This window comes from Neltuma alba, unplaced genomic scaffold (assembly GCF_004799145.2).
Source record: "Neltuma alba isolate B1F8T4 unplaced genomic scaffold, ASM479914v2 tig00006356_pilon, whole genome shotgun sequence".
Taxonomy (NCBI): Eukaryota; Viridiplantae; Streptophyta; class Magnoliopsida; order Fabales; family Fabaceae; genus Neltuma; species Neltuma alba.
Window position 1 is genome coordinate 1 of NW_021634442.1, and position 62,701 is coordinate 62,701.

Here is a 62,701-nt window from a genome sequence, read left to right on the forward strand (position 1 = left end):
TATCGAGTATGCGTAACTCAAATACGATTACAGCCTCACCTCTATTCTTTTCATGCGGTTCAGAACCTCTCTTCTCTCCTTCTCCTCCTCTTTCCTTTTCTTTCTTTTTCTAACTCTCAGGTTAATACTTCAAATAGTTTATATTTAAATCTTTTTAACCTAGTATTAAAATATTAAATTGTAAAAAAATACAAATTCTATTAGAATTTAATTCTAGGGTTTGCAAGTGTACTAAATATTTTAAAAAATTTTTTATAAATATTTATAAAATTTAAAATCTCAACTATTGAAATATGTTAATCTAATAATTAGGAAAGGAAGAGGCGGAAAGAAGGCGGAAAGGAAGAAGAAAGATGCAAACTGACTCTAACAAAAAAACTATTCAATCACAGTAAGCTGTGTTTGCTGAATGCTTATTTATAGGCCGTTTGGCCAGCAACAAATTTTGCATGCAAAGCACTTTTTCCTTATCTAAGCATATACTCTTCATCTTGCGCTGCCCTCTCCTGCTTCCTCTTTGTCATGGCCAATGTAATTCCCTACTCAGCAGATTATTTGGGCAACCTTAAATCTACACCATCTTCATCAGTTCAGTCATCAAATTCAAATCCTTATTCTGCTTCTGACGATGAGATACCGACTGTTGATTATTCTCTGCTTTTCTCTGATGACCCTCTTCAACAATCTTTGGCCCTAGAACATCTAGGCCAAGCGTCCTACAACTTCGGTTTCTTCTACGTGTGTACACCTACACCGATTTGATATTAGTTTCTCTCCTTACAATTAAGAAGTCACAGTACACGTAGTTCAACTTATTTAATTTACTTACATATATGAATTTTGATTCTTTTGTATGCATGCAGGTGGTTAATCGTGGCATTCCAGACAGAGTGCTGATACTCTTTTCAAACGAGTGTCTGAATTCTTTGATCCGATGAATTTAGATGAGAGAAGAATGTATCGGAAAAATGAACCGGGGGAGCAAATCAAATGGGACATACACTCCTCGAGATCTCATGGAGAAGACAGGGAATATCTAAAAGTGATGACGCATCCTCAGTGTCACTTTCCTTCCAATCCGTCTGGCTTTAGGTACATGCACAAATATATTTATTTATTTAAGTCAGTCGTGATTTAATTTTTGTATCCTTTCTAGCTATCTCTCATCCTGAACGATAGTCTAACTACATATATCCATTTGGAAACGGGGTCAATCATGATTGGTGAATGGATATCAGTGGGGTTCTGAATGAATACCATAAGGAGATGAGGAATATAGTGGTGGGATTAGCAGAGCAATGTCCAGGACCTTGGGTTTGAAGAGAATTATATTGAGAAAGCATTTAACTTGGAATCAGGATTTGACGTGTCGGCCATGAACCTTTATCCACCAAACCACGCATCCAAAAGTCACTTTGGCGTCGTTGATCATATTGATCCTGGCTTCATCATAACCCTCGTGCAATTGTGAATGGAGGTCTCCAAATACTATCTCACAATGGAAAATGGATCAATGTTTGTATTCCCCACCATGCCATTCTCATCCAACTCGGCGACCATCTTGAGGTACTTTATCCACCAAAATAACTAATTGATCCCTTTAATGAAGTGATATTTTTGGTCGTCTGTTAACTAACTTGAATCCCTAATCGCGTGTGTGTGTGTAGATCTTGACTAATGGGAAGTACAAGAGTCACGTGCATAGAGTTGCTGTTGGAAACAATAAGGTGCAAAGGTTCACGGTGGTGACGCTGCATGGGCCGTCGATAGACAAGTTTGTAGCACCGGCTCGGGAGTTTGTGGATGAAGATCACCCACAGGCATATCTTGGAATGACCTATAAGCAATCCTTGGAAGCCAAGGGCCACAATGAGATTGATGTGAAATCATCGCTTGATAAAATCAGGCTTCCGAATGCTTAGGGAGTGTGTGTGTCTCCTCATCTGTTGCTTAATCGATGTTCTATTTATATCACGCTAATAAATCAGCTGGCGCTCAGCCACTGACCTTCAAATGCATGCGCCCAGCTTAGATTACGCTTTGGAAGACATGCAATGAAGGAGGAATTTGCATATGTATTGTTCTGTGTTGTCATGAATTTTATGTTATAAACCTATAATAGCGTTTGCTTTCTGGTTAAACTGCTATTGTCAGCTCATATTTTATGGTAACTAAATTAACTAACATTCTCACGCATCATCGATATCTCTGTAATACCAAAATCGCCAAGCCGCCAGAGAAAAATGGCTCTTCTCCCAAAATGCTGTTCACATAGCCATTTAAGATAATGACTGCCTGCTTTAGCATTGGGCATGCGTCTCAAATGGCAGAGAAAGGCAGCCAAAGATTGTACCAAGGGAGAGGCATAGCAGCAGGAGGCAATGGCAGAATGAATAAGAAGACCTGCATCTCTCCAACAAGGCTCCTCACTTTATCTGACGTTTGGATCACTATAACATTTTGAAATACCAAGTATTAGTTATTAGAACCTAGAAGAGCTTTCCAAAATGTAGTACCACTATTCTTTTCTCACTTCGTCGTCTGACATATATTGGCATAACGTTGTAGTATTAGAAAAGTTTTGATGTTTTCTCTGAAATTATCACCTTGTCATCAATTAAAAATGCAGACTTTGGAATAAATATCAGAAACAGTAAAAATAAGTCATTTATATATGTGCAAATATATGCACGGGGCTTTGAGTGGTCAGTGATGACTAGTAAAGCCAAGCAAAATGATTGGTCGTCGCCATTATAAGGGCCAGCGGGAACCCCCCCCCCAAAAAAAAAGAAAAAAAAACTGAATCTCAGTTGAAATAATCAAGTAACAGGGGGCCGGCAATGTTGACAATTAAATAGAAGATGGGTTTAAAATTAATTTTAAAATTTTGACAAGCAAAAAGTCACTATGAAAAAAAGAAAATGGTACAAAAGGAAGTTGGAAGCGTAGGGTTAGCAAGCACCTCGCTTCACCCACCTTGAATCGGTCACTGCTGACATATCTAAAAAAGCTCGTCATGATCCAATTCCATTCTATATTTTCTTTTATTCGATTGGTTGAACTTGTCTTTTTTAATGGTTTGTTGCATGTGATCTCTGATTCTCTTACGGCTCAACCTCATTACGCACGTACCGCTTCTGAAATAACATGTGTTAGTGTGTCTCATTAATTTTCCATCATCTTACGAGGCAATGTAATAATAATATTAATCACCAAACATCAGTTTGTCGTTATTAGGGAGTAAAACTTCTAGGAGGACGATAGGGGATAGGTTGCCCTAATTAAAGAAAACTGATGAGATGCGCGAGCTACGTATACCCTGCATGCGTATACAGCTAATATACGTCAATGTGAACTTATAATCTAATTAACCACAACTTGCACAGTATAATAAACCATATTATTACTAATTAAAAATGACCATAACACTTGAGGTCTTCTCTGATACTTCGCCTATAAATTTATAGGTACACACACTAATTTGTGCCTGCATCTCTTATCATCAAATTAGAATTAAAATCATATATCTTCATATCTCGGATATTTCTCAGGCTTGTTCAGTTTCCGATGGCTGAAATAGCTTCACCACCATCCCTTAAACCCTATACTGATGAGTCTTCTCTCACAGGTGAGGCTGAGTCTTATTCGGCTAAACTTGTGGACGATGAGATTCCCACAGTTGATTACTCCATGCTCTTCTCTAATGATCCTGATCAAGCATCCTTGGCTATAGAACACCTTGGCCAAGTATGCCAAGACTATGGGCTTCTTCACGTAGTATATATCACGCATGCACGCAGCACCAAGGCTCTATGATTTTGCACGACTATATATATCTGCGTGTGTGTGTTGTGTACTCGCATTTATGCATGTCTCAGTTGTGAAACGTAATGTTCTATATGTGATATATATTGCATGCAGCTGGTAAATCATCAAATCCCAGATGAGGTGTTGGACACTCTTTTCAAGGGAATTTCTGAATTCTTTGATCCAACGACGTTACGTTAGAGGAGGAGACATACAGTAAAAGGATCCAACGGACCGAATTAGGTGGGGCCTAAACTGTTCTTCTGGAGAAAATAGGGAATATATAAAGGTGATTGCACCCCCCAGTATCATTTTCCTCCCAACCCATCAAGCTTCAGGTACACTTTTTTTTTTTTTTTTAAACTTCTTTCGATCGTGTTGTCCAGATGGTATATATCGTTAAATGTTTTATCGATTAATGGAATGGTTTTATTTTTGAAATGGGATGTTCTCCCATGGCAGTGACATTTTAGGTGGATACCACAAGGAAATGAGGAAGGTAGTAATGGGATTGGCAAAGGCAATATCGAAGACATTAGGGCTTGAGGAGAGCTACATAGAGAAGGCATTTAACTTGAAATCAGGTAAACAACAATCATAATTAATAAACCCAGTAAATATCTTATTAATATAATGAATCAATGTTTGTAATGAATCAATGTTTGTACCTTGTAAGAGAAATAATTATATATAACCCTTCTTTCTCTGAGGGTGATGACAAAATCCCAAGTATTTCTTGAGGTGACAAAACGAGAGGGCGTAACGTTAATTCATAATAATTAACCTTCTTTCGCGTCTAAATAACATTTTTTAAGATCCCATATATGCATTCATTCATGACTAACTAATAGTCATCTCTGTCTAATTCGCCCTTTCCAAACACAGGGTTCGATGTATCGGCCATGAACCTTTATCCACCAAATTATGTATCGAAAGGCCGCATCGGTTTGCCTGATCACACGGATCCTGGCTTCATTGTAACACTGGTGCAAGATGTGAATGGAGGTTTACAAATTTGTCTCACAAGGGAGATTGGATTAATGCTTATATTCCCCGTCATGCCATCCTCATCCAGCTCGGTGATCACCTCGAGTGCATATATATATATATATATATATATATAGATGCTTTAATTTCCTCAACCATGCCCAGTTAGTGAAAGCGAATCCAGACTAAACTTACTTCTCATTTGCTGAGTCATTATGTATGTAAATTAATGAATGGTTGATCGTGCAGGTCTTAACGAACGGGAAGTATAGGAGTCACATTCACCGGGTAGTTGTTGGCAACAACAAAATGCAGAGGATCTCGGTGGCCACACTTCATGGGCCATCGCTGGACAAACTTTTGAGTCCAGCACCAGCATTTGTTAACGAGGAACATCCACAAGCATACCTTGGCATGACCTATAAGCAGTCCTTAGAAGCTAGCGGAGCAGACGAGATTGATGTGCAGTCATCTCTTGACCAAATCAGGCTTCTCAAAGTCTAATCTGTTGGCCTTACGCGCACTTCTGTGTGTTGGTGCGTGCGTGCGTGTGTGCATAGTATAGCATAGTAATTGCACTGCATTAAATAATATCCACCGCCCTTGTTGCGCCGTGTTGTGTATGATTAATTATCATGATAATTAGTGAATGAATCAATTAGCGTTGTCCTAATTGTATGTTATATATATGCACCCTTCCATATATAACATATATGCATGAGAGTGATCTTGAAACATTAACCATTTGGTTGTCTGTGTCTGGGCGTGTGTTAATTACCTAATTAATCTTCAACTTATGCGCTTGCAGACCATTTGTGTCCTACTTTATAATCCAAACTACACGTTGGACGAAATACTTAATGTGTAGCAATAACATGCAGATGCATACTATTCACACCAAAGTTGAATTTAAAAATTCAATCTTTTAATTGTATGAACGAAACTAACGAACTTGATTTGACCCAGTAAAAAAAGAATTCGAGCACGCCACGATTTATACATGGCGCTAATTAATATTAGACCAAAAGAAGGATTTTGATTAATATGTCATCAATTAGGCTCATGACTTATTAAGTAATGCAGTAGTTATAAATTAGCAACTTGAGCACACGCCCAAGGATATGCTTCCTCAACTGGAACGAAACAAAGATGTTTATTACAACATACTCTTCCGGTCCTAAATAAGTTACTGCAAAAAAGATCTTATATTTAGAACGAGTATATAAATTCAAGAGAGCGAGAGTGGAATTTATATATTTGCGTGCAGTCTAAAACAATTTTTTTAACGATAAAGTCAAAATGGGTTAAGATTATCTAAACTGGGGGACATGGAGTTTGTAGATGGATGAGATGTTGCCACGTGGGAAGCTTTCCCCGACCCATGCATGTGCTTCTTGATCCCGCAGGCGATCAGGCGCTGAATTTGGCGTATGCGTCTTGGGGCAGGCTGATGAAGATTCTGGTTTGTGGGCTCTTTGCAGGCCTTTTAACTTCCATTAGGCCAAGCCCAAAACCTTCCCTCCTCCCACCAAAAGACAATAAGATTAAGATGTTAGCGAACCAATATTTAAATTTTTATTGAAAAAGATGTTTATATTTAATGCGTGATGATATCTCAAATAGAATTATTTATAATAGAATGATACATGTATTTAGGGGGAAAAAAAAGAATGAGATGCTCCAATATCATCAAGGCTTGGTCTCATTGGATCAACCTTTTGACAACTTTTTTTTTGGTTAAAGTATAAGTATCCTCCTATTAAAAGTAATCCTATTCGAGACAGTGTCGGGCATTAAATATGGACACCTCTCTCTGCAAAAATTTGAACATTAGTTTGTCACATCGTGAGAGACTAGTTTTTTTACAGCTTAATATAAAGAAAAAAAACATGTGCATCATCACAAATTAATGGGCCAAAATTGCCCAAAAAATGAATAAACGGAGGAACAAGCGAGTGTGTGTTCGATAACCCATATTTTAAAGGCACAATTATATATAAAAAATATATATTTTAAAGGTACATCAAACCGTCGATTTGATGTGGATGGTGGAGGCTTTTATTGTTTAAGCAAGCAGTGCAAATGTTAGTTAGGCGAAAGATAAATGTTTGCTCTCCAGTGTCTATCAAAACTACAATTTGGGGAATAAATAAACACAGCTGATTTAATCATAAAACCAATCAAATTATAATATACTAATTACACTAATTCACGATCAATTTAAAAATTTGGAAAATGATGGTTCACCCGTTCATTCATTTTTTTCAGTCTAACAAATGCACCTCATTTTCAAAATCATAATCTTAGAGACTCTGTTATCAATCATTAAAAAAATTATGACCTGGCTGTTATTTTACAGGGAGAAAACTCGGCGTCTATTTGGCCAGAGAGAGAAGTCGGTGTTAAGAATTCTTATCGCGGAATCAATCAACAAAGTGAGCGAACTTCTGTTTCGCGCATGTTGGCTTCCTCATCATAAAAACTTGCTGTTTGGACCTCGGAGCTTCATATTTCAGGAGATAGTACTGATACATAAATATACACACACACACATATATATGTATGTATGTATTAAGGGGAAAAAACTGCTTTGTTAAGGCTGTGTTTGTGAAATTAAAAAGCAAAGCATACTGTTCACTTTGTAATTTGCTGCGTCTGTATGGGCACGGCCGAGCTTCTTTTCCATCTGATGGATGCCATATCCCTTATTTCCGCGTTAGCCTTTTGGGTTTGCCAATCAGAAACCAGCAACTGCCCACGCTCCTCTCTCTCCTGCATCATTATATCCATCCCGTTACTCAATCATCATTAGCTGTTCATAACTACAATTAATTTTGTTAAATGTTAATCGCCTTCACATATCACTCTGCAGCTCCCAAAGTCTTTTCTCTCAACAACTCTCCTTCCTTTCTCTACCAACCACTTTAAACTGACCCTCTCTTTATCCACCCTCACCAATTCACTGTGCCATTAGACTTTGAGGCACAAGTAGTCCGAGGGGAAAAGACCACTCTCTGTGAACAGTTCGGAATCTCTCATGAATTTAAGAATCCATACGCAAAATTTCCATCCTCGTAAGCACTCATGTTTCCTTTTTTTTCTTTTGATCTAAAGTCCCCCCACGATTAGTAACTTTCTGAAATTTAAAAACTAGATGACTACATCATTAATGGACGAAGAATGAAAAGGATTCTCAGAATTACTTCCTCAGTTAAAAGATGGCTTTAGGCCAGTAAATGTTTCACAAGACATTAGCTTTCTGTTATAAGAAAGCTTTTTAATGATCATTTCTGAATCACCCGATAGAAAACAATGGAGTTTTTTTTCAATGGGTCCGAAATTACCTGCTGCTGTTTCTGCTGCTGCCGCTGCTACTGCTGCCTGAGCTTTTAGTGCTTCCGCTGTTGATACTGGTTGCGCCACTTTCACTATCCCCGGAAGCTGCTGAAGGGCTCTTCTTCCACCACTCCTTATCCACAATACCTTTCAAAGATCCTTCAGATATCGATGGTCTCAGAGTCGCCTTTGAACCTTCGTTTCCCGATGACTCGCTCTTCTTCTTCTTCTTCTTCGTCGTCGATCCCAGAGATGGAGGAAACATCATCATCTTCAAATAGAACCCTCCACTCTGAATCTTTCCACTTCTCATCGCCGCCGCCTTCTGATCAACCTTTCTACCACTGCTACTCCCACTTCCTTCCCTCCTGTAGGCGTTTTTGTTGATTAAATTCTTCTCTTCTTTCTCATTTTCTTCACCGGCTTGAAGCGTGGGCTTCTCCACCAGATCTTTCAGGGTGAGCTCGTAGGTTGACTCGGGCATATTCCGAACCATTTCCATGAGCTCCCTTTGGCCTCTGGCAATGGCTTGTGTTCTTGACGAAGGCGACAGGCTTTGATAGTAGTTTTTGTCAAATTGTGGGCTTCTGGTTGGGCTCGTCTTCCACAAAGGCGGCGAACAAATACCAGAGTCGTTGTCGTCGTCATCCACTTGTTTTGAAGCCCAGAAACCAGAGCTCCTTCTATCTTCCCATCTGCCATAACCATGGATACTACTTCCGGTTCTGTTCGGTGACTGACTAGAATTTGCGGGTTGATGTCTTGCTGGATCAAGCATGGCTGTTTCTGTTTTTTCTCCCGGAAATTTTGGACCAGAGAAAGAATAAAAATAAAAAGTGTGTTGTGCGTGCTTCTGTCTAGAAACCAGAGGAGGAGAGTAATAAAACGAATATCTTCACCGGCGTAAGCCTTAAAAGTGATCAATACTGATAATTTCTTGTTAACTAAGATTTTAATAAGCAAATGATTGAGGTCGAGGATATGAGGCTCCTAAAAGTCAAGGAATTCTAGACGGTGGCTGTTAGCCCTGTATTTCTTTTTTCCCCTTTCCTGGTCCTTCAACGTTTCCTGTCTTCAAGTTCAAAATATTTCCACCTCAAATGTTCACACTTGGACATAAATATATTTCATATATTTGTTGAAGCCTTATAAGAATCAAAAGGTTCAGATAATGGAGAGGGGCACCAGGAATGATTAGAAGGGCATCAAAAGCCCCACGTCAGGTGCCGCACCAAGTGGCGAGAAGTGGATCATAAAGCCATCATTCTCGTCTTTGCCTTTCATTTATTATCATTGTGTTGATCATGACTAATCATATTGGATGTCCCCCCAAGCAACCAGCACATCCCATGATACTGATGTGGTTGTTGGGAATTACTAATTTAATACAAAATGAGTGTTTTTTCAATCCTCAATTTTGAGCTGTAGAGTAACCAAGAAGCTCTAAAGCCTATACAAAGTGGCACACTGATCCATAGGGGTAGTTTTGGTTGGTAAATGTGAAAATCAGTCTCTCGCAGTCCCAGTTAATTGTGCTCCAATCCTTGACAAACTTTGGCCTTAAAATACAAAATCAAACGACGCGTTTGAGGGTCCTTTGCTTCTAAAAAAACACCATTTGGGTGCTTCTCAATGGATCTTGAAGTCAGCTTTAAGTTTTGCATTCTTAAATAAATGACTAACAGCATTAGTTAAGGTGCTGTCATCGGCGTAATATTTTGAGGGAGGCGGCCGGATTATTGAGCAACAAATATTGTGAAACAGAGCATACTTTATAAGATCTGTGCCTCTCCGAGCAACTGCTGTACGCATAATGAAAAGTAGAATGAAAAAGAGTAGGAGTGAGAGAAGAGCCAAAGAGGGAAGGCAGAAGGCACTAATTAATTAATAGCGGTAATTAGTTGAGTGGGGTTCCATTACTACTCGTGATGCTTTGATTTTCCACCTCAGCAGTACCCATCAAATCACGTTGATTCTGTCCTACTCAACATCCCCGTCAAAATCAAACGCTCTTGATACGTTAGGCACTTGTACTCATAGTTATAGCCATCTACTTTTGTGGTTATGCTTGGTGCTTGATTCATGTAATACTCTAACGAGTAACTGCACTGTGCTGAGGATTGAAATGCAAGTTTTGTTTTGTTTTGCAAATTTCCTCCTTGCTTTCTAGAAGGGGGTAGCGTGAACATTCCAACCAGACTTCTTAATGGAACCGGAAAGAGAAGATCTTTAACACGCTTGCTTTGGCAAGTCATGGAAAACAAATTGCTGTCCACAAATATGATACCCAACAAACAGTTGTAGAAAGTCATGCACGGCCTCGATGCTTTAAACCCCAAGTGCACAAAGTCAGCGTTGTCTTCAAAATTTCTCACGTCAGATTAAGAAAATTATACTGCCCACGCGTTGCACAATTATGCCCCTCACGCATACCTCCAACCGCTGCTTTGTCTGCATCTCATTTCTCATCATAAATGCCGGGAACGACATTTGTTGCTTCCCCTTACAAAACTAGATTTGTTAGCTTGATTATTTTTTTCCCCGCTTTAATTTTATTCTTCATTTTATTTTTTAAGTGCATATAAAATTGCATAAAAAAATCATTAGTAAAATTACACCACTAAAAAATTAGGTGATAGGTGCATCTGAGAAATAAGGTCATATATAAAATTACACTTTTAATCTTCTTTAAAATAAAGAATAATATTTTTCCAGCTTAACTTTGGGTTATGGTGTCAGTTTCTTTATTCTTAATTTAATCAATTTCCGTGAGATCTCAGCATCGGTAAGATTAAGATATATTATATTCAGCTAACATTCATTAACAAAAATTTTATTAAAAAATTAATAAAAATATTTATTAACATCAGTATCATCTTTCGCCGACTACCTATACCAATACATAAAAGAGTGGGACTCTGGACTCACTTAGTTGTGCAAATATTAAATAAGATAGCAATCAAACAAATATTAAATAAGATAGCAATCAAACAAATATTAAATAAGATATTTATTCACAAAAAAATAAATAAGATATTTCACTTCTTCTATTTAATTTACCGAGCCCATCAGATTTTTCTTGTCAATTTCTACTTTTAAAATCTTATACAGTAAATATCATTAAAAACAAAATATTTTACTTCAAATAAATTTTGGAAAATAATATTGTGTTCCCTCGCCGCACCTAGAAGCGCCCGGATTAAGATTAACCACCTACTGTCTATTCCCGCTTGCGGACGCGACGATGACAGTGGGAACGGTGCCCACAAACACTGATCTGCTACAGAATACGATCTATCTTCCTAGTATTCGAAACCTATGAGCAACGGAGTTGCAACAATAGAAATTCCAGGAATGTCCCTTCAAGAATGTAATGCATTATGTTTTATCTGAAGTTCGGCGTTTAATCGCCTTCCGTCTCATAGCATATGCATGTACTCATATTTAAAGCAAGGACAAAGTCCTCAAAATTCAGTCTCTTGGTTTTCTGCTCTTTTAGACTATGCTTATCCGACAAGTCTCTAAAATTGAACAAAGTTATCCATGCCCAGCTGATAAAATTGGGTTTCAATGTCTACACCTATTTGGGTAATCGCTGTCTCGATCTATACTCCGAGTTTGGTGGGGTAAGTGATGTCTTGAAAACGTTTGGTGATATTAGTTATAAGAACTCTACATCCTGGAATGTCTGCTTAAAAGGGTTGCTTCGAAGTGGTCATCTTGAGAAGGCCAGGCGTTTGTTTGATGAAATGCCTGTGAGAGATGTGGTCAGTTGGAACACGATGATTTCAGGTTATTCTTCTTATGGGTTTGGTGATCAAGCTTTTCAAATTTTCCTTGAAATGCAAAATATTGGCACGAGGCCAAGTGTATTCACTTACACTATCATGGTGTCACTTGTGTCAAGTCCCTGTCAGGGTAAGCAAATTCATGGAAGGTTGATCAGAAGTGGGATGAATTTCTCAAATTTGGTACTTGGGAATTCTTTAATAAATATGTACGGGAATTTTGGTCTTGTTGATTATTCTTTTGGTGTGATTTCGACCATGAAGCAGTTGGATATTATATCTTGGAATTCTTTGATCTGGGCCTGCCATAATGCAGGACATCAAGAACTGGCATTAGAGCAGTTCCATCGTATGAGAAGCAAAGAGTTGTTCCCTGACGAGTTTACGTCTTCAATACTGATTAGTGTGTGTTCTAACCTGCAAGATTTAGAACAGGGTAAGCAAATTTTTGCTTTCTGTTTCAAGGTGGGATTCGTTTGTAATAGCATTGTATCAAGTGCAGCTATTGACCTCCTTTCCAAATACAACAGATTGGAGGATTCCGTACAGCTTTTTAGAGAACAATATCAATGGGACCCAGCTCTATGCAGTTCCATGATTTCAAGCTATGCTAGACATGGTTTAGGAGAAGAGGCATTAGGACTTTTTGTGCTGACCTTGAGGAAGGATCTTCGGCCTACTGAATACATGGTTAGTTGTCTTCTGAGTTGTCTTTCCAGTATGTTACAAGTAGAACTGGGCAATCAAATCCATTCTTTGGTTCTGAAATTAGGTTTTGAGTCAGATGCAATAGTTTCCAATTCACTTGTTGAAATGTATGCAAAATTGGGATTTATTTATGATGCCTTGGATATCTTCAATGAAATAAGAAGAAGAGATTTGATATCCTGGAACACCATATTGATGGGTCTAACCTACAATGGTAAAGTGTCTTTGGCTATGGACCTTTTCAACGAATTAATTAGCGAAGGTATACCCCCAGATCGAATAACTCTAGCTGCAATCTTACTTGCATGCAACTATGGAAGTTTGGTTGATGAAGGAATTCAAATATTATGCTCCATGGAGAAGGAATTTGGGGTTAAACCAGGGGAACAACATTATGCTATTGCGGTGGAGTTGTTGTGTCGTGCTGGTAGGCTGAAGGAGGCTATTGATATTATTGAAACAATGCCATACAGAACTGCTCTTATTTGGAAGTCAATCCTCTCTACATGCACAATACATGAAGACCTGGTATTTACTGAAAGGGTAGCAAAGAAAATAATGGAGATGGAACCACAATCATCCTTACCTTACTTGGTCTTGGCTCAGGTATATCAAATGAGGGGCAAGTGGGAGAGCATGGTTCGAGTGAGAAAGGCAGTGGAACATAAAGGCGCCAAGGAGTTCGCAGGATGCAGTTTTATTGGGATAAAAAATCACGTGTTCTCTTTTGAGGCAAATAAATTACATCAGTATGGAGGGAAAGATCTTTATCTTGTATTAGAGTTACTGCAGTGGGAGATGGAAACTGAAGGTTATGCCTGAAAAATGTTTTGATAAAAGAAAGTAAAAGTTGTTGCTATCCGCGATGAATATTGATGGTGGGCTGGAAAAGAGTGATCACCTGAGATTGTTTGTTGCTCGGTAATGGTTGAGACAGAGAAGTTATAATATGCGTGGCTGGTGCAGTTAGATAAAATCCCTTCACATTATGATCTCAGGACGTCATTTACTGGTATCTAGACCGAAAAATCAAGCGTTGAAGCTATACGCTATACAGGATACATGGTTTACTGCTCTTAAATTCAGTAAAAGATTTTCTAAATTAGGCCAATCTTTGATTAGTCTAGTGCCTGTGACTTGCGAGTTCTGCACTGGCAACCTGGTTACTGGGAAAGTGGAGAACCTTAACAAAAGCCGGCCTTCTCAATCAAAAGCTCGTCATCCATTACATGTGCTTCATTTATAGTGCCATTTGCTGAATGTGGCGATACACCTCGGGCATTACTGGGTTGCAAATCATCTACATTTTGCTCCTCAGATCACGAAACCGCCTAAGCTAAGGCACAGTTTGACATCAAATCAGCGCGCACAAAGACGAGGACAGTCAAGTAGCCATATTAATTTCTTCATTAAGTCTGTCTTTTACAGGCTTTTTTATTTTTTACTTTTTGCAATCATTACTTGGGGTTGAAAATGGCTAGCCAGAGAGTTCATTATTAAGCTCTATCGGGCTTACGTGTCATTGAGGACAAACAAAACAGATTTGAAAATCTATGATCGATCTCGATGCTTATGTAATAGTTTTAATACCCTCTTCAGGGGACACTAAGATTGTTTACCGTTCAGTTTGGTGCTGAGTTCGAAAGGAAGAACGAGCCGTTGTGCCGTTTCAGAACACGTGGTCATTCTATTCGTCAATGGTCATGCTGCTAAAGAAAATGGAGAGTGAACTAAATCTCTGTTAGAGTCGTTTCTTTTTCGTGCCAACTCACCAACCGGATGGTTTGTTCTGGTCGCGCGTGTTGCGAATGGACAGATTTTGGATTCAATTGTAATGGTCTAGGACGCTTGAAATCTAAAGTCTTTAGCGTGACTTAAACTTGTCATAGCATATTTTTTAGGTTTTTCTTCCTCTGCCTACTCATATTTTGCCCATACATAAATATTATATATTAACTTTATTTAAATATTATATCTCAATGATAATTCAATACATTATGTACTTGTTTAGAGTTGCTTACTATAAGCATATTTGTGTAAATTGAGATCAAACTTTTCTTACATTCTTACATTATATTTTGTAAGTTATAATTGAAAAGTTATTTTAAAACTCCAAATGACCAATTGCAATTTCAAACTAGTCGTAATTTTATTTTCAAACGACAATCTTTTTACTCTGTAATAGAAGTTTTGACATACTTCTCAAATTTAGAAAACACATTATATGTGTACGCGCTAATGGTGGCTAACTTATCAATTGATTTGATTTGATTTTCGGCTTTTTTTTAATTACATAAATATTAAAATCTTGCCACGTCCGTAAAGTATAACGGTAGGAATAATGTGTGTCATGGATATTCCCAACATGTCCTATCAGAATTTAGGGTGTCAATTCCATTAAATTACGTAAATATTTCAAGATTCGGTTGAACCTATTCCCCTTTTTTTTTTTGGGCTATATTTTTTTAATACATTTTCTTGATGAAAATTCAGTTCAGACTTCAGCGGCTGTGTGGCATTTTAGACGGCATCACAGAAACAGAGAGGCGTGAATGGGAGCTTGCGCGGGAGTAACGGTTAATTGAAAATGATTAGTTTTAGTGTTGACAATTGGAAAATAAGAGAATCTAGGATCTCAGGAGGCATGTCAGGTCTCGAAACCATCTTCGTCGTCAAGTTCCCCATACTCTTCCTATTATCACTGTTGAAGACGGCAAATCTCCCGCCATTTTTTTTTTTTTCCTTTTAGAGAATATCCCACAGAATATTATTCTTGTATTGGTCGAACCTTTGTCGTCGGTATAGGAATTCGGATAAGGGAAGAGGAAGCTTCTTTGCAATTCCACAACACCTTAACTGTGATCAAAACTACAAGCTTCAGACTTGGTCCTCTCATCAAAGGCGTGAAACTAAAATAATTTGGAGCAAAAACATGTTTTTTCTTTGAAGACTCATTTGTTGGTTCTCTCAATGGATAGCCCTCCTCCAACGTCTCATGTCATCCTCGCATGTGATGCTACTAAAGATAGCAGTGAGCATGAGATCAAGTCCATTCTTGATCACGTACGAAGTAGCAGTGGCATTCTATATGCAGGTTACAAATTGTTAGTGCTCGGCGTCTTGCATAAAGTGCCACACCCCAGTAAGTAATACACGAATTGTGCCAATGGATATCCTTGAGGGTACTACCGATGCCGTTGCAATCTTTTAATTCTGCTCGGTCCCTTTTTTTGCCCCATCTTGGCTGACAACTTTTATTTCACATGCACACTAATTACTGCCCTGCCAAAAGAATTTGTAATGTTTATACCGGATTGTATAGATAAGATGTTTCAGCATTTTGATTCTGTGCTATGACGAGTTGAAGACTCTATATGTGTGTTGCATTTTCTAGAAATTTATCAAGATTCCATGGTTATCTGATTGGTTCTGATAAAGCAAAATTTTATTATGTAAGGATAAGTTTTGATACTTATGACTGCGACTTGACATTAAGATTTTATTCTATCATTATTAACAACAAACCATCATGATTTTTTTTTCTCGCTTGTTTTCTTTTTACAGTTTATGATCTTTGTGAGTATAAGTACTGAAGAAAGGTCACTTGCATAATTTTTTCTTTAGCTTGTGGTCCACTAACCATGTCACTCTTCTGTTGCCTTTTTTGGGATTAACAGTGGGGTACCAGACATTACCATGCCCTGAGTCTTTTGGTGGCACGAATTTTCGTGCAATGGATGAAGTGGTTGGCAAGAAACTTGATTCATATGCAAATATGCTTTTGCCGATGTATGAAGATTGGGAAAATGCAGGGGTACTAAACTTTAATGTGTTATTTTCCTCATAATTACTGCATGTTTAATTACATTCTTATGTTAGAATCTAAGTTTGTTTCTTTATTCTTTTAAACTTATCCCCAGATCAGCATCGAAGTCAAAGTCACTGCAGGTTTTCCGATCAGACAGGTTATATTGCAGGAGGTTGCATGCTATAATGCAGCTTGGATTGTACTTGATAGGTATTACTTTCTCTACACTCGAAAATGACATTTATACTTTGCCAGATGAGATCTATGATTGACTACAGAGGACATTGCCTCTTTCTTTTGGAGAATGTTTATGGTTTCTGAAATTGCTTGTTAATTGTGTTTAGGCATAACGTGGCAGCGGGCATATTTAGCAGTCACCAATTGCTCTGTGAGAAAACTAATGCCTTTTCCGTTATGGAAACTCCACAGAAATGACCTTGATGGCAATCCTTACAAAGAATGCACATCAACACTTAATTAAGCTATCGTATAATTTTGTAGACAAAACGAAACGGCGAAAATTATTGGTTTCTGTTATAGTCTTCAGTAGTCAGTTATATGGAAGCTGTTCCCTGCGGAGCTTCATAACACCTTTTTCCTTTAATATTTCTAAAATTCTTTGTTCAATATGTTAGTTCCCAGAGAAGATGATTTTGTACAAGCCTGAAATCGCATCCATCTCTTCCAAAACCGTGGAAATAGATAAATTCTGGCTCATAACATCATCTTTATCAAAAACTACAGTAACAAGCCTCAATCTCACATTTGTGGGGTGAGCTGGATGGACTCTGAATAATCATGTAAAGCTATCCCTAAGAATACTCTGTTGTTCTGGTTGTTTTCTTGTACTGATTACAGGTGTAACTGGAAAATTGAAACAGGCACCTTCGACGGGACTCGAGATTCCTTAACAAGATACCATGCAAAGTTGCATTGATTAAAGATGACTTGTTTGTGGAAATCTGGAGATCTCATCAATCACTTGAAACAGATGTCACAGAAAACAAGCTTGCTTATTCTTTGTCTAAATTTGTTTCTCTATCGGATTGTCAAAGTGTTGCAGACATCGGGCATTCTGTTTCCTCTTTCAAAAGCTGTCCCTCATCCATGGTTTCTTCTGACAACACAGGGACAGTTAGCAATGGTACAAAGCACTCATTTGCATCACGTGAACAATTCTTCTCATCAGATCCTGGGTCATCTGCTAAATCAGGTTTGGAGCCTGTCTAACATTTTTTATCTTGTCATATCATTTATATGCTTTCTGTGCATAAGCATTTCTTGCAGCAGTACCATCTACGATTCACTATGTTGGCAACTGAACCTTTATTACAGACTTTTCTGAGATGATTGAGCTCATAATACAAAATGACCTTCCTGTTCTTTCTTCTTTGAGCCACTACTTAAAACTATACAAGACAAAATGATCGAACTTCAGATTGAGATGAATAACAATCCAATTGTTTGCCAGGTCCCCTTACTTCTCAGATTGTCCAAAAGCAAAACAAATATGGCTTTATATCAAAACCTTCAGATGCACCAATTCTTTGTGCTGGCTGTGGGATGAGGACTGAATTATATACTAAGGAGTCGACGAGGTTCAGCTATTCTGATATACAGGTTGCAACAAATGATTTTTCAAAGGATAACTTACTGGGTGAAGGTGGTTATGGTCACGTATACAAGGGTACTCTCGGAGATGGACAGCAAATTGCTGCAAAGGTAAGAAAAGAAGAAAGTACCCAGGGTTTTTCTGAATTTCATTCTGAGGTTTATGTCTTAAGTTTTGCTCGACACAAGAATATAGTGATGCTGCTGGGGTACTGTTGCAAAGAAAGGCAAAATATTTTGGTATATGAATATATTTGCAACAAGTCGCTTTACTGGCATTTATTTGGTGAGTATGTAGGTGTTTGTTGGCTGTATCATTTGTCTTTCTAACCCTTGCACGACTGTATCTCCACTTGAAGATTTATAACCTGAGAATCAAGAAAACAATTTTGCAGATAAAGATGCGACAGTTCTTGAGTGGCCCCAAAGATATGCTATTGCTATTGGAACTGCAAAAGGATTGCGCTTTCTCCATGAAGAATGCCGTGGGAGCCCCATTATTCATCGAGATATGAGGCCTAGCAATATACTTCTTACTCATGATTTTGTTCCCATGGTAAAATTTTGTTCTCTTTTTCGGTAACTTTTTATTCTATTTTCATCCACTTCTCCAGAAGAATAGATCATCTAGTGTTTATCGTAAAACTTGAATTGCAGCTAGGTGACTTTGGCCTTGCCAAATGGAAGACTGGTAGCGATGAGACTATGCAAACGAGGATAGTGGGCACTTCAGGGTGAGGCCCCCATTTTTTTTAGATAGTCACATTAGTGTAAAGTTCACATTGCCATCAGGTCAAATCATATATTTTTCTATTCCAAGTTCATAAATCAGCAATCATGAACATACTTTTCGTTTATGTAGATACCTTGCTCCTGAGTATGCTGAAGATGGCGTTGTTTCTGTGGGGACAGATGTGTATGCTTATGGCGTTGTTCTGTTACAATTAATCTCAGGACGCAAGGTGGGCATGTCCAGTAATCCTGAACAACCATCTTTCCGTCAATGGGTATGTAAATCTATCATTTATGTCTTCAGATGATCATAATTATAAAATTTATAAGAAGAGGTCACCTGCCAAAAATAGAACTACAGTATATAAGGTGATATATGCCCAAATGGTAAAGGCTGGAAGCAGTTAATTGCAGTTCAGCCTTTTCTAAACATGTGCCACAGTCCTGCTCTTTTCTTACTTTACAAACTAATGACCTTGATGGAATTATAATACGTGGAAATTTCAGGCTGAGTCATTGATTGAGAAGTTGGCTTTACCAGAACTTATTGACCCGCGTCTTGGGGAGTCATATGATACATATGAACTATACCTTATGGCAAAAGCAGCATACTTCTGTGTGCAAAGAAAGCCTGAGATGCGACCATCAATGGCAGAGGTAACTGAAAATTCATTGCTACAGATTTCAATTTTGTATAGTCTCGTGTAGAATCCGTCAATGTGATTTGTCAGTTTCGTAAGATCTCGTGTTTCTCCAGTTGATAAACATTAGAATCTAAAATGACTGAGCGTCTCTATGATTGTATACGCACCTCAATTAAGATGTGTGCATGAAATTCTGGCCAGAGGCACCAAACATTTTGGAAATCTGAAATGATTTTAAGTTGTCATTATTATAGTACTAAACACATTTCTATACCACTTAAAGATAACTGGGACCTTAAGTACATAAACAGAGAATTTTACAGAGAAATAACTGCCATCCTTGGCGTCTCACCAGATACTGCAGTATTTCTATCCAAGTGTCTGCTTTTACTGCTTCCATTTCTCTTTATACGATGTTCCATACCAATGAATAGCTTGTCACTTCAGGTTGTTCGCCTTCTTGAAGGACAAAATGATCACTTCCATGCCTTGGAGGATCAGTTCGTGCCTAATTACTATCAATGAAGAAAAGGTTTGTGTCCAAAGGGGAGGATCAGTTCCACTTCAGGTTGACTTGTAAGGAGCACATTACGATTATATTAATATTTTGTTTCTCGTTTTTACAATCTATTTCGCCTTATCCCAATTTTGGACAAGGGATCGAGTTTACATAGGGCTTGAAACTACAGTTATGCAGAAAGTCCTTGATAATGAATGGAATGATATGTGAACTGTCTCAATTTATTACAATAAATCATTTCGAGCAAATTCTTGTTGCACAAATTATTTATTTATATCATTAATATTTTGAACATAGTTTGTTTAACTTTGAAGAGACCTTACTTTACAGTTTACAGTGATGAGTTATTTGAATTTCAGATGATTTGAATTATCAGAATTTGTTTCAACTTTGAAATGATTCATTTTCTCATACAAGTAGAAATGTTCAGATTCTAACAAATGCATGCTATAAACAAAACTATATATGTGTGTGGGTACCATGTTATAGCAAAATGAAGACTTCATTAAATTTCTTCTACTATGTAAATAATTTCCAAACAGAACAATTCAAAAAATGATGATGATTATTATTACTCTTCTACTGCTTGTGATTATTGCCCGATAAATATTTGTTCATCTTAGCTTATACTCACTGTGAAATTAGACCAAACAACAGTGGTCGCCGTTAGTTGGTGATAGATAGATCAGAGAAGGAATGATTACAATTGCAGAAAATCTATCTGAAGATGGAGACAGAATATGGATTAATGGGTTGAACCATTAAAAGTGCGTGGCAATCTCTTCCCTTTTATCGTGTTCCCCTTTTACCACACAATTAATCAAGTCTTGAAAATGGAAAGAAGAAGATCCCTACACGCAGTTTATTGCGTTTGCTGATACCCAATCAATCAGTACCAATATTTCTATCCAAAAACACAGTTCATGAGGTGACAGGATACACACATACGTACTGTTATCAAGTAAGCTGAAGGGGATTTTATGTGGAACAAACTGAATTTGTGAGATTGGTTGAATGCTGCAAAGTCTTCTCCTCCCAAATGTGGGGAGCAAGAAAGATTGAGATCCTTATCATTGTTTCTTTGGGTTGCTCCTCCACTTTTGCCTTTCCCAACCACTCCAAAACACTGCTTTGTTTTCGCGCTCCAATGACCTTCCTTTTTAATTTCTTGCTATCGTGACTTCTTTTGGTTCTGATCTATTGGTCCCTGTTTTCTACAGTCACAGAATGGTTTCTTTTTTAAGAAATAGCCAGAGGGAGGGCACCAATTAATTACAAATGAGGAAAACTGTTTGGGGGCTTGAATTGTTAATGTTGGGTGGGTTGAAAGGGGCATCCAATAGTTATAAATATGTGATGGAATCTTTTGTGAAAGCAACTCAACCATTAATTCAACGCACATCTCTTTTTGGAGTGACATTGTCTTCATTAGCGAAAGAAAGTGATGTGTGGAAATTGAGCCCCCTTGTTCCGATTATACTAGTTGGATTTGGATTTAATAATCTATAGTATTTAGCAACTTCCAATTGACTTCTGCCATGCGAGTCCTATGAACTGGAGGAGAAAATAACGGTTACGAGTTTGCAAGTAATTGCAATAACTAACACTATTTCCGATCCTAAATATAAGAATTAATTGATTAATTTGAGTAAATTAAAAAAAAAAGTTAAACTAATTATTTATAATAAATAAGTTTGTCTCTCTTAAAGTATCCTTACTAATCAAATTTATTAACTAGAACTACTATTATTAGAAAGAATATCTTAAAAATAAATTAATAAATATAAAAAATAAAGTAAATTAAAATTTTATATTAAAAATCAAAATAAAAATAAATAAGGCCTTATATTAGTGACAGAAGGTAGTATTACCTTCTGTTCTAGATATAAGATTTATTGTTAAGACAGGAGGTAGTCGTAATTTTATAAATTTTCGAAAATAATTAAATCATCATTAATATTTCTTGAAATTATTACTATTTATATTACTGAGGATGTGACACTATGTTCTACTTGCGTTTTGTCACCGTCAGAATTCCTCGGTCTTGACATTTTGCCACCAGACAGAGAGGAGGGCAATATGATCAGTTTGATGACATAGGCATGTCTGGGGAAACGAGGAATTCTGAGGGAGTCTCAATTTCATGTCGACCTCTCAAAAAAAAAAAAATCCATGGAAATAATGGCTCTTTTAGAATTGACAACTATAATGTTATTAATTGTTTGAAGTGTTCATAATTCCTTTAAAAAATCCAGGTGTCATTTCTCCTTAATTATGAAGCGCAAGGCTTTGTCATCCACACATGATCTCCATCTCTTCCCCCGGAATAAATAGATAAGTAATCAAGGAAGAAGAAAGAATATGATACTAGTACTTCTTCATCTAATTATAAGAACTTCTTTATAAACTATATACAAGATCTTATAATCAAAATCTCGAGTAATATTTAATAAGCTGAAAGTGGCAATCTGTGGTTTAAATACTTAGGCTCGAAATAAATAATTGATTAGTATAATATTAAAAGATAAGCACTGATTGCATAGGTCAGGCTCTGGGTGAAATTCCTGGAAATTTAATATGTCCATCAACCTCTATTAGATTCACATTTTCAATTACATTACTACTTGTATTTTATTAAATTTCCTTGTATGCCGGACGAATATAATATCAACATAAAGCGTGACTACTTTTGCCTACATTTATGTGGCGGACAACGTGGAGCAAAATAGTATTACACTATATTCGGTTCCTAATATAAAAGGTTATTTGATTTTTGTTTTAATTTTAAATACAATACTCTGATTAACTTTTTTTTAATTTTTTTATTTTTTAAAAGATAGTCTTTATAATAATAATAATAGTTTTAGCTAATATACTTTATTAATAAAGATATCTTAGAAAAATAATATTTATTTATTATAAATAACTAACTTAACTAATTTTTTTAATCTAGTCAAATTAATTAAATAGTTTTATATTAAAAAAATTGTATCGTATCTCATATTATTGATTAATGATTACTAATATGCTTCTTGGCAAGCAAAAGGGTGAGCCAACAAATATTCTTTTCATAAGATTTATTAAAATATTAAAAATAAAGCAGTATTTTCTAGTTTTCATTATAATTACAATTACAAGGTTAAGATGGGGTAGTGTAAGAATTATTGAAAAATAAAATCAAACATCATGTTTCAAAAACTGAATCCAAACAGGTGCTAGAGATGATGGCCACGCCCACGCGCAGTAGAGTAGGGGCAGAACTCAGGCGGGTGTTTAGTGAGGGACAATGACACGTCAATAACATCAAGGAGCGTGCCGTCCGAGGATACCGTGGTCATTTCAGATCGGAGGCTGGCGTCCAGTGTCCATAGTCCGTACCCGGATGAAGACGACAAGCCCAGGACAGGCCCGCCGCACCTCTTCCCCATGCCCACCCCTACAGCACACGGCGAGAGTGCAAGTCACGCTCTCCGTGGACGCTTGCCCTTTGTTACCGCAATGCCTCACAACCCGCCATCTCATCACGGGGAATGAACCTTCCCTGCTTCCTCGACGCAAAATCCACAACCTCACGCGCCACCTTCTGCCCACTGAAGCCACCTCAACCACACAATGTCTCGGCCGCCGACTCACATTCGTATGTATCAACATAGAATCTATGCATGTTCCCGTAACTAGAATTATCACTCTATTGCATGTTTAGATACATCACTTTCTTTTTTATTTGGGCCCAAGTTTATCTGCAGCACTTGGACGCCATGATGATATTTTTTGAATTTTTTTAATATTACAATTATAATAAAAATTTATAAAAATGAATTTTGTTAAATAATTAAATTATACGACCACTCCCGTGTTCCATTTGGCATTTATTCTTGAGAGAGAAAGGGGGGGAGAGAGAGGTGAGTGGGATTCCAACGTCGAAAGCAGAGCAGAACAGGCTGCTTCTCACAAAGCGCCCTGTTACTTCCTCTGATATTTCCATCTCTCTCAGGGTGTCGTCTATATAAACACGTATCTGAAGTCTGTCTATGCTCTGTTTCCAGGACGTGAGAGATTGATCTGTTGGAATCCTGGAGGAACTTTTCACGGTTGCCTGTTTCGGTTAAGGTACGTCCTTTCTCTCTATCTTCTTAGTGAACTGCGATTGTGTTCTGGTTATTAGGATTAGCCCCGATTCTTCCCTAATCTGAAACTTCTCTTTCAAGCTCCCCTCCTGTGCTTATTTTCACGTCGAGCAAACTCGTCGCTTCCATTAATTCATTTTCCTTTATCCTAATAATCAAACAGTTTCATCCCGCCCATCTTTGTTTTCGTGCCGTTCGAAGAAATTTCTGTTTCGGAGGCCGCGGACCTGGAACCTTTTGCTCAATCCCTCTCTCCCCCCCCCCCTTCTCTGACAGAAGAATAATACATATCACTGTGGCGGAATGAAAACGCCGTCTCCCCTTGAAATCGCGCAGCCATTCACTCCTGGATTGGTTTTCTTGTATTGACATGAGATTTGAAGATTTGCGGTTCGGCTTCAAATCTTCAATCCTTGTTTCTTCTTTGGTCTTTCGGCTATCATGCACCTCCCACCCTACGCTTGCTCTCACATGGTTCTTATTATTAATTAGTTTGCCGTTGACTTGTGTCTATTTGGGCGGAAAGTGATTCCATGTCGAAGCTTGCAATTCTTTTTTTTTTTTTTTTAACACAACAAGTGTGGTTGACAATGTAAAATCTAGTTATCAAAAGATTTTTTTTAAAAAAAATCATTAATCTTAAAGCTATTTAGTACAACTCTCATTTTTTTAATATAAGATCTTATTTGATTTTTATTTTAGTTCTAAATATAAGACTCTAATATATTTTGTCTCTCATATTTATTCATTTTTTTTAAGATAATCTTTTTAATAATAATAGTTCTAGCCAATAAACTTAATTAGTAAGGATATTTTTGCTCAAAAAAAATTAGTAAGGATATTTTAAGAAAAAAATATCTATTTATTACAAATAACTGAATTAATTTATTTTTTTAATCTATTTAAATTAGTTAATTAATTTTTATACCTAAGACACGAAGAATTACTTTGTGTCTTCTGTTTTTGGAAAAATTCACTCTAGTCTCGCGATATGCGGCACGCGCGAGCGGGAGAAATATTTTCTTTATCTTAAGTTAAAATGGAATTTTCATATTATCAGTAACTTAATGAACTCGAATAGTTTTTTTTTTTAAAAATCAAAGTGTAGCTAACTGTTATTATTATTGTCCACAGAATACTGAGCTATCATTATTCCGTAATTATGACGCCATTGCCAATTTAATACCCAAACGCTGATGATTGTGGAATGTTACTTTATTTTCTTTTTCATGATTATTTTTCCTTTAAGAACAATAGGGGAAGATGACCTACAGACTCGTTTTTTTTTTTTTTTTTGCTTTTCTGTTTTCCCAAATTACTACCTCCGGTCCTTAATATAAGACTCTAATCCATTTTGTCTCTCATATTTATCTTTTTTTTTTTCAAAATAGTCCTTTAATAATGACAATTCTAGATAACAAACTTGCTTAGTAAGAATATTTTAGGAAAAACAACACTTATTCATTACAAATAACTAACTTAACTAAGTTTTTTAATCTCTCCAAATTAATCAATTGAGTCTTATAATTAGGACCGGAGGTAGTATATTTTAAGGATCATGTTAGTATTTTACGGATGCCATCGGTCACATGGAAGTCCCTTTGTGGCTTTATGTGATGGTTAGGGCCACCAAGACATGGTCATCTGGGAAATCTCAAAACAAAAGAAAACCACAGAAAGAAAGTGAAAGAAAACAAGTGTTCTGTTTAAATCGGAATAATATCATGATCCATGTCACATTCAGGTCTCTTTTGGTCTCTTTATTTTATTTTATTTTTTCTTTTTTCCCTCCCCGAGATTCTTGCGTCGCGGACCGAGTGTTCGCTGTTTTGTTACAACTTACGGGTGCGCAAGAAAGTTCCATCCTTATATTTCCTATCCAATTGCATCAGACCAAAATGGAATCCAAAAGCATTTCAATGCGGAATTGCCTACTGTTTAACACTACTTCCCTCCGCCCCCTTCTTGTAATTACCAACTAATGTATGCTCAGTTGCCAAAAATATATTAATGCTATAAATAAGGATATAATTCACGTCTGCTCGAATCTGGCTGCCTGTAAGATGTATGTCTAGCCGCTCAGAAGGTACAGTTAGCACCCACCCAGAAAATCAACCATTTTGCGTTTTCTGATCCAAAACATTTCATGTTATGGGATTTTTTAGGGATTTAGTGCCTAGCTCGAAACTCAAAAGTAGATGGTAAGGGAAAAGTTTCCTTTTTTTTTCCCCCTACTACTCTAATAAACTTTAATGGGTTTAGTGTATCCCTTTAAATTTTACGCCGAAAATGTCTCCTTTTAAAGATGATGCCTTGATTCTTTGGGCATTATTTATTCTTCTTTCTCTCTCCCCGCATTTCCTAATCGACTGGACACGGCGCGTTCAATATCTGCCTTATTTCTTAAAATCTCGGTCAAAGATCCTTAGAGGAAGCAGATTCTGCAATGGCACCATAATTTAACTGGTGCTTTAAGCTTAGGCATTGGCCACGTGAATGATTGACACCCGCAACATAAAAAAATTAGAAATTAGAAATAGTACTAAAGTCATATCATATTATGATGTATTTAGTGAAGGAATCTGTGCAACAGTGCAATTACTTGTTTGTTTACTTATTTTGTCTTCTCTGCTGATAATCTGTACCATGGTCTAGTGCAGCAATTTTGTCCACTAAAGTTGTATGAAAAACCTTGGACCAAAAGAAGCAAATGAAAAATTAACATGTTGACTGCAGAAATTGAACTTGCGAATGGCTACAGTTTGCTGGCCATATTTTGATCCTGAGTATGAGAACTTCAGCAGCAGAATCAATCCTCCGAGGTATGCTATTCCTTCCTTTGATATGATGCTTTTTAACTGTGAGCTGCAAAATTAAAAGCCTCTTCGGGATAATATATTAAAGGAAAAGGATCTAAAATCGTACATAGCCTTAATATGCCTTAAAGTAAATCCTTACCGTCAAAGTTCATGGATATTTAGGTATATTTTACAGTGTTAGTTAGCTTTAGTTGAACTTAAACCCTAGCTAGACCCTAAAACCATAGCTATGAGGAAGTGATCATTCACTCAATTCTTAATGAGTCAGAGACTCGGGTTGAGTGCCTTGATGAGGACTTTGGGTTTATATTGGAAATTTTAAAAACCCAAATAGAAGTAACTTGTTGATGGTAAACTATGTTTGCACTTCGCAGGGTCTCTGTGGATAATGCTAGTTGCCATGATTGTACACTGATCAAGGTATAATTTCTCAAAATAACAAGTTACGAATTTTCATGGCTCCCATTGTCAGTCCTGATCTGGCTTCCTGATCTTTTCAGCAACCATAGCATCTTCAGCTTCAAAAGTTACTTGAACACTAAAACCTTTTTTTCCATATCGAATTTAGTATAATCTTACATGAAAAACGAGATTTTACCTACCCTCGGTGAATTCTGTAACCTAAAGAAAGGCTTTGGCCAAATTTAATGTGATCTAAGAATCCTTATTGCCTACATGTTTTTACATAAACTACTACTTAGCTATAGCATCTTCCTTTTCTCTATGAATAAGGCTCATGTAAAAAGAAGTAGGTCTTTGCTTATTAAAAAAATAAAAATAAAAAGTAAATGAATGAATAAGGTTCTGTATAGGTTGGGAAGAGGAGAAAAAAAAAATTACACATTTATACCCTCTCGTTTCTTCACCCGTCTGCCCCTTCATATTGCTTTTATCTCCTGAGACTTTGCACTCGTTTTCCTAGTGTAGACCTGGCCCCAATTCTCACCAAGCAGTTTATAACACCCCTCTGGCTGTAGACGAGGCCCACTCTCACTGGGGCCATCATAGGCGCAGTTTTTAGTCAATAGCATCTTATACATATGTAAATCCTGTTAAATCCTCATCTTGCCGGGGCTATACAAATTTTTTATTCCTTTTCGGTCATGCACAACATGATGCTACCCCCACAACATCATCATGGCTCATATACTCCATATTTCCTGGGGAAAAAAAAAAATCAGTACTGTTGTTATTATTAGATGAAATATGCTGATGGTGTGATATCAGCCTGCTTTATTAATGGATTATTATTTCGAAAAATTGCAGGTTGATAGTGTTAACAAACCTGGAATTCTGCTGGAACTGGTGCAAATTCTAACAGACCTTGACTTCATCATCACTAAGGCTTACATATCTTCAGATGGTGGATGGTTTATGGATGGTATGTTTCTAACTATGATGAAACTTAGTAATGCTTTGACAATGAACACACGGATATACTTTACCCATTCATGTTATTATAATCCGTATTAAAATCAGTAGACTATCGTCCATAACATTGGTTGTTATCAGCATTCTCTTCATTATTATGATACAATTATTGGCTAATTTGAGTTTTTACATGAAATATTTTGTGTCTGCTTTTGCATCTCCGAGCCACAATAATGCAACAATGCAACATGAATTTGACATGAGTTTACAGCCAAGCCAAGCCCCATATCTCCATTCTCTCTCTCATACCCACACATGCATGTACAGTTAAACACCCCCATACTTTCACTCGCATAAAATATCCAACCATGTGCATGTCCATGTGTGCCTGATCACCCCACCTTGATCAAGTGTTTAACATGTTCAATTAATGAAATTAACAGTTTTTCATGTGACGGATCAGCAAGGAAAGAAGATAACCGACATCAAAACCATAGACTTAATAGAAAAGGTATAATTCTTCTTTCTCCTCTATATCTGGTATTTTCTTTCACCAGAATCTGACATCATATCTGTATAACAGCCAAGTAAAGGTTTTCCATTACTGATTCATTTAAAATGCTGAGATAATAGAAAGCTTTCTTGGAGAAATGATACCGTTCGTTTTGTTAGAGAGAAGGGCATCTATTGAGCTAAAACTGCGCATATCAAACACTTAGAGCTAATGAACCGTTTTCTTTTCTTTTATTTTTTCCCCATCATACAATAGGCTCTAGGACCCAAGAGCCAGAGCACGGAAGGGGTAAAGAGTTGGCCTGCCAAACGGGTTGGGGTGCACTCCATTGGTGATCACACAGCTATTGAGCTCATAGGCAGAGACCGCCCAGGTCTTTTGTCTGAGATCTCAGCTGTCCTTGCCAATCTCCAATTTAATGTGATTGCAGCTGAAGTTTGGACTCATAATATACGTATAGCATGTGTTCTTTATGTCAACGATGCTGCCCCCATGGCCGTTGATAACTCAAACAGATTATCTCTTATGGAGGAGCAGCTCAAACACATTTTACGTGGATGTGAGGATGATGAGAAAGTGGCTCACACCAGATTCTCTATGGGTTTCACCCATATGGATAGGAGACTCCACCAAATGTTGTTTGCTGATCGGGACTATGAATGTACTGGAGTAACAGCTGAGATGGATTATCCTCCTTGTTTTAGGCCGAAAATAATGATAGAACGTTGTGAGGAAAAAGGGTATTCAGTGGTTAGTGTCAGGTGTAAAGATCGGGCAAAACTGATGTTTGACATTGTCTGCACTCTTACTGACATGCAATATGTTGTTTTTCATGCCACAATTTCATCTGATGGCCCTTACGCATCCCAGGTATGCCGTATCGTCTTATTTACAGCACTCCATTCTGGGAGATAGCACTTTGCCATCAAATTTTGCCTGTTTTGAAAATTTTCTGAAAAGCAGAGGAAATTTAAAATTGTCTCTAGAGGATTTCCTCTTCAGACTTAAAATAGACCTTAGAATATAAATCATTCTTCTTTAGATGAAACTAATGTCTTGATCCTTGAAAGCCTCATGATTTCTCAACTCCCTTGCATTAGTTTTCTTAACTGAATTATTGTTGTATTTGCTTCATGCACCTGATCCTTATACAACAACAATTGTGAAGCATCATTTAAGGTGTTCATAGAACAAGAGATTTTTCATTTTTATGTTGCTGTCCGAAGTCTGAACTGTGTGCGCACATTAGGAGTACTTCATTCGGCACATGGATGGATGTACGCTTGATACTGAAGCGGAGAAGGAAAGGGTCATTAAATGCATTGAGGCTGCTATTCAAAGAAGAGTAAGCGAGGTATTGCGTTTAAAATTGATTTCTATGTTCTTCTGTGATCCTTTCAAAAAGAGAAGTCGGGGATGAAACGAGCTCTTGAGTAAGTCTCACCATACTAATGATAAGCAATTTCCTAAACTGTCTAAGCCACTGATTTCTGTTATCCCCTTGGCATGAATGTTCCCCTGGTCCCTGGACTTTCTTTTGACTCCATCTTTTCTTGTTTCAGCCAGTTTTCTTTTCCTATCTCTTCCTTAGGGATGTTTTTTTGTCTTCTACTTACAGCAGCAAGCTTTCTGAGTTTAACCGAATTAATGCATTTTGGATCTGCAGCTATCTACTTGTATTGTTGCAATGGTACGGCAGATACATGGGGCTAGGTTTCCACTCAGATTGTATCTGACCATCATATCCACTAATCAGTGGCAGTGGTCTTTTGCCTTCAATAGAGCTTAAGAATCTATATGCTCCATGTAATATCATCCACATCCCTATAATCTTAAAATAGAAAAAATGCAAATGAAAGGAAGCTTCTTCTGTAATTTGCGAGTGATAAACTGATCAGTTTGATTATCAGTCATATCGTATGCTGGCTCAGCAGATTAAATTAAGTCTACTTCATTTGGTTCTTGAAGAAACACAAAAGATTTTAGCACTGATTCGGTGATTTATGGACGCAGGGTGTGAGCCTTGAGCTGTGCGCAAAGGATAGAGTGGGGTTGCTATCTGAAGTAACTAGGATTCTCCGAGAGAATGGCTTGACGGTTTGTAGGGCAGCTGTATCCACCATTGGAGAGCAAGCACTGAATGTGTTCTACGTGAGAGATGCTTCTGGAAATCCAGTGGACATGAAGATTGTTGAAGCACTTCGCAAAGAGATGGGGCAGACCACGATGGTGAAGTTGAAGAGAGTACCAACCAACGCCGAGGCGCCTGAGCCCCGAGGGTGGGCCAAAACAGGTTTCTTCTTTGGGAACCTGCTGGAAAGATTCTTGTCGTGAACAATTGCGTTCCCTATTTTTGGGAAGGAGGCACATCATTATATATATAAGAATAAATCTGATGTGTACTGTCCTTTGCCACTTTCTGTCAGACCTATGCTCTGTAACTTAACCTTCCTCCAAAGTCCAAACCTTGCCCGCCTTTCATTTATTACTGTTTCTTCGTTTACCTCATAACCCCTTCTTTTAACATCTTACGCGTCAACGAAAAGATAATCAAGAAAAATAACGCCCACAGGTATTAAACCACCTGATGCGCGCTCGTGTCTTGCCTTGCGACCACACATTATATAGTAGGTGGCATTAAATATTATGAACGCCTATATGAAACAGACGTACAATCACCATCCGGCGTTAAAAATAACAGAAGAGTTGTGATAAGAAGCAAAGTTGAGCCGAAAAATTGCATTGGTGAATGCAAGGCGATGATATAAGATACAAAGATAAATAAGAAACTTGGGAAGTTCCTTGAATTAAGGGATTTCCGCAAACAAGAGTTAAAAAAAAAATGAAGAAAATTGTGCAAAACAAAATGTGCAAGCAACATAATACGTTACTTGTTTTAGGTTTAATGATTATTATATGCTTTTTAAACATATTATTATATGTTAATCGAATACGTTAGAGGTCACGACTGGATAATACTGGATTGAAACGCAAGACAGTACAGGTAATGGGCGGAAACACCAAGCAAATGAATTTGACTCGAGAACGGATTTCCTTTTCTGGGGAAAAAAATCCCACAGCAAATAAATTCGTTTTACGTAGTTTATAGTGCTTGGTGATTTTTAACTAAATATCTCGAACTTGATAGAATTGGAGCCGAAAGGACAAATGTTTGAAAAATTACTGGCTCCATTGCTCCGAACAACGACGACTTGAAGGCGATCTTTTTGTCTGCTGTTTCAATAAATAATTGGGATGAGCCACAGTCACAGTCGTCCCCAGCTGGTTCTTGTCAAGTAGCAACCAAATTGACCCGAAAAGCTTCATGGCCACAATAAACCAGATAAAACTGAGAACTGCATTTTTCTTTGTTTGCCTCCGCTTCACGAAGTTGCATATTTGGCTACTAGGGAAAACTACAAAATCTGATAAACATAAAAGGTTAAGAAGTCTGAGCTGGATGAATGTCAGCAGAAGAAGAGGACGGGAGGCATTTTTTGTGCGTTCTTTATGGATAAAATTCTCTGATAAGTGATAACACACATATAGTGTGTGTGTGTTGGACAAAAAGTTATAACACAACTAGTGCCACGTTCACATCACACCTCAGCTTATACTGTTTTGATCTTATTTATAAAGCAGAGATAAGATATTTTTTAGTTTTAAATTTTTTTTAAATGGATGTACAATTTTAGCTTTCTTTTATTATTATGTTAATTTTATTTACATGAAGTATAACGTATATTAAATAGGAAAAAAATTGATAAGTTATTGAATTTTAAATGAAAGTTAACAAAGTTTAACATTTTTCTTAATTTGTATGAAACATATTGAAAGGGATTTATAAATAGGATAAGAAAAGTATGCATAGATTTTATCAATTCAACCCCGCCATCAGTGGGATGCTTTTTTTGAGATTTCATATCTATTAAAATAAAAATAATTAAAAATATAAAAAATAAATAATAGTATTAAATTTATAGCATTCATTATTAATGTGAACATTTTTTGTTTTGGTTTGCCAATATTAATGTGAACAATCTTAGACATTGAAAGTTTGAAACTCTAACCAAATTAATGAAAACACTGCAAGGCAGGGAGTTTGATTTGATAAATGAACGCTTGAAGAAGGCAAAAAAAGGTTTAGCATTCAATTAAATTTATTTCTGTTCGTAAAAGCTTAATATTTTTCAGATATACTCACTCATTCTTATATTTATAAAATACTTTGAATATATTTCACACAAGCTAAAAAAATTTTAAACGGTATGAACTCTTTCTCAAAATATAATAATTTTTTAAATTTTATTTATATTTAACATATATATTTTTCAAAAAATAATTATACATTATAATAAATAAAAAATAAAATAATATATTCATACTAAAAATTTATTTTAATTTAAAAAAATTTCTGTCCCATAAATATAATGCATGGTTTGAAAACTTGGACCGGACGGCCGGTTCAGGCCGGGAACCGGTGAACCGGACACTTGTCCGGTCCGGTTCATGATCTAAACCAGCACTGTTCCGAACCGGTATGAAACCGGTTAAACGGTAAGAACCGGTTGTGACCCGGATAACCCGTTGGGTTGAATGGGTAACCCGGGTCACTTTTAAATGTCCAGAAAGATGCGAGGACTCCGACAATAAAACAAGTTTCCAGGTGAAAAAAAAAAAGAAATGAGAAGAAGAAGAAGAGAAAAAAATATAGCAGATGAAAGAAACAAGAAATGAAGTATGTGTAGCTGGTGTTTAAGAGAGCCGGTAGAGGTGAGAGGCATCGTCGGCAATGACAGCGGTGCTGGAACTGAGGAATGTCAGTTGTTGGGGCCAATATCTGGGTGAGAATGACTAGGGGAGGCTAGGATGAAGGAGTTCATAATCACAGGAATTTGAGGGAGAAGACGGAGGTAATAACCGGTAGAGGTGAAGGTGATAGATAAGTAGATAACATTTGGCGAGATTCGACTTTTGAGCGTGCTGGGGTGAGATTTAAGATCTGACTTCTTTTTTCCTGGAAGAGTGTGCTTAAGGAAGAAAAAAAGAAGGACATTGAGAATCTCAAGAAAAAAATAGCATTAATTTTACAACAGCCTATAACACTAGATTTACAGTACCACTTCGTCCTTTCTTTTCATTTTTGAAAATTTGGATATGACTTCTTTTAGGTTTGACACACTTTATATTGATTATATATAATAATGTATACGATAAAAAGAAAAGCAGGGACGTCTGGGAAAAAAAGAGAAGATAAGGAACGTGAAATTTCCATTTTTTATGATAACATATGCTTTGTATATGTTTTTTAATATGATATTATAAATATCATATTTATTAAAATATATTTTATAATTAAATATAAATATTTTTTATAGATTTTATTTATATTATATTTTTTAATTAATTCCGGTTTGATTTCGGTTCAACTCCGATCTGACCCACTAACTCCTTGACCCACTATATTAACCGGTTCAATAACCGGTCCGGTTTTTAATATCTTGATATAATGAGATGGGAAGTACACAAATATTTATCACACAGGTAACGACACCAGCTCAACAAAGCATTGATGATTTAGTCGTGTCAGATGTTTGATGATGATAGGAACAAGGCGTGAAGTGACATTTTTCCCGTTATCCGTTTCGCAGTCTTTAAATACGAAAACTGATTATTGATTAATCCCGGATTTATTACTTGATTAATAACATTAATTGCCTGAAATATATATAAAAAATAAATAATTAATAGAGCCCTCATTGCGGGGCTGTGAAACCGCTCCGAGGTCGGTTTCGGATCTAAAGAATAGAAACTTCTACACAGTTCTTTGGTCATCACCAGTCACGACCTTTATTCTCGTCCCTTCCCTTCCATCCACTCCAATTTCTTCTCTCTCTCCAGATGTTCTTCTTCCACAGTTACGCCGGTTCCGTTTTCCTTTGTTGTTCAAAAATTATTTTTACGTTTATGCCCCCATATTTAGCTTAAAATTAATAAATTAATTCAAATATTTTAAAATCAATTTTTTTTCTCATTGCCCGTTTTTCTTGTTAATTTTCTTTCTGTTTGTGAAGAGTTACTCACGAGAACCAAATTGTAAGCTTAAAACAAAAGATCTTTTATGACAAATTTTTAGTATCCAAGAATTTTAAATTTATTATGAAAAGCCTCTCTTATAAATGATAGACAACAACTTGTAAATTAAAGAGGTTTTTTTTAATTTGTACAAAATCACTTGTAACTATTTCTCATAAAAGAAATAAATTTTTTTCCCCTCTTTAAAAGCCCAGGGGGATTTTGATCCGTTGGCCGGGGGGGGGTTGATCATTTTATAATTATAACTGTGCCTCATTTTAAATTAATTTCTAGTAAGATCATTATGCAAATTTATGGTTCTTAGTGGTAAATGTGGTTATTATTTATTCGTCTTCGTCAAGAGCAATTTCCCTTCTTTCTTTTAATAATAACTGTGCCTGCATTATGGTACGCCTGCAGAGGGGACCCACATAACTGCTGCATCACTCAACACGTGGCCTAGCACGCGTCGTTCATCCTTGCTCCCGCAAGGTGTCATACGCTTCTCCTCGGCTTTTCTCCCCATCGCGCACGGTCATTGATCTTCTTCCCTCTTTTCAACATCTATTTTGCATTATTTTATATATCAGGCCTAGCTCTGTGCTTTCCTATTTAGCTTTATATCAGGCCTTCTCCTCTTGCTCTTTGCTTTTCGATCAATATATTATACATAGCCTTCGCCTTGCACGCAATTGAACTGTTCGGGGTATTGGCAGAGCCGGGCAGTATATTGTCGTTGTTTCTCTTCTCTGGCTGTAACGGTAATGATCTCAGCTTCACTATCTTGTTTTCTCTCTGATTAGCTGTTCCGAAATTTTTTCCCTTATGTTGATTGGCAACTGCTAAGGGATATATTGCTCCATTTTTTCCATTTTCGTTTCCTGATCTTTTGGTCCTTATCTTCCGGTGTTATGCTCATGACTAAAAGCTGCGATTTTGTTTTGCTCAAGCATGCTGTGATCACTCATCATCTTCCCTAAAAATTAGAGCTCCTTGATTAATTGATTACTCGATTTATTCTATCGTTCCAAATTTCATAAAGGGGTTCTCTTTCTGGGAGGAGTTTGATATTCTCTCTGTTTTTTCTTGAGTCCTTTGCAATCTACAGCTGAATAGCCTGTGTCTTTTGTACTCTGCGAGCACGTAATTTGGTAATTGGAATTTTTGAGATGGCTATGTATGTAAGGTGTGGAATTATCCTAATCAGATAGGACACTTACAAAAGAAAATCATCCTTGGTTGCTTTCTGTGCCAACTTGCATATTGCCTTGGGCCGTGAACTTTCTCGGTTTTTGGTTATCATCGTTTTGCTACAGCTGTTTCTTTTCTGTAACCCACAGTCTGAAAATTTTGTTATTCCTATATGAATATACATAACTTGTAATTTGGAATTTCTATGGTATAACTTATACTCAATTTGGTTACGGAAACGAGAGGCTGAAACACTTATCTGCTTGGTGAAGGGCGGTTGGGCTAAAAGTTGAAATGATTGGCGAGGAGAACTTAAGGACGGCGGACTTGAACTTATGCTTTGAGCAACTTATGATGGTTGCAGGCGGTGGTAACGGTGGAAACAATACTGGAGGAGTGAAAATGGAGGCCGGGGTGATCACCGAATGGAAGGATATTCCGGTGGAGCTTTTGATGCAGATTCTGTCCCTTACTGATAATCAGACTGTGATCGCAGCTTCTGGAGTCTGCCGTGGATGGAGAGATGCTATATGCTTCGCCCTTACCCGCTTGTCACTCTCATGGTATATCTCTATTTTTCCCTCCCAATCTTTGTTTAAAGGTGTGTTTGGATGAAACCAAACCGTGGTTTGAAAAATGATTTTGGAGAATAGATTCTGGAAGAATAAATGTTATGAAAAAGTGATTTTGAAAAGTGAGAGTGCTTGAATAGTTGTTATCAGAAGCACTTTTTATATATATAAATTACTAAAAAAAAGACATAAGTTAATATGATAATTACAGAAAAAATAGATTTTATGATATATTTTAATTTGAAGGAATAAAATTGTTAATAATATATTTTTTATTAACATAATTAATAATACATAATATAATATAATTAATAAATAATTAATATGTATATATATTTTTAAAATATAAGATTAAATATGTTTATAAAAAAATATGTTTATAAAAAAATAACAAGATTCATATCTTATAAGCTCTCACACTCTCTCTTTTTTCTCCAAAAGCAAAAAATTTCTGCTTTTTCCAAAACCATGGTTTTGAACCAAAATCATAGTTTTAGTCCAAAACCACGGTTTGCCCAAAACCAGTGGGTGTTTGGGTGACTTATCATCCAAACTATGGTTTGGGGTGTCACCCAACGGAGCCTAAATTAGGGTGCTTTAGTCTCAACTTCTTTCTGAAGGATTACTCATACTGAACTGTTAAGCTATTAACAAGGCTGAGAAAGTCGAAGTTTCCTAGGAAGTAGGAATCACTAGGCTGTCAGACTCTGCACCTTGGTGTATGTCGTGGGACTCAGTTTCAGATGATGAGCACCAAATATAGGCCGTCCCTGTTAAAATTGGATAGTGTTACTTTGTTTTCATATTTTTAATAGTCCTTTGTTTTAAAAGATGCAGACTCTAAAAGAAAGATAATATTTTAACCGTGACTCTTAAAAAAATGAAATTTATTATTTAAAAAATTGTAAATTCTAAACTTTAAATTTGGTTGATTTCATATCTCTGCGATAATTTCGAATCGGACCTGTTAGCTTTGTAACATCAATTCAGAGTTTATTAAAATTCTTCTCTTTCTTGTAGGTCTTGGTTAGCCTTTTATGGGGTCTATATTATACTAGTGATCGCTTTGTTGAGAATTAAGTATCTTTACTAGTTCCTTTCTTTTTCCCCTCAGTGGTCTCGTCCTCTCTAACAATCTGTACAATTATTGGTTTTCCAGAAGTTTTATTATCTAGTTACATGTAAGTTATGACCATGTATTGATATTATTTTGAAAAAACTGATATATGCTTTTTCCATTGATTTATTTTAGTTCGTGAGATGACTTCCATCATAACAACATGATTACTTAACTCCTCTTTCTTCAGGTGTAGCAAGAACATGAATGACTTGGTCCTATCGCTCGTGCCTAAATTTATAAAACTACAAGTTCTAATCCTCCGTCAAGACAAACCTCAGCTAGAGGATAATGCTGTTGAGACTATCTCAAATTGCTGTCCCGATCTGCAGATGCTGGACCTCAGCAAAAGTTTCAGGCTTACTGATCGGTCTCTGTACGCCTTAGCCCGTGGATGTCCTGATCTTACAAATCTGAACATCAGTGGATGCTCGGCATTTAGTGATGTTGCTCTGGCATACCTAGCCAGTTTCTGCAGAAAATTGAAATGTTTTAAATCTTTGTGGATGTGTTAGAGCAGCATCAGACGCAGCATTGCAGGTATAATTTAAGACACCAGCTGCTTGCTGTTACCATTTTACTATTTAAAACCAGATGATTACCAGATTCCATTAGATGTTGCATATAAAATGCAGGCTATAGGACATTATTGCAACCAATTACAATCCTTGAACCTTGGATGGTGTGAAAATGTTGGTGATGATGGAGTGACAAGTTTAGCGGCTGGTTGCCCTGATCTTAGAACACTTGACTTGTGTGGTTGTGTCCGTATAACAGGTACAAAAAATTCTATAAATTCATCACATAGGATTATTACCTAATGTGATTAATTATGGTATTAATATATCAGTGTCTCTGCTTGGCTTGCTTTGCGATTCATTTCTCAACATTTCATCCTTTATCTCTCCTTATTGAGGATATCTTTTTTTTCCCCCCCTACAGTCGAAGCGGGTATGCTCTTTAAGATGTGTATAAAAGCCAATCCGATAGTCACGTGGCCTACATATTTAGCTTTAGTGATGGTTTAGGATTCATAGTTACCGCAGTAAGCAGTTGCTTTATGTATGCAGTGTTAGCGAATGAGGATGGGTTGAAGGCTTCGACGTCTCCTTAATAACACAATTCTGACTTTCAAATGTTGTCATTGCAGATGAGAGTGTGATTGCTTTGGCAAACGGGTGTCCCCATCTGAGGTCCCTTGGGCTGTACTACTGTCAAAACATCACAGATAGAGCAATGTATTCATTGGCCCATGGCAAAGTGAGTAATAGGATATGGAGATCTGTGAAAGGAATTAATGAAGAGGATGGGCTAAGAACTCTCAACATTAGCCAGTGTACAGCGCTTACACCCTCTGCTGTTCAAGCCGTGTGTGATTCGTTCCCAGCTCTTCACACCTGCTCCGGCAGGCATTCACTCATCATGAGTGGCTGTTTGAACCTCACTTCTGTGCATTGTGCTTGTGCTGTCCATTCACATCGAGCATTCACCTCCCTTCCATATCAAGCTCATTGAGCAGAGCTCCATGGGCTATACTTGGATGTTCCAGGAAGTGCGCTTCCACGGCTCAGAGAAGTGAACATTCCTCTTTTTGTATATATTTGTGTGGAACTTTATAAAATGTGAGAGACTTCGGCCGCAAATTAGCAGCCTTATGTTGTTGGAACCTGCAGACTATGTAGAACAACTTGAACTTTGTATCTGAGTAGTTTTAGTTTCCAAGATATCGTGGAAAGCGTCTGACATTTTGACTGCAAGAGCTGGGGTGTTCCAAATTGGTTGAGAGACGGTCTTTCATGCGCTGTTACGCTTTTTTAACTGAGAGGTTTATTTCCTGTAAGTTTCTGTCCACCTGCCTATTAGCAAAATGAGCTTATTATTATTGTTGTTATTGCTGCTGCAACTGTTACTACTAATTGGCGTCATGGATTCGCTTCTTTACGGCTGTGAGAGATGAGGGACTTGAAATGGTAACAGAGGAATGAGAATAATATTACGTATTTAACAAGGAACGGGGTGTGGTTCTGACAGTTTCTTCTGACTTGAAATGCTTTATGGAACACGAGTGAGTGCGACGTGGATATTCGGTTGGGGAGATGGGAGGCTGGGCAGTTGAATAGAACATGACTGCTCCGTTTATTGGATATGAAAATTGGACATGACGAATCTTGGAGAACGTACCACGCAAATAGGGACCGCTATTTTCCGTCTTTCGTTTTTCTAGACATTTCTCAAGACTCGAAATGAGATTCCTCATGCCCATATCTCGTTGAAGTTTGATTTGTTCCCAACGCATTCGAGTATATCCCCTGTATACGTTTCAGTTGCTTGGCACGTACTGTAAGCCAAAAAATATGAATGCTTTTTTTAAAATTAATATTTGAATAAGGAATAAATTAATGTTTTATTAAATAACTCCTCATTTTATCTCTTACATTTGCTCGTGATCTACTCCCTCCCCACTTCTCTCACCCCACACACACACACACACACACACACACACAAGATTAGTTTGAGATAAAAAAGACTTGAAGAAAAAGTAGTATGATGAAAACGATGCGTTTTTAAATGATTACACCAATGACAAATTACACATGGCTGGCACCACAGTTCCTCCGAAACTCTGCAAGACAGTATGACCTTTTACTATAACTATCATCACGAAAGCAAAATGCAGAACAAGGGCTGATATTCTTGTTTCACGAACCTCAGCGTCAACATCTGGCATGCATCATTTGCTTATGAAAACTATCCGTCATCCTCATCAAATGCTGGATTACAGAGGCATTTGAAGAGCTTTTCTATACCCTGCAGATCATGGGGAAAATGAATTTGTAGATTCCGGTAATCAACGTTTCTATGCGAGGCACAAATTAAGGATAATAAAAAGGCCAGAAGGCGTGCCAAAAAAGGAAAGTGATCTATAACATGCCTGATTGAAAAATGAAGCTCTGGGTGATTCATCATCAGATGAATCAGAACTATTTCCTTCATCATCAGAATCAGCGACAGTTTTCTTCTTTGATTTTGTACCTCCTTTCGATTTCTTTTCCTCAAATCGTAATTATAGTATTCATTTAGAATATAAAATACACAAAAGACTTCATTCTGCAAATAAATGTAAGTAAGCTCGAGCATATGTACTATGGACAGGAAAAAAATAACAAAAATCTGCTGACAAATTAATTTTACTGTCATGGGGAGTAACTATAGCGATACTGAGAATGCAATTGACAACCTGCATTAAAAGAACGAAAAGGCAAGACTATTTCTTATCGTGCACCTGAAATATCTTCCCGAGAATTTTGAGGGCTCTAGCCCGAGCTTTAAGTTCTTCTTTCTTGACATTGTTTTCCTTAAGGACCTACACAAAACAAATAATCAAAATCTCGTTAAGAATTTCATTGCCATTATTAAGTGTCCTACCTAGTGATAAAATTACCAGAATCTCAAGTGAATGTGGCGAAGCAAAGTAAAATTAAAAAATTTAAAACGGATAGTGGGGCCTTCAGACATTTCCAACTGCAACTTCTACATAATGGATTCCAACTTCTATAAACTACCTCCACTTCTTAATATAACATTTAATTTGTAATTTAATTTAAATTACAAACTAGATCATATATTAAGTACATAGTATTTTAAATTAAAAACTCACCATTTGACACACATGTACTAGTGTTACTTCTATGTCGACCACATTTAATTTCCACAAGGAACTCATCAACGTATCCTTATTAAGGCGAATATGGGACTCAACATTAATTTCAGCGCCACTACCATCCATTTTAGATTGCTTGCGGACGTCCTCTTGAAGCTGCGGTAACTGAAAAGCATCTAAATTTTGTGTAGTAAGTAAAATTAGATACGAATGACAATGTGGAGCACTAAAATATATGAATGAGTGCCTACTTAAGGGAAAATAATCTGAAAAATAATCTTAGTATCACATGCATTGGGTAAAAAAAAAAAAGCCATGTTAGTAGAGCTTCCTCCATTTGGATTCTAATTTGACTCGACTTTGCACTAGATGCAGATTGTTTATTTAAAGAATTAAAGAAAGCCAAAGAAGAAATGGATCACCAAAATCAAATCATCACAAAAAGCCCAAAGAAACAGCTAGTAATAAAAGGAAGGATCACTAACAGTTGCCCGTAAGGATACCTTTAGCAGCTGTGGATTGTGCCTTCCAACACTGTCCTTTGTTCCGAACCCATTCTCCTAAAAATGGCACGCCAAGATATATAGCCTTTTTCCCTAGTTCTTGCGCTGCCTGTCTGGAGTATATATAACCGATAGTATGTAACATATCAACTCCAAAAGCTGCATATAAACAATGGCGACGATTTGGTATCGATTTGATCGGGGCGTAAAAATGGCAGCAATTTGGTGACAACATTTAGTGTGCATGCAATGACATGCTACCAACCAAGTTTCTCAATTGCGAAGTCGTTATTTTACCCTTGTGATATATTCAAGGTCTACAGGATGAGAGGACCAGAAATATCATACAATATTTAATTTCTTAATATCATAATCAACTTCGCTTAAAATCTCAAAGCCGCTGGGTAAAAGATATTCAAGAATCGGATTCCGTGTCATGTTTCTTTTAAGTGGCATACATTGAGCTATGGCATGTCATGATGAGCATTTGCATGTATTTGCGGTGGGAATAAGAACTTCGATCAACCTGCATTAGAGAGTCGTCTCGCTTCAGATTCTGCACGCTGGAAAAATCCCTTTTTATCACCACGGACATACTGACTGAGAAACTCTTTCAAGAATCTTGCTAGTTCTTCCTCTCTTTCTCTTTGAACAATCTATATAAATGGGAAGCAAATTATACATGAGAAAAATGAGGATGGCTTTTGTTTACTCATTTCCAGAGGTAAATAAAAGTAATATGTCATGGCAAACGTCATCTCTTCTGCACCAAAATGTATATGCAATGCACAAGATGTTAGATAATTCTATAAGCATATGCCAAATTTTTGTCGGTTGAAGTGGTTCGGATGAACAAATTTATATCCTATAAGAATGCAGCATTTACAAGGAATTTTTTGTGTGAATGTAAACGAAGGAAGAATGGCCAGTTTCTAGCAGACAAGTTACCCAGATGAATTTTCTTCAAAGTAAATAAGAGAGTAGGACTGCAACAGTGCTACTTATGTGCTTTGCACCAGAAACCTAAAGGAAGAACATTCAACATATGATTAAATCCCAACTTATCACCAAGGCGTATGAGTTTCTTTTGGCAAGAATCCATCATCAGATTTAAAGTCGTAATATACAATTATATGTACTTAACCGCACGACAAACTCACCTTCAAATTTTCATGTAGTTTATCAGGATCCTCAGCTTCATCGGCTAGTTCAGAAGCAGCCATCGATGCCACAGCTAGATGCCCTATGTAGTCCTCAAATAATTCGCTTCCGAAAAGCAGGGCAAAGACTGTCATGGGGTCAAGCATGGTTTCTCTGTATCAAACCCATGAATCTTTTGAGGAAAAAATCTTTATAAACAATGCTAGTTTGTGATAATAAAAGAGTGTGACTGATCTTTTCATTTTTATTTAGTGCTGCTTTTCCCTTCATTTCAAAGAATTTATATTCTATCTTCAAGAGGTAATAGATTTCCTGTGGTTCTTCAGAATTTTAATAGCTTACTTCGTTTATAAAATTATGATAATTACTCTTTCGGCAAACGGTGTACAAACCAAAAAGTAAATAACAGAGTCAGTTAATTTATCCTCGTATATTCAGCGACTAGAATACCAAAATATGATGAAATACATAACGCAAGGCTAGGAGTTAATCTAAGATTAATTTGAGCATCATCCCTACCTTGACACCGAGGGCTTTCCGTTTTGATTGTACGCATTTCTTTGCATTGGATCGCTCAAAACTTGATAAGCTTCACCCAGAAGCTGTCAAAACAGAGAGAATCATACAAAATAAAGTAACGGTTTCAACTTAAGTGTCCTCCCGGTCCCATCATGCTGATCAGGATGTAGAATGTGTACTATAGTCTATGGGGAAAATTATACATCGCTTTCCTCAACGAGCAACTTCTAAAATTAACTTCCACTCAAATCAAAATCTGCATTACTATATAGAGGAGACTTGCCTGGAACTTCTCCGCAGCCTGAGGATCATTTGGATTTTTATCTGGATGAACACGCATCGCCTGCAGCAGTAGAAGCAGCAGCTCTAGCTCTGAGATAAGAGAATCTAGAAAATCTAAATCTCATCCAGAAGAAATAACCAAAGAGGAGCGGGACTCACTCATAATCTAACAGGACAAATTTTAGGGGGGAATACACGAAGGAAAAGAACGTATCATGAAAACCAAAGCAATGGAGTCAAGATCAGATCCAAACCTTCTGATAATAAGCCTTGCGAATCCCCTGATCGGAAGCAGAGGTACTAACCCCAAGAATATCATAATACTCTGTTTCCTTGACCATTGTGGACAACGGAGTAGTCAAGTGAGCTTGGAATATGGGGAGATAGGGAGTTTACTAAAAGAAGAGGATCAGAAGAAAGTGAATGACTGAGTGAGAGAGAGAGGGAAAGAAAGAAAGAAAGAAGAAGAAGAAGACGAAGACAGAGGTTTGAGGCCCACGATAGTCGCATACCTTTGCCTTTCCAGTTCCTGAGACATTTTACTAATTCGGGGAAACCGCTTTGTCGCGGGAGGGGACACTATTTTAAGCAACTGATCTTTGCGCTGGCGCTTTATCGATCCTATCATTTTCAAATTTCAAGCCCCTTTTTTTTGGGCCGAATTCCCCCCCCCCTCCCCGGGGGATTGCGCTGCTTTTCCAAAAGAATTCAGGGCCTAGCCTGCCTCTTTGGGCTTTTTTTCTTAGTTTGTACTCCTAAACAAACAATTTCAGATATGGTACTATTTAGGGGATATTTAGATATTATGAGAAGTACTTTAAAATTATTTTTTTACAAATCAATATAAACTTCTTTATATACTACCTTCATATATAGTAAAATTAATTTTGAAATTATGATTTGGTTTACATCTAAAACTTATTTATTTTCCTTGTGTTGGTTTTACTTTGACCCCAAAAAAATGTCAAGTTTCCTTTTCTCCTTCCATTTCTTTATTAATATGCTCTTTAGTAGTTCAGGTTCAGAAGAAAGAAAGAAAGAAAGAAAAAGTCATGACCCCAGGGGTAAAGTACCTACTAGAGGAGGCTTGAATATAAAGGGATAAAACTTGGAATTGAGGGTGATCACTTTTGCCAATAGAAGGCACCTACGGCAAAACAAAAGCAAGAGGTCCTACCGGGAGTCGAACCCAGGTCGCTGGATTCAAAGTCCAGAGTGCTAACCACTACACCATAGAACCTAGATGACACCCGGCGGCAATTCAAGTTATGTAGTTATTATTTTAGAGGATACACTGCCACAACACGACGAAACAATGGACTGTGCTCGAAATGTTGAACAAAAAGAAAGAAAGAGGAAATATCCTCTCCTTTTTATCTCTTTTTTCCCTTTTTTTTTTCAGTATGTTGTTTGACCGCGCTTGAAATATTGAACGCCCTAAAATTGATGCCATCTCCATCTAGAATTAAAAAATGATTTCATCGACAGTTATAGGAGGTCATAAAATGAATAATTTGACAAAACAACTTTTTAAGTCACACTACAACTAAAGAATCTGGATCTTGCTCCCGGGCCCAAAAATAGCATTGATATGATCTTGGCATACATGGGTAAGTCAGTTATCTAAAAATCCATTTAAAATAACTTATAAATAATTTTTTAATTGTTATTTACAGAATATAAGATAAGTATATAAAAAAAATTATTTTAATTTACATAAAACTTGTTTATAACTGATTTCTAACGTCACGCGTCCTAAAATTTTAGTGATGGCTTTTTCCCGAAACAAAGGCAGCATAATAATGACTCACGTATTTAATGTTAGGAATTCTACAGCGCTTTTTTCCGACGAGAAACGGGAAAAGGAAGGGTGGGAATGATGGCGGGGGCAGTTAAGCAACGGTGCTGCGACATTCACGTCCTCCGTTTTTAACTCTCTGTCCGCCTTCTTTTGCCTTTTGATTTATACTACTAACTAAATAGCCAAATATCATTAGCTTTTAGCTGTTTTAAAGCAGGCATGCATTGTATAGTATGACATCTAAACAACAGCATGGTGATGATTCGTGTTAAAAATTAAAGAGCTTTGATATAGACGCATGGTTTCAGCACCAAGAACGGAAGCGCGGCATGCATTCCTGATTGACTATTCACTCACCCTATACCATTAAGACGGAAATCTTTTCAATGTGGACAAATTCTCAACAACTTTCATCATTTAATCTAAGTTATACAGGCTCCAATGAAATTTGATTACACTAGCATTCCAAATGAGACCGAAATGTGGAAAGTTTAAACCCGTACACAAACATTACAATCACCAAGAACAACAACCACCACTTGGTGAATCAGATTGTGGAGGTTTCTCCTTGAAGATGTTCTTTTTCACGCCGGACGAGCCCTCAGCCAAAAGGCTTGGCGTTTCCAAAATCTGCAGATCAGCGGTGGAACCCATGTCAGAATTCGCCATTCCACTAATAGAGGATTGAGCATTTGGTAAATATAGAAAAGAAAATAGGAGAGTAAAATCTAAGCCCAATACTTTTGCCAAAAATGGTAAAAGATATAACGAGCATGTTGATTAGATTAAGGATTGCAATGGTCAAACAAATGCAAACTCTACAGTAAGTATACAAAGGGCCCAGAAGTATAGAGCCAGGACAATATTGAGCCTTATTCTCCACCCCGTGAAATTTTGCCAGGTCATTGCTTGAAACTCTTAACTTTGGGTTTGCTATTGTGCTACAAGACTCCTAGAGAGAGAAAGGGGTTTCCTTTAGCCATTTTTTTCATGAGCTCTTAATTCGTTTCATTTATCAGTGTCAGTATCTATGGAATGGGAACACCAAAACATTAGAAATCACAGCGTGCATTTGTCCATCTCAGAGGGGAGTAGAGGAGTCCGAGAGTTGCATGGGTCCAATACCTTTAATACAAGCTCCTCAAAACACTGCTCCACATTGACTCGGGTTTTTGCACTGCATTCAGTGAAAAGGCATCCATATTCTCTGGCGAAGTCTATCCCTTCCTTTTTGCTGACGACCCTTTCATTTTCCTGAAATATGAGACAATTTGGTTGCACATTCTTAGACCAATAATTTAACAGCTACCAATGGAACCATAATAACTTGTCGATAAGCTCATACAAAAATACAAATTCTTGAAAAGCATACCTTATCAACTTTATTGCCTACAAGCATCTTGATACAATCTTGATTTGTCGAGTATAAGTCAATTTCCTTAGCCCATATATCAGATAGATTTGTAAAGGTTTCTCTCCGTGTTACATCATATACTGTATCATATTGCAGATTACCGACTTAATAAAAAGGTGTATAGTATATAATGTGACAAAAATGCAGCTGCCACAGATTAATTAAAAAAACTGTAACTTAATTTCTTTTAGAATAGAAACAGGCCATTGCTATCCTGTTGTAGCCAAACTTATGGTCTAAGAATCAGTACAATATTCATTGAAATCTAGAGATAACACCAAATTTAAAAAAATAATTAAAAAAAATGCCAGCGACAAATAAATGAATAAAAACAGAAAACTGCGCACCTATAAGCTAACTCTATCTACCCTAACGGCATATAGAGTGAATCAGATACTCAAATTGCAACAAAATTTAAGCAAAAGTAAATTCTGCTCTCAAGGAAATTGTCAATTCTCACTCCTCAAACTTTCAATAATTCCAACTTGAAGGTAACTACCAGCAAGTTATTCAGATTTAAGGTCATTAGGCTTAATTCATTAACACGAGTAAAATGGCCCACTGATCATGGGCGAACGCAGAGAACCTTGATCTAATTTTGTCTTCAGTGATGCCAGTCATGTAGGCATGCTCATTGTCTTCTCAACAGCTCACATATTTGGGCTCTAGCTTGCAGAAACTTCGGTTCAATCCACATTTTGTGACTTGCCCAGTCCCCTCCAAGTCCTAATTAAGCATTTCACTTGGTGTAGCAGTCAGTACCACCAATATTGGAGTTGCATTCACATAGTCCCCCGCCTTCACTAATACATCCCCAGTCCTCTAATCTAGGACTCGTAATTTTAATATAATTTCAGATTCAGCCATGTTATCAAATTTTGCCATATGACGGCATCCCGCCATGAATATAAGAATCACGGAAAACATCCATTTGAAAAAATGACAAAGCAAGAATCTTCTATCAGCAGAAACATAAGATAGAAATAGAAGCACTACTAAACCGTCATATAATGTGATTCAAATAAACAAGCTGCAAAAGTTCAATCAATTTCTAACAGATGTGCAAATCATATTCAAGAAATATTGATGGGAAATATAGCTATAAGAAGGAGAAAATCAATATACCCATAATTATTCCTTGAGCTCCTCTGTAATATGAACTAGTAAGTGTTCTAAACCTTTCCTGCCCGGCTGCTCAAATAAGAAATACAAAGTCATTTCAAAGATGGTTGAGATACCTCTCATGCTTTATTCATAAAATTTTGCAACAAAAAGGACCCAAAAAAAGGGATTTTATTTCTGCCAAACTCTCGAGTCTCAAGTCTCAACTTTGCTACCCACCAAGTACTTACAATTCACCACCTAGCGCACACGTTATATGAAAATATGCTAGAGCTCCGCCACTCTAATGACTTGAATTCATATCGTGTGTGTGCGTGTGTGTGTATGTGTGTTTGTTAAACTAATATCAAAAGTCGGACATATTAAATGATATATTTTTCAAGTACGAAGGGATGCAAAAATACAGGGTATGACAAGGAAGCTAGAATAGAGAATATAATAAATATTCACTTCAAAGGACTTATCATTGACACAGTAAATTACCTGTGTCCCAAATTGCAAGTTTCAACTTTTTCCCGCCAACTGTAACATACTTGACCTTGAAATCAACACCTGCGTAATTCTCATAAGAATCAATACTTAATACCTAAGAAAAGCACTCATGTCTGGCATATAGTTATGTGAATACATCATAGTTTGTTTGGCTAAAAACCCCTATAATCAGTTTTTAACCACGCAAAGTCAACGTCATCTGATGATCATCAAATCAAAGCAACCGGTTACCAAGAATCTGAGAAGACAACAATGCAACCGAAAGGCACCCATTTTCCTTGTATGGTATACAAAAGATACTGCTTATAGCGCAACATAGAACTTCGTCCTACTTAATTCAATGGTCCAATCATCATTACTAAACAGAGGTTTTGGTTTATGTACCGGGAGAATAAACATTATTGAATCCAGTACAGAACCATGTGTGTTAGAAAGACTTGCTCTACGAGGCAAAGGCAAGTGGTACAAGACCTATAAGGAAGGATGGGGAGAAGTATCCGAGGAGTGGAGGTAATGCGAAAGCAGAACTCACCGATAGTAGGGGAAAGATCTTCGAAAGTATCGGACGTGAAGCTCAAGAGCAGCGTGCTTTTTCCAACCCCAGAATCCCCAATAAGCAGCAGCTTGAAGAGGTAGTCAAATTCAGGCTGACTGGACGAGGAGGAAGAAACCTCCATTGAAACGTCAGTTATCGTTACGGGAAAAGGGGGTCGACCGAGTACTTGGATCAACGGAGATGGGTTTGGAGCAGAGAAATTCTTTCGTTTATTAACACCTTGTGGACGTTTATTCGTGGGGAGAGAGTCGTAGAGATAAAGCAAAGTAGAGAGCGCAGAGAAGAGGAGAGAAGAAGGTTGCCGAGATGCAAAGAAATCTCTATAAAGGTCAGACGAATTCTTGCCGCAGTGGGCGTGCCCGTTTCCCACCGATTGCTTCACTTGGATTCTATTTCACGCGCAAAACATAATGAACTATTTCGCCAAAAAAAAAAAAAGTAACGAGCTTTGATATTTTCACTTGGGAATTAAATTATCCATCTTAAATTATAGTGATCGGGGAAGAAAAAGAGGAAATTTGGCTCTCAAAAAATGCATACTCGTCATATCCATCTCTAGCTAAAGTTAAACATTAATAGCTGTCAAAAAAATTAATAATATTATTTTTGGTCAGAATAAAAATTAATAATATTATAAATTTATTGTAAGTATCTTAAATCTTAAAATGCTAAAATAGTCGTGTGTCGTTGGCAAAAAAATCGTCATGCGTCGGTTCCTGAAAGCGGAAAACAGCTGGGGAACTCCTTTTTTTTTTTTTTAACCTCTGCGTCATTATTATTGAGTTTTCCGTACTTCCTGGGCCACCGAACCTGAAACTATATGGGCCTATGATGATGGTATGGCCCAATATTTCTCTTTTTATTTTGTTATGGAAACTTGAGGTGGGCCTATTTTTGATCGAGCTCATTAATGAGGCTTCAGTGGGACCTAGTTTCCGCAATCTTGAAAATTAGAAATCAAACATGAATGCCGGAACATAAATCGTCTTGACGGTGTTCCATCATGTCTGGGAACTTAAAACTTTCTATATAGGTAGCTCTGTATTAATTTTTGGATAATCTTTAATTTGATGGACTGAATTTGTATTTTGTAGAAATTACTCGGTCTTGCTTTCTACAGATTAAGGTCAGAATGAACTCATTCACATGCTACTCCTCAATTTCTATAATAAAATCTATTTTGTATTGTAATTTACACTATAAAATAAATCTTAAAAGAGTACTCCATACTTATAAGAAATAAAATATAAATATGTATTTAAATACATTATTGAACGCTGCAACCACGTCGTGTTGTACTTGAGTACTGCCATCATAGTCGTTGAGTCTGCTTCCTGGCAGAATAATAAATGATCGATCGTTGATCTGTTAGGCCGGAGTACATAAAAGAAGATGGAGGAACTTAGCACATGGCCAGCTCTAAAGTCATTTGTTTCCTGTTGGGCCAAGTACCGATCGGTTCAGGGCTCGACCCGTAAAGCCTCCCGCATTGCGAGCTTATTAACGCATGCCAATATTAATTCTGATAGAAGGAGCTCTCATTAATTAAGGACTCAGTTTGGACAGATTTGTAAATGACTTTTGAATTGTAATTTATAGAGTACAAAATAAATATATAAAATAATTTTTATTTTGATTTACGTGAAACATGTTTATAAACATAATGGGCTTGTTTGGGATAGCAGTAAAAATCCCTTATAAACACATTTCACGTAAATCAAGATAAAAATCCCCTCACATGTTTATCTTATATTCTATATATCACGATTGAAAAACTATTTATAAATTGTTCTAAACAAACTCAATGTCAAACAGGCTCTAAGTACAAGACTCTAACCTTTACAATACCCAAAAAAAAAAAAAAAGCTACTCCTGATTGAGCTAAGTGACAGTTGAATTTGGTGCCACGCAATTTTCTCTCGATTCCCCGTCAACTAATACGGACAACTCATTTATCAATTTTTTGATTCATAAATTGAAACTATGTTTAACCTTGTAATTAACTGCTGCTTAATATTTTGGAGACTCGTAATATATACCCCCTTTGGTACAAAATATATGGTTCATCTAAAAGTTTTCATTCGGTCTTAAATATGAAGTTCAATTTTTTGTTATTTTTCATATCAACCATTTCTTCCTTAAAATATTCCTATTTATTGAGGTATTTTTATCCTTGCAAATTAAGTTCTAAATATGAAATGGTAAGAATATTTTTGGAAAAAAAAATCATAAATTCCCTATATTATTATTTTTAAAATTAACTAAAAATGAATCCATATAAAGGATTGAATTAGGAGGAGTATCCAGTGAGTAACTGCCACTACCTCGACTTCCTAGAGGGAGATTTTGAGAAGAGTAATATAAATGAGACCCACGTGTGCGGCAGGTTTCATTATTCTCTCCGTCTCGCCAGAATCTAGAAAGACTTCAGTTCAGTGCCCTCTAATTAGGCCACGTCCTGCAACCTTGTCTCCCAGCCCCTCCCATTACGAACCACCTAATCTAACTAACATGCACATGCTGGATTAGCTCTCTAAAGGGTGCGCCACTGTCAAAATGCCCCTTACTTTGCACCTTAATTAAATGGCCAAAATCCATGAGATCACACCTTCGCCAATCAGCTCTCGAAATTTGGGTTATTTTCAATCCTTTAACTAGTCCAAAGCCAAGAATTAATTATACACATCACTGACCGTATGGAAGAAAACGTCAAATTTGCTAAAGGCATTTCGCTTTCATTTGCTGGCCAGTATAATCGCCATTAATTTTGACGGATCCCAGAGAACCACCAGAAAAGCAAAAAGATAAAGAGAGAAGAGGATTTTTCAGTGACAATCCAGCCCTGGGGCGGTGCGAATCTGACGCCCCTGACGTTGATCTGCTTAAATTATGCATCTTCTTGTATAAGCTCCCGCCCCCATGAAAACATAAAGGTAATTGCTTTTACTACTTACAAGAAAATATTTGACGTTCCTGCTGATTGAAAAGTTGTGTACAGAATTGTTGATAAGTCCAAGTTGTCGGTTTCTTCAGGCTAGTCATGGTACAATCGAAGTTGTTACTTCTTACTTCTTACTTACTTACCGACCTCCTCGCTTTTAATCCCCGAGTTCAAATATGGTGGCTACCCACAGCAGCTAAAAGCCATCATTCAATGGATGCTGCATGTTAAAACAAAGAATTATATATGCATCAGTACATGTAAAACCGAGATGGAGTTGATTTTGAAAGTAAATTCTGTTGTTTTAGTCAAACTTTCAATAATGAATGCTAAACTGTGTCTATGTTAGTTTGGCTTAAGGGAAGTAGGGGCCATATTTTCACTTACAAGGACGCCAGCTCTCCGATTAGTCTCATTCTTTTCTTCCAGATCTTGCGAATCGATAGGAGCGCGTCAAAGGGTGTTGACATTTTGTTAGATGATCGCATCACAAATATCTCATTCTTTTTTTCAAAGAAATATTAATCAGCAGATTCCTACTTCTTATTTGTTTCGCATGATTTTTAATTAAATTCTTGTTTTTGTTTTTGTAATTTTTTGTTAGGTTTTTGTGATTTACTCGATCAAAGGCATTACTCTTCATTATTCTGTTGATTATGACTGATACGAATGTTGATTGAGCAAAGCGTAAATTGATTTGGGGGTGTTGTATTTTGGATCGTCTAAAATATAATTTATAAATACTTCAAAAAGTTTATCCGTAAGGTCTCCTCATATAATATTTCAGATTCAGTTATACTACCTCTGATCTTTAATATAAGAGTTTGTTTGACTTTTATTTTAGTAATAAATTCAATACCTCAATCTACTTTGTCTTTCATATTTATTAATTTTTTTTTCAAAGTAGTTATTATAATAATGTTAGTTCTAATCAATATATTTTATTAATAAAAATATTTTAGGAAAGACAACATCTATTTATTACTAATAACTAATGTCAACTAGCTTTTATACTAAGCACTAGATGTAACATAGGGAAGTGCTTGCTCACCACATACAGTTTTTTTTTTTGGGGGGTGTTTCAGGCTCACCAAATACAGTTTAAATGTGTATATTTTATGAATGCGTACGCATGTGTCCAAATTGACAGTTATGACGTCAAAGTTTGATTCCAGTGACCGTTTTGCATCACAATATCTTCAGTTCAATTATATCACATTGGAAATTAAAGGGGAGTACGTATAGCTGCCCCGTATCCACGCCATCCATTGCCCAAGCTAAGTAACACCTCACCCGTCCAATACGCTTAATGATGCTTCTTCAAGCTCTGCCCAACAACAACGCGTTTTGTCATACTATTTCATTTTTTTTCTTTCCCATCTGTTATATCATTTTAATTGAATTTATACACATGGCAGCGATCGATTCCCAGTTTCTTCCGTTGCTTCGTGTATATATTTTTTTAGGAAAATGGTGGAAATGAAGCTGAATTTGATACATTTAAATCAACTTATGAGTTTGAGTGCTTAGCATAAAATTTTAATTATTCTACTATTTATAACATGAATAATGTAACTTTTCGTATATTTAATAAGAGATATAATATTGATTTAAACAATCAGTTTAGGATTCGAATTAACATTGCAAATAAAAGAATCATGTTAAAAAAGATAAGTCCCATCTGACACAGCAAACAATGTTAGAGCATGATTTAATAGTTTTTTTTTTGACGACAGTATAATAGTATTAAATACAAGATAATTTACCTGTGTACTAAAAAAACAGTACTTCTATATATTCTTTTTTTTTTGGTGGAGTTCTATATATATTCATCTTAATTTGAATAAGTGAATTTAGTGGAAAATTAAAATAGAAATGATCATCATGGATAATTAATAAAATTTAACCCCTTTCAAGAAGTTAGCATTCATTTCGGTTATTAAAATTATAATTTTAAAAGTATTTTGACAGTATACAAAGTAAATATATAAAAAAATTTGTCTTAATTTATAAAAAAATATTTTTAAAAAATATTTTCACGGTTACCCAAGCACTCTTTTAAATGTTCTTCCATTCCGTAGAGAGGGAAAGGCGGGGCATGGTTTGAGGAGGTTTGACGGACTGCCTAAAGCCTACCATAACAGGTCGGGTCAGATCGAATCGGATAGCACGAGGAAAAAGACAAAAACAGGATTACAACCGGAATGAAAAAACTGAAACAAGCTGATTAATCACACGCTAAAGAAAAATAACTTGAGATCAAAACAAAATCTCTTGCCTGATGTTCATCCTATGCTCATTTATTTTCACTCACTTTCCCCGCTTTTTTATCTATATCTTATCTATCCTCTCACGCTTCCCACAGCACAGACGCCAAACCCCAGAGAAACACCAGTTTCCATAATAGCATTTCGTTGCGCCCACGTGTGGGCCTTCTCTGGTCCTCGCATGAAGGCTAAAGGTCCATGGGAACGGTCCTCCCAAATGACCCTTCTCTTTTGTGAAAACAACTCAAGTCGATGTCCTATGTTAGCTTTGCCTCTTCATGACCAAGCAAGTTCCAAATATATATCCGGCTTCTAGTACTTGTTGAGTCTCCCCGTGTTATTCCTTTGCCTGAGTTTTTTATTAGGTCCGACCTAATCCATCCTAAATTTGATTTCACTAGCTAGGATTGTCAGAATGAGCCGGGTTTCGGGTTTGACTAGGTAGCTTGTCAAAAGAACTGGGAGGTCAACTCGCGCAGATTTCTAATATATAGATAAATTCTTCGATAAAAGCCATGGGGTTTATTAGCATTAAACCTCATGCTCTTCACAAGTAAAAAGTGGGCATTTGTTTTTGAAACTCCCAAATCTCGCAACAAATGTGAAACATGATCATAGTAGATTTATCAGGAGTAATCGTGCGCATAAGTAGTAGTAATTTGACACGCATCAAAGACAACAGCGACCAAGTGACAATTATCCATTGAATTCAGCAATGTACTGCGTACGCTGTTGTATGGCAATAAGATCTTTCATCACCTTTTTCTTCTTAGTCCCAAGCCAGCACGCGCATGCAGTAAAAGCATTAATTTCTCATCGAACTAGTGCTTGCCGTTGATTTATACACGCAGTGCAATATTCTATCACGACGACGGAACAAGAAGAGACCTGCTTATAATATTTCATGCAAACGAAAAGTTTGGGTTCCTGACTACGCCCTGCACGCAGGATCTAGAAAACGAGAACCCTTACATCCTACATGGCTTACAATTAAATTAATAAGTCCACATGCATATTATAAAAAAGAGAGAATGAAATGCTCAAGTTACGTAATCAAAACTACGAAGCTGGTCTCATGTTTCCTCATGAACTTAACATATACTGTACTATACTGCTTTGTTATGACGAAGAGACACCCACGCCAAGAAAATCAATAAAAGGAACTTCTTTGTGTTCAATTGGTTCGTGATCTTCTTGCGCTCGCTGATCCGTAGAAGCACGTAACTTGGTGAATGCTGTGCTATCACAGAAATTGGTAAGGTCCCTCTTTGTCTTTCCATCATCATTGGAACCAAAAAGACCAAAAGCACTTGATGGAACGACTCTCCTGTAATTTGCTGAAGAACTCGGATAAATTCTGCAATGAAACCTATCGGAACCTTTGGGTATTTCTGATATGTAGTGATTGGAGTGAGAATTGAAGAAATCTCTGCCTTCTCTTCTAAATGAATCCACAACAGGAGAACCGTTTGATGAGGAGGTTGCAAAACTCCAGGAAGCCAAAGAAGTGGAGGGAGAATCCGCAAATATTCTATCTTTATGATCAAGGTTACGAAAATCAAAGAATCTGGCATTCTCTAACCCATTCATTCTGGAGCTAATTAACACGCCTTGATAAGAATTTGATGCAATTTTCTTGGAGGAACTACTGTAATTAGAATCATTGTAGTTATAAACTTCTTGGAAGCTTCTCTTCCCGCATAACTTAGATTGTTCTCTTTGCTTGCGCGCCATTATAACATGCCAGTGATTCTTCACAGCGTTATCAGTACGACCTGGGAAAAGCCTTGCTATGAGTGCCCACTTATTCCCATGGATGCGATGAGCTGCCAGTAGCCTCTCTTCTTCCTCTTCTGTAAATGGCCTTCTGTTAATCCTAGGATCAAGCTGATTAAACCACCTTAATCTGCAACTTTTCCCTGGAAAAAACAAAATTACTTGGAATTTCAACACATGATTGATGATATACCACCTGATATTTGAGCGATTAAAGAAATACATGTCATATGGCTATGTGAATAACATGCTCTCGTTAATTAATTAGAGTCAAATTAATAGATATATGCCAAGTTCTGAGCTCTTGAAACTCAGCAAGAGTTCTACCGTATGAATGAAACCAGCAAAACGAAGGAGAACAAGATGAAAGGAATTAAATTATGCTTCGATTCGTTAGTTTTAAATTGAGGAAAATGTCCAAACTAAAATTTTCTTTATTTTGTCTTCCATTTTCTTAAACTCTCTGGCATATATGCATATAGAGATAAGTATTAAGCAGAAGGCAAGATGTACATGAGATGGTGGTACCTGATCTTCCTTGGAGCTTCTCGGCGATTGAATTCCAGTTCTGGGCACCGTATTGTTGAACGAGTTGCCGGAGTCTCTCATCCTCGGAGGGTCTCCAGTGACCGCGAGGGCAAGTCTTGGTGTCCTCGACTGCAGATGAAGAAGAATCCTCCATGGAAAGGGGAAGCTATTAGCTAATTGGTGTAAGAATTAAACTTGAAGATGAAGCACTGGAGAGAGAGAAGTCCAAAAGAAGATATATAAGAAAGTGGAGGGGGGCAGGGGGTTGGTTTAGGGTTGTGGATGGCAAGTCACTTTTGTTGTCTTCACACGATTAATAACCTAGCTATGCCCTTTATGTACATATATACGTGTATATAATAAGTAGTCCATTTAGCAACAAAAGACCCTTCCTCTTATGTCATTGCTGGTCCTCTATTTCCACATCAAATTCCTTTCATTCTTTGTTTCTTTGTATTCGTTTTCAAATTTCTAACTAAATATATATTCTATCGAAAACCATGGTACCACGTTATATCAAACCCTCTTGCTTGGTTACCGTATAGTTTTTACTAAAGGGACGTCTCTCCTTTTTCTGAGACTGCGTTAATTAATATTCCACATCCCTCAAGCACACCAAATTCCTTAACAAGCAACTGTAATATTGTGACATTTATGCAAGTCGCTCGGATGATAATTCGGTAAATAAGTATCTTAACTTGCGCGGTCAATTGAGCACTTAATTAACCAGTTTAAATAGTGATAGGAAAATTTCCATACGAGGTTTTGACTTGCTATAAAATAGAACAGCATAAGATTTTCTAATTTATCATATATATACTCCTCTGGTCCGATTTATGGGCAAAGAGATAAGATATTTTTGATTCTATTTATAAGGTATTCAGAGAGAAAAAATTTGTATAAATATAAAATTTTACCCTTCATTTATTATTGTGTTGACATTGTTTACATGAGATATAATGTATATTAAATAAGAATAAAGTTGGAAAGTTGTTGAATTTTAAATAAGAGTTAAGGAAGTTTAAGTTTTTTTTTAGTTTGTGTGAAACATATTAAAAGTAATTATAAATAAGACTAAAGAAGTATATAATTATATTGAGATATACATATCGTAGGTTTTGAATACTCTAATTTAAAAATTAAAACGTACACATACCGAAAGCCACCGTATAGAGACTTTCAAATCATACTCTAGTTGATTATTAGTATTGATTATGATATGATTTCAGTCGCGAGGGTAGTAGAAGAAAGTGATACACAATTTTGGCTTTATTCTGGGAAATGCAGAAGAACCATAAATCAAGGGCTGAAATTCGCCAATAATTTGTAAAACAACAACTGAGAGATTTAAAGTCTGTATCAAGGTCAAGGCAATCAATTCGCCTAGAACTGAACTGTTGTCTTTCTGGCTCATCCGTCGTAGAAGCTTTTGCAGCAAATGAAAAGGCAAATGTAAATTAATGCATTAGAAAGCTGGTAAACTCAACGTCGTCATGCCCTAATTTGGAAACATGGCAATGTTAAATTTGGTGAGCTTTAAAAGCGTCCACATGCTTCCCAATATAATATCGCTGGGCTGGTACTTAGTGGTCAGATCAATGTTTGCTCTTGAATGTAATGAGTAATAATAGGCACCATGTGGGATATCAACTCCTATAGTATATTCTATACATCGATCGAGCATTAATAGATAGAGAAATTAATGAATCTCGATCGCTCTTTCGACTCCACATAATTAAATAGAAATAATTTCGTATATGCACACTTAATTACTCAAATTTCAATTTTCCCTTTTTCGAAGATCAGCAACTTACACAATCAATCAAATGCCAATTCTAAATAAACTTGTAAATCAAAGGTATTTGATGTGCATGGCCTAATTAAATAATAGTAAAAATGCATAAAAAGAGATAAGGTTACAGCTATATGGAATATGGAATATTATTGCGTATACTTTTTCCGTAGAGAGTAACAACCTTTACTCAGATCAACACCCATTTCAATGCGTGTATCGTTCTCTTTTCTGATCTATGGTTAAGCATAACCAAAAACAGAAAGGGTTAATTAATGAGCAGCGATGATATATGACAACTAATTAATAAGTTGCTCAGTTTCAAATTGCGCTGTCCTGTGAAGAATTAATGCTTTTGTGAACAAAAAAAAAAAATTGACCAGAAAGTTTTCTCATCCTGATGGTGAAAATGCGGACGCAACGAACGGGTGAACAAGCCGAGAGGGTCAAGACAGCCAAATCTGAAGAAACGTAACATGCATTGGATTTGGGGGGTTATTGTGATAGAGATGAAAGAACTGTCACGATCAATTTAATCTTAAGGATTAATTCAAATGCCGTGTAATTGTAGCAATTAGAAAAGTACTTCTAAACCGTCTGCCTTTGTTTTCCATACTTCAATTCCATGCAGATGGCAAGTCAAGTAAAACATTGAAGCGCTTTGTGAAGTAACTATTATTCAAATATTTGTTCATTTCTTAACGGATTGAGATTTCATACCCCACGAAATCGAACAGTCTTCTTTCCCGTCTAAATAAATATACGAATTATATTACACATTGATCATTTGAAAACACTAAAAACTTGGCTTCTAGTAGTTCGTTGGTATTAAAATTATATATTAGCGATTGGTGGATCTTGCCTATACCCTACAGCATGCCGATCATATCAAACCCAAATTGGGTCTCATTTTTATTATAAATATTTCATAAGCTTGTGTGTGTGTGTGGATCCTGGGCTATGTGGACGAGGTAATTGAATTGGTAAAACATTCCATGCCTTCTGATTCCACGGAGAAATATGCTTATAGGTTTGATCATTTGTTTAATTATGGGTGCCTATATTGACTATTTGTTCCATGCCTTCGTGGTTTGTTTAATTTGTTTCATTCACGTTTCAAGCTCCCCAATCACATGCAATCATAAATTATATTTGTAATGATTTTATTTGACAAATATCTCCATATATAGGTATATGTAATTATCACATTGAATTATTTAAACAAAAAAACTACGCACAATTAATTCTAATGATGATTATTACCTATTTTTATCCATCAATGATTATTACCTAATTAATAATCCAATTTACACAAGGCTTTATATACAGCATTTTTCTAATTAAATAAGTTATTATTGTTTAATTAATACCTTAAAAAAGAAAGAGCTCGGTGAAAACAGATCTCAATACTATGCTAGCGATGACTGGCCAATTTCTTAGAACTGACTTTATTTGGTCTTATCTTGTTAACAAGACTAAATCCAGCAGTTGCGATACGTTTTGGAAAAACACTAATTCTATCAGTAATTTATGCTTTATCATCATAAATTAACCAACCTGCAGTGTTTTGGAAGTCTAGCGATTGAAAGATCGTCCAAATTCATTTTGACGACCTATATTAACCCAGCAGAATTGTTCCTTTGGACAGATATAATGAAACTGTAAAGCCTCAAACATTGCATTCAATCTCAAATCGGTTTTCCACATCGTGTTTTTTTTTTTCTCCCCTGAAAAACCCTAATTTCTTGAAGGTGCCGAGAGTTCTCTAGGATGTCCACCCGAAATAGCAGATGAAAAAAAATATGATGACCCGTCTAAATTAACGGTGCAAGGACTTGACTAAATTTCAATTAAGATCAAAGAAAGTGATCACGTTGAGGTGATCTCTCAAATTCGAAAGTGACTGCAGGTCTACAACAGAAACTTGAAGTTCAACTCTGACGGATGAGAAATGCGATCGACTTCAAAGTTAAATAATAATTAAAAACGACACAACTTCCATTGCCTAAAATATACAAGGTTAATTACTACTGCTGTCTGATACTTGTGAATTAATTCCACCATGCAGTAATTTTCTGTCACTATATTATACGAGAACTGAAACTAATAAGGGCCTCTAGCCTGAGAGATTGAATTGAATTAGCCTGTTCATTTGGTCCATCAAGACAGCATTTAAAGCTCTTGGCAGGTGTGCTCCCTGCGCAACAACACCATAATTAGAAACTCAGTTACATAATAAGAGCTAATTATTAACGGTCCTAATTATAAGATCTCTAATTCACTTTGTTTTCTAAATTTATAATACGTTCTCAAAAGTATCTCTATTATTAATTGTAAAGTATCCATCTAATTGTAATTTCAATGTACATGATTGAATAAAAGTAATTTTAAAAAGTCAACACACATTTGTTACAAATAACCAACTTTACTAATTTTTTTAATCTCCTCAATTTAATTATCTAGCTCTTATATTAAAAACCAGAGATATATATTAAGTTTGTCTTTGACTCAAAGTGGCAGCTGAAGCCATTTGATATATATAAGACTTATAAAGTTATCTTCTTTAAATCAATCTTCAATTAGTTAGCATGGGACTTTATTAGGATATTCTGATACTCATGCCATCCAACTGTATAAGCTTGAGTTTTTTCTCGGCCACGAGATACGATTGCCTTTGCCTATTTTCTTCTTATTCATTAATATTTCCCTACTGCATCACAAATAATTCAAAGCAAGTTGAAACTCCACCTTCCCTTTATAATTAGCTTGGAATGGAAACTTTCCACAGTGAGCGATCATATGAACATAATAGACCATTCGCCATAGTATGAATCTTTACATATCATCACAACACAAATACAGGAGTGATTAATCAAGCAGAAGATGGGTTCAGCTGACAATTTATTACACCAAGTGCAAAATTTGTTTTTATATGTTGTGTGTGGATGCAAGACATGAATATTAGGCCGTAAAATGATGAGCGTGGATGGATCTCCATGGGCTTGTCTGTATATGTGTATGAGGGAAGCCGAAGAAGAAGGGTTTGAGACAGCTTTCGAACAGTGAATGCAAACGTTTCGGTTACTTGCACAGGCAAACAATCATCCTTCTTCAAACTGTCTTTATATGAAAACCATAATACACCTTTTCTCTCACTTTCCCACGTAACATAAGCAACCCGCCACTCTCATCACCCATCATAACCCCCACACCCTAATTTGACATCAACAAGACCTCAATTTCCACAACCAACTACTTTGACTATATTTACTTATCCAGCTATGTATCTTGTACGTACTCTTACAATTCTCTCTCTCTCTCTGTATCACTCATGTACTGTGTGCACACACGCACATCTTTTTGACCAGCTTGCAAACCCTAATTTTCCCTCCGCGGCCGCTTGCCGTTTGTGTCTCTCAATAAATGAATTCTGGTACAACTGATGCTGGCTTCCTTTAATTCTTGCAAAAATGGTATTCCAAAATTCAGCAGCCTTCTCTTCGGACTTTTCACCACACACAGACAGGAGGAGGGAGGAGTGAAGAAACGGGCTTTTCTTATGTTACAGGAAAAGTCTCTGACAATTTCACTTTCACCAGCCCCACTTTTCTCTTATACAAACAAGCTGATCGAGTCACATGCATGTATGTGGATGGAAATTAAGACTTGACTCTTCAACAGTTATCCCTTCATTTGAAATTAAACTCTTAAATTATTTTTGTTTCACATGCTTATCTGAATTCGCGAGATTGTTTCGAGAAATTAATTTGCATGTGCCTATCTCGTTTTAGAGCAGCCTTAGCCGAAACTTGAAGAGGATGTTATCCGACAAGGTTGAAGTACCCGTAAGAATATACTACCTCCGTGCCTTAATAAAAGACATCATTTGATTTTTTTTTTAGTCTTAAATATAAAACCTTAATCCATTTTATCTTTTATATTTATACATTTTTATCCAAAGTAGTCATTTAATAATGATAGTTTAACCAATATATTTGATTAACAAAGATATTTTAGAAAAAATATAACAATATTTGTTACAAATGACTGACTTAATATTTTTTTTTAACCTACTCAAATTAGTCAAAATACTCTAATATTTAAGATTAGAGATAGTATTTGTATTTTTATGTAATTGGTTCAATTTCTTGCGCGCGTA

At 36.6% G+C, this 62,701-nt stretch overlaps 8 protein-coding genes, 1 non-coding gene and 3 pseudogenes across 15 annotated transcripts; 7 read left to right on the forward strand and 5 right to left on the reverse strand.

Annotated features, from left to right (window-relative positions):
• Window positions 1-522: 522 nt before the first annotated feature.
• On the forward strand, window positions 523-1,922 carry LOC114750216 (flavanone 3-dioxygenase 3-like; annotated as a pseudogene).
• A 1,645-nt stretch (window positions 1,923-3,567) lies between these two features.
• LOC114750217 (protein DMR6-LIKE OXYGENASE 2-like) lies at window positions 3,568-5,535 on the forward strand (annotated as a pseudogene).
• Window positions 5,536-7,172: 1,637 nt separating this feature from the next.
• LOC114750221 (uncharacterized) lies at window positions 7,173-8,971 on the reverse strand. The gene is made up of 2 exons (XM_028938776.1): window positions 8,139-8,971; window positions 7,173-7,566 (listed from the first exon to the last, which is right to left on the reverse strand). Exons 1-2 carry the CDS (start codon window positions 8,906-8,908, stop codon window positions 7,500-7,502), a joined length of 837 nt encoding a protein of 278 aa, XP_028794609.1. The 5' UTR covers window positions 8,909-8,971; the 3' UTR covers window positions 7,173-7,499.
• A 2,683-nt stretch (window positions 8,972-11,654) lies between these two features.
• Window positions 11,655-12,583, forward strand: LOC114750214 (pentatricopeptide repeat-containing protein At1g43980, mitochondrial-like). The gene is made up of 2 exons (XM_028938766.1): window positions 11,655-12,354; window positions 12,449-12,583. Exons 1-2 carry the CDS (start codon window positions 11,880-11,882, stop codon window positions 12,514-12,516), a joined length of 543 nt encoding a protein of 180 aa, XP_028794599.1. The 5' UTR covers window positions 11,655-11,879; the 3' UTR covers window positions 12,517-12,583.
• LOC114750213 (pentatricopeptide repeat-containing protein At1g43980, mitochondrial-like) lies at window positions 12,525-14,298 on the forward strand. The gene is made up of 2 exons (XM_028938765.1): window positions 12,525-12,608; window positions 12,691-14,298. Exon 2 carries the CDS (start codon window positions 12,732-12,734, stop codon window positions 13,446-13,448), a length of 717 nt encoding a protein of 238 aa, XP_028794598.1. The 5' UTR covers window positions 12,525-12,608; window positions 12,691-12,731; the 3' UTR covers window positions 13,449-14,298.
• A 1,292-nt stretch (window positions 14,299-15,590) lies between these two features.
• LOC114750218 (serine/threonine-protein kinase CDG1-like) lies at window positions 15,591-19,946 on the forward strand (annotated as a pseudogene).
• Window positions 19,947-23,814: 3,868 nt separating this feature from the next.
• On the forward strand, window positions 23,815-31,192 carry LOC114750211 (ACT domain-containing protein ACR3-like). Of its 3 annotated transcripts, XM_028938761.1 has the most exons (9): window positions 23,815-24,051; window positions 26,805-26,890; window positions 27,262-27,307; window positions 28,154-28,268; window positions 28,702-28,769; window positions 29,028-29,642; window positions 30,022-30,126; window positions 30,439-30,462; window positions 30,786-31,192. In XM_028938761.1, exons 2-9 carry the CDS (start codon window positions 26,820-26,822, stop codon window positions 31,104-31,106), a joined length of 1,365 nt encoding a protein of 454 aa, XP_028794594.1. In that variant the 5' UTR covers window positions 23,815-24,051; window positions 26,805-26,819; the 3' UTR covers window positions 31,107-31,192. The 3 variants fall into 3 exon arrangements, with proteins under 3 accessions (XP_028794594.1, XP_028794596.1, XP_028794595.1); XM_028938763.1 differs by lacking the exon at window positions 27,262-27,307; XM_028938762.1 differs by lacking the exon at window positions 30,439-30,462 and having other exon boundaries at window positions 23,816-24,051.
• Window positions 31,193-35,457: 4,265 nt separating this feature from the next.
• LOC114750212 (F-box protein SKP2A-like) lies at window positions 35,458-39,484 on the forward strand. The gene is given in 6 exon segments (XM_028938764.1): window positions 35,458-35,608; window positions 36,311-36,601; window positions 37,918-38,215; window positions 38,217-38,267; window positions 38,363-38,504; window positions 38,878-39,484. Coding segments are annotated over 5 exon segments (1,125 nt in total). The 5' UTR covers window positions 35,458-35,608; window positions 36,311-36,332; the 3' UTR covers window positions 39,243-39,484.
• A 788-nt stretch (window positions 39,485-40,272) lies between these two features.
• LOC114750215 (chaperone protein dnaJ 10-like) lies at window positions 40,273-44,420 on the reverse strand. Of its 5 annotated transcripts, none has more exons than XM_028938770.1 (11): window positions 44,366-44,420; window positions 44,108-44,248; window positions 43,855-43,914; window positions 43,572-43,654; window positions 43,052-43,205; window positions 42,418-42,547; window positions 41,892-42,050; window positions 41,386-41,564; window positions 41,011-41,091; window positions 40,660-40,773; window positions 40,273-40,535 (listed from the first exon to the last, which is right to left on the reverse strand). In XM_028938770.1, exons 2-11 carry the CDS (start codon window positions 44,192-44,194, stop codon window positions 40,476-40,478), a joined length of 1,107 nt encoding a protein of 368 aa, XP_028794603.1. In that variant the 5' UTR covers window positions 44,195-44,248; window positions 44,366-44,420; the 3' UTR covers window positions 40,273-40,475. The 5 variants fall into 5 exon arrangements, with proteins under 5 accessions (XP_028794603.1, XP_028794600.1, XP_028794602.1 ...); XM_028938767.1 differs by having other exon boundaries at window positions 40,660-40,835; XM_028938769.1 differs by lacking the exon at window positions 44,366-44,420 and having other exon boundaries at window positions 40,660-40,835; window positions 44,108-44,266.
• Window positions 44,421-45,021: 601 nt separating this feature from the next.
• Window positions 45,022-45,093, reverse strand: TRNAQ-UUG (transfer RNA glutamine (anticodon UUG)). The gene has a single exon. It is a non-coding gene; the product is annotated as a tRNA-Gln (tRNA).
• Window positions 45,094-46,015: 922 nt separating this feature from the next.
• Window positions 46,016-49,587, reverse strand: LOC114750220 (ras-related protein RABC1). Its single transcript, XM_028938775.1, has 6 exons — window positions 49,215-49,587; window positions 48,674-48,742; window positions 48,194-48,259; window positions 47,027-47,148; window positions 46,780-46,908; window positions 46,016-46,284 (listed from the first exon to the last, which is right to left on the reverse strand). Exons 1-6 carry the CDS (start codon window positions 49,357-49,359, stop codon window positions 46,171-46,173), a joined length of 645 nt encoding a protein of 214 aa, XP_028794608.1. The 5' UTR covers window positions 49,360-49,587; the 3' UTR covers window positions 46,016-46,170.
• A 5,733-nt stretch (window positions 49,588-55,320) lies between these two features.
• Window positions 55,321-57,021, reverse strand: LOC114750219 (transcription factor MYB52-like). The gene is made up of 2 exons (XM_028938773.1): window positions 56,751-57,021; window positions 55,321-56,365 (listed from the first exon to the last, which is right to left on the reverse strand). The coding sequence occupies exons 1-2, from the start codon at window positions 56,902-56,904 to the stop codon at window positions 55,566-55,568; spliced, it is 954 nt and encodes a 317-aa protein (XP_028794606.1). The 5' UTR covers window positions 56,905-57,021; the 3' UTR covers window positions 55,321-55,565.
• Window positions 57,022-62,701: the final 5,680 nt, after the last annotated feature.

Coding starts and splice junctions, on each gene's coding strand:
- LOC114750211 (XM_028938761.1), top strand. CDS start 26,820: ATGGCTACAGTTTGCTGGCCATATTTTGATCCTGAGTATGAGAACTTC. Junction 26,891..27,261: donor AGCAGAATCAATCCTCCGAG/GTATGCTATTCC, acceptor TGCACTTCGCAG/GGTCTCTGTGGATAATGCTA. Junction 28,770..29,027: donor CCATAGACTTAATAGAAAAG/GTATAATTCTTC, acceptor ATCATACAATAG/GCTCTAGGACCCAAGAGCCA.
- LOC114750213 (XM_028938765.1), top strand. CDS start 12,732: ATGTATGCAAAATTGGGATTTATTTATGATGCCTTGGATATCTTCAAT.
- LOC114750219 (XM_028938773.1), bottom strand. CDS start 56,904: ATGGAGGATTCTTCTTCATCTGCAGTCGAGGACACCAAGACTTGCCCT. Junction 56,366..56,750: donor GAAGCTCCAAGGAAGATCAG/GTACCACCATCT, acceptor TGTTTTTTCCAG/GGAAAAGTTGCAGATTAAGG.
- LOC114750220 (XM_028938775.1), bottom strand. CDS start 49,359: ATGGAGGTTTCTTCCTCCTCGTCCAGTCAGCCTGAATTTGACTACCTC. Junction 47,149..48,193: donor AGCTCAAGGAATAATTATGG/GTATATTGATTT, acceptor AATATGATACAG/TATATGATGTAACACGGAGA. Junction 46,285..46,779: donor TTGAGGAGCTTGTATTAAAG/GTATTGGACCCA, acceptor GCTGATCTGCAG/ATTTTGGAAACGCCAAGCCT.
- LOC114750221 (XM_028938776.1), bottom strand. CDS start 8,908: ATGCTTGATCCAGCAAGACATCAACCCGCAAATTCTAGTCAGTCACCG. Junction 7,567..8,138: donor AGCAGCAGAAACAGCAGCAG/GTAATTTCGGAC, acceptor ATAATGATGCAG/GAGAGAGAGGAGCGTGGGCA.
- LOC114750214 (XM_028938766.1), top strand. CDS start 11,880: ATGCCTGTGAGAGATGTGGTCAGTTGGAACACGATGATTTCAGGTTAT. Junction 12,355..12,448: donor CCTGCAAGATTTAGAACAGG/GTAAGCAAATTT, acceptor CAAATACAACAG/ATTGGAGGATTCCGTACAGC.
- LOC114750215 (XM_028938767.1), bottom strand. CDS start 44,194: ATGGTCAAGGAAACAGAGTATTATGATATTCTTGGGGTTAGTACCTCT. Junction 43,655..43,854: donor AGGCTGCGGAGAAGTTCCAG/GCAAGTCTCCTC, acceptor CTGTTTTGACAG/CTTCTGGGTGAAGCTTATCA. Junction 42,548..43,051: donor AACTACATGAAAATTTGAAG/GTGAGTTTGTCG, acceptor CCATTTATATAG/ATTGTTCAAAGAGAAAGAGA.